At 40.0% G+C, this 72,089-nt stretch overlaps 2 pseudogenes; both read left to right on the top strand.

Annotated features, from left to right (window-relative positions):
• Positions 1 to 33,407: 33,407 nt before the first annotated feature.
• LOC134738686 (cytochrome c oxidase subunit 2-like) lies at positions 33,408 to 34,091 on the top strand (annotated as a pseudogene).
• A 260-nt stretch (positions 34,092 to 34,351) lies between these two features.
• LOC129017666 (ATP synthase subunit a-like) lies at positions 34,352 to 35,031 on the top strand (annotated as a pseudogene).
• The last annotated feature ends 37,058 nt before the right edge of the window (positions 35,032 to 72,089 follow it).

The raw sequence follows: 72,089 nt of genomic DNA, 5'->3' as shown, positions 1-72,089 counted from the left end.
AAAAATTAGCTGTCATGGTGGTGCATAACTGTAGTCCAAGCAACTTGGGAGTCTGAGGCAGGAGGATTGCTTGAGCCCGGGAGTTCAAGGCCACAGTGAGCTATGATTGCACCACTGCACTCCAGCCTGGGCAACAGAGCAAGACCCTGTCTCAAAGGAAAAAGAGAGAAAGAAAGAAAGGTAGCTAAATCATAGAATGGTTCTGATAAACTGGGCTCTAGATGTGAAGACCTTAGAACAATGCCTGGCATGTTCAGTAAATACAATTTCCCCATATCCGTCTATTAATAGCATGCTAAACACAGGAGGAGAAGGCCACACAAGCAAGTGGGTTACAAACTTCTGGTTCTGAGTAGGACTCAGGAGCAGAGACAGATAGATGAGGGATGATGGAGGATAGCAGTGGACTCACTAAGATTGACTTCCTGGCTCAAATCTTGGAGGGGAAAAGGGAAAATCCCAAAGGACTTTGGCCATGGGAGTTTTGCTGCTAGTATTCCAGGGCATGTCCTGGAATTCATGCTCGTTAAGACAAAGCATTTTATAGCAGTTGCCATCCCAGAAAATTCCTATTCCAGCTTCCCTGGGCCACAGGTGAGACAGAGGTTCTCTAAAGTCAACCCGCAGGTTTGGCTTCTTCCAATTAGCTATGCCCTTTCTTTCAACAAGGGGCCTCCAAGGCTGCCACGATGGAGAAAAGAAATGGGGATTACACAGGAGACGGTTCTGTGAGCCAAGCCCCAAAGTGGCAGCCTTAGCTTCTGCCCACATCATACCGACAAAGACTCAGTCCTGTGGCTCCTGCTATGGGCAGGGAGGTGAAGTTTCCCTAATCTGCAAGAGGAACATGAATGGGTTAGGTGAGCAATGGCACTGACTGCACCAGCATGCCTTCAGGTCAGCAGGTCGTCATATTTCTGTTGTCACTACACACCAATAAAACAGAAACTCACTCTGTCTCCAAGGTGGCCATGGAAAGGACTCTCTAGTAATTCCATCCTGCTCAAAGCTCAGGACCATTGGCTCACACGGAGTCCTCTCCAAAGCAGCAAGATGTGGCCCTGTGCAGCCAGGAGGCAGAAAAATAACCTAATTCCCATTCAGAACATGCAGAACATGGACCAAGGAGAAACACAGAATAATTTGTGTAGCCTACGGGGCTGGCAATGGGAAGATAGTAAGAATGTTTTCCTTGATTGGACAACAAATCTGCTCTCTGGAATTAAGTCCATTTCCATTTTGTTTTCTCTTCTTGTCCCTGGTTCTCCTCTCCAAGGAATTCATCATTGTCTGTTACCATCTTGGTCACTTCTGAAGTGGGTTTGGGGGAAAAATTCTCTGTGGGAACTGCAAGTGTAGCAGCCTGCTTCCTTGCAAAGATGGTACCAAGACTTGCCTATGGGTCCAAGCATTTTAGATCCTGCTCTGCATTTAGACAAGGCTCATAGCTTCAAAAGCCAACCCAAACCTTGGTTAACTCACATCCCTGTGTTTCCAGTCAGTTCCATGAGCCAATTACCACACCCCAAAGGCCTTTCTTGGACATAACTCTCAAGACTGAGCCTTGGTAGATTGGACTTCTAAAATACTCTCTTAGTACTTGGGGTCCAGAAGCAGCAAGGTTTTTCCACCTCACAAAGTCTGATGTTTCTGGATTCTCTTGATTTCTTTTTAGTTCTACTTACATACTGGGAAAATTATTGAACTCATCTTTCTCCAATTACCTGCCAAATGCATTTATCAATATAGAACACACACTACTAACATTGTTTATCAAACTCTTCCTTTATAGTCACAAGTTCAGCAGCAGGTGCATAATCTGCCATCTAAGTAACTGCAAGTGATGACTTTACCAAAGGCTTTGTTATCACTTAAGATGGATTCAGTTTTCATTAGAATTATTCATTATATTATTCATCAAAATAATATAATACAAAACCAAATAAAATGTGGCTACACTATAAATTTTGGTAAATGATTAGCAAATATAAAAATTAAAAATTTTTGGAACGCTTCTCTTAATGAGACGGATGGACTTCTGTCCCAGCTTTGCCATGAATCTGTGAATGAACAGTTACCTGCTAGAATGTGACAGAGTTCAACATCAGTCATACACCTATTTTTTCACTTGTTCAGTTGGAAGCCTTGAGAAACCTTGCTTACATAAATAAGCAGATAGGAATGGAAAGAGTCTTTATGCAATTATTTGAACTCTTTCAAAGTTATAGACCAAAAAGCACAGATTTATATAATAAAAGTTATTGTAAATGACCCATCTGCTGACAACTGGATTTATTCCACCTTCAGTTTGTTCAAATGAAGAATTGAAACTTATGTGACTTGTAGTGGGATTTGATATCCAGGAATTAAAGACAGTCTCACCTGAAATACCTACTTCAGTATTTTAAATTATCCCCTTGTTAATCCCTGGAGATATGGATCTACGGTCTATAGTAAGATGCAAGATTGTTGAAAGGGAACCTCTTGTGAAGTGGGAAAAGGGCTATTCTAAATAGGGACTCTTTGATCTCATGCTAGATCTTAGGAAGATGATATTTTGGAAACAGCCCAGGTAGAAGTTAAAGATCTGAAAATTAATTTCTTTAAAACCATCCATGGGAAAGTTCTGAGTTAGGAATTCCAAAGGCCTGCCTTCCACCAAAACAGTGAAACCACTGGCAAAAAACTGTCAAAACCACTCTTTATAGAACTCTGGAAAAGCAGCAAGCAGTAGAGCACATATCCAAGAAAAACTGCTGACACCAATAAGAAAAGCTTGCTCCAGGGTGCTTTAGCTTATCCTGGTTCCATCTCCTGCTTCCCTTGAAAACTCACAGCTGCTGTTGCCAGTGTGGTACTGCACAGATCAGAAATGAAGATATTCTCAGAGAGATGGAACTGCTCATTTTGATCTGTCAGATTGCTCCCCAGAAGGCCAGCTCCAAAGGATTGCCATTCTCTCGTCCACCTTGGAACTCACCCCAAACTGAAGCACCACCTCAGAGCAATTGTTGACAACATGTACAGCAAATGCTCCAGGCCCAACTGCCAAAGGGAATGGACAGTTGCTGGGGAAAACAACAGGTTAACCAAAACCTACTGGGAGAAAAGTCTGGGAATAAGATGTTTTAGGCAACAAGGGCTTTGGAAAATTGTTACAAATTCCTGGGAATCTTGAAGGCTGCACACATGCCCAGGGCTCTGTGCACCCTCAGAGAAGAGCTCAGACAGCCCTAAGCTCACCCTTGGCTGATCATGAGGTTCAGCACAGGCAGTAAGTGAAGGTTAAGACCAGGTTGGAAACCACCTGGCTGAGCATTGAAGGAATGACCTCAAAATGCAAAGACTTCCTCTGCAAAAATTAGATTTTTATTTTATTTTTTTAGACAGAGTCTTGCTCTGTCACCCAGGCTGGAGTACAGTAACATGATTATAGCTCACTGCAGCATCAAACTCTTGGGCTCAAGTGCTTCTCCCACCTCAGCAGCTGGGAATACAGGTGTGTGCCACCACACTCAGCTAATTTTGAATTTTTTGTAGAGATGGGGTTTCACCATGTTGCCCAGGCTGGTCATGAACTCCTGGCCTCAAGTGATCTACCCATCTCAGCCTCCCAAAGTGCTGGCATTACAGACAAGAGCCACCGCACCTGGCCAAGATTAGATTTTTTATTTTTTTTGAGACGGAGTCTCGCTCTGTCGCCCAGGCTGGAGTGGGATGGGACGATCTCGGCTCACTGCAAGCTCCGCCTCCCGGGTTCACGCCATTCTCCTGCCTCAGCCTCCCGAGTAGCTGGGACTACAGGCATCCACCGACATGCCCAGCTAATTTTTTGTAGTTTTAGTAGAGACGGGGTTTCACTGTATTAGCCAGGATGGTCTCGATCTCCTGACCTCGTGATCCGCCCACCACAGCCTCCCAAAGTGCTGGGATTACAGGCATGAGCCACCGTGATGGCCAAGATTAGATTTTTTTGAATCCCAGTATTTAAGGAAATATCTGTCTAGTTGTTAGCTGACCACTAAACTAATGGAACAGAGACTTCAAAGAATATAAACTTTAAAATGAGTTCAGAAAATGTACTAAACAAACAACTACAACAAGCACAACAACAAACCCCTGGGAGAGCAAAGAATTTCCAGTTTCCATGTTATAATATGCAAAATGTCCACAGTTCAACAAAAATGTAGGAAGAATGCCAGAGAAAAGAAAGAATGGCCGTTACACAGGAGAAAGAAGCAATCAATAGAAACTGCCTCTGAGAAAGCCAGACATTTGGAATCACTAAGAAAAGGTTTAAAATCAGCTTTTTTTTTGAGACAGTCTCACTCTGTTGCCCAGGCTGGAGTGCTGTGGCACAATCTCGGCTCACTGCAACTTCTACCTCCCAAGTTCAAGCAACTCTCAGGCCTCAGCCTCCCAAGTAGCTGGAACTACAGGCACCCACCACCATTCCCAGCTAATTTTTTGTATTTTAGTGAAGACGGGGTTTCACCATGTTGCTCAGGATGGTCAAGGACTCCTAAGCTCAGCCATTCCGCCCACCTTGGCCTCCCAAAGTGCTAGGATTACAAACGTGAGACACCATTCCCAGCCTAAAATCAGCTCTTTTAAGTATGTTCAAAGAGCTACAAGAAACCGTGTTCTAAAGAACTATGGTGAGGACGAAAACAGTATCTCACCAAATAGAGAATATTAACAAAGAGACGGGAATTATAAGAAGAAATTCAGAAGTTGAAAAGTACAATAACTGCAATCAAAATTCAATGGAAGGCTCACCAGTGCATTTGATCAGGCAGAAGAAAAGAGCTGACACCTTGGTTTACGTCACAGCATCCCAGTTGCTGCAACTAGATTTTTTCCTTTTTTAGGAACCTCGGTGTCCAAGGATTGTAGTCCCACTGGTGTTCAATGACACATGATCAATGTGTGTCCATGCAGTACATTTAATTCCGAACCCCCATTTGCAGCTGCTGTCAGGCTTACAGATGCCTTCATATACATACATTATGAGATGCTAGGATGTTCCCACTGCTCATTACTAGGACAGAGCTCCAGCTGCCATTTCAACAAAAAATCCCAAAAAGTCAACTAAATTCAACTCCTTCATCTGCACTCAATGAGCCTGTCTGCCCAGTGGGGATTGTGGACAGAGCAGAAGCATTATGACACGTTAAGTGTTGGGGTTTTTAGTGCTAAGTTTGTGTGATGAGAATCGCTGAACCCTCCGATGTGCGGTGAGTCATTAAATTGTCTCCCCTGCCACTGAATAGATTCAAACATAGCCTGGCCACACGTCCAAGGGTGTGGGGGACAGAGGGGGAGCTGAAGCACTGATGCTCCCTGATCCCTCCGGTGGAGGGGTCCAGGTGACTGAGGTAGGTGCATACAGACGGCGGGGGCAGGAAAATGCTGGGGTGGATGTTGGAGAACCGACACTAGTGCAGCTAACCCAAAATCACTAAATCAGGGATTTCAGATGGTATCTATTTTTAGGGAGATGAGAATCCTCATGTGAGATGAGTCAGTTCTCCTGGGAATTGCCATGGGGGGGGGGGGAGTTAAATGGCACTCCTGAACACTAGGGCTAATAAATAATAAAACCCTATATTTCCATTTTACTGCCAATCACATGGAGACGTAAACATCTTCCTGATGGAAGCCATAGCCAAAGTCTTTCCACTTGCAAGAGCTCAGACCTCCCTGCAGTGCATGCAGGTTGACCAGGGAGACTACAAGAGGGGGCAGGGGCGGGATTCGTGGCAGGTGAGCCTGGGAGCAGAGCAGAGAGAAGCACTGTTGTACCGTAGCTTCTTTTTTTTTTTTTTTCCAATTTTGCTTTTTTTTATATTATACTTTAAGTTCTAGGGTACATGTGCCCAACGTGCAGGTTTCTTACATATGTATACATATGCCATGTCGGTGTGCTGCACCCATTAACTCATCGTTTACATTAGGTATATCTCCTAATGCTATCCCTCTCCCCTCCTCCCACCCCACGACAGATCCCGGTGTGTGATGTTCCCTTTCCTGTGTCCAAATGTTCTCATTGTTCAATTCCCAACTATGAGTCAGAAGATGCGGTGTTTGGATTTTTGTCCTTGTGACAATTTGCTGAGAATGATGGTTTCCAGCTTCATCCATGTCCCTACAAAGGACACGAACTCATCCTTTTTTTATGGCTGCATAGTATTCCTTGGTGTATATGTGCCACATTTTCTTAATCCAGTCTATCATTGTTGGACATTTGGGTTGGTTTCAAGTCTTTGCTATTGTGAATAGTGCCACAATAACCTTTGCCCACTTTTTGATGGGGTTGTTTTTTTCTTGTAAATTTGTTTGAGTTCATTGTAGATTCTGGATATTAGCCCTTTGTCAGATGAGTAGATTGCAAAAATCTTCTCCCATTCTGTAGGTTGCCTGTTCACTCTGATGATAGTTTCTTTTGCTGTGCAGAAACTCTTTAGTTTAATTAGCTCCCATTTGTCAATTTTGGTTTTCGTTGTCTTTGCTTTTGGTGTTTTAGACACGAAGTCCTTGCCCATGCCTATGTCGTCAATGGTATTGCCTAGGTTTTCTTCTAGGATTTTTATGGTTTTAGGTCTAACATTTAAGTCTTTGATCCATTTTAAATTAATTTTTGTCTAAGGTGTAAGGAAGGGATCCAGTTTCAGCTTTCTACATATGGCTAACCAGTTTTCCCAGCACCATTTATTAAATAGGGAATCCTTTCCCCTTTTCTTGTTTTTATCAGGTTTGTCAAAGATCAGATTGTTGTAGATGTGTGGTATTATTTCTGAGGGCTCTGTTCTGTTCCATTGGTCTATATCTCTGTTTTGGTACCACTACCATGCTGTTTTGGCTACTGTAGCCTTGTAGTATAGTTTGAAGTCAGGTAGCGTGATGCCTCCAGCTTTTTTCTTTTGGCTTAGGATTGTCTTGGCAATGCGGGCTCTTTTTTGGTTCCATATGAACTTTAAAGTAGTTTTTCCAATTCTGTGAAGAAAGTCATTGGTAGCTTGATGGGGATGGCATCAAATCTATAAATTACCTTGGGCAGTATGGACATTTTCATGATATTGATTTTTCCTATCCATGAGCATGGAATGTTCTTCCATTTGTTTGTGTCCTCTTTTATTTTGTTGAGCAGTGGTTTGTAGTTTTCCTTGAAGAGGTCCTTCACATCCCTTGTAAGTTGGATTCCTAGGTATTTTATTCTCTTTGAAGCAATTGTGAATGGGAGTTCACTCATGATTTGGCTGTTTGTCTGTTATTGGTGTATAAGAATGCTTGTGATTTTTGCACATTGATTTTGCATCCTGAGACTTTGCTGAAGTTGCTTATCAGCTTGAGGAGATTTTGGGCTGAGACGATGGGGTTTTCTAAATATACAATCATGTCATTTGCAAACACGGACAATTTGACTTCCTCTTTTCCTAATTGAATACGCTTTATTTCTTTCTCCTGCTTGATTGCCCTGGCCAGAAATTCCAACACTATGTTGAATAGGAGTGATAAGAAAGGGCATCCCTGTCTTCTGCCAGTTTTCAACGAGAATGCTTCCAGTTTTTGTCCATTCAGTATGATATTGGCTGTGGGTTTGTCATAAATAGTTCTTATGATTTTGAGATATGTCCCATCAATACCTAATTTATTGAGAGTTTTTAGCATGAATGGTTGTTGAATTTTGTCAAAGGTCTTTTCTGCATCTGTTGAGATAATCATGTGGTTTTTGTCTTTAGTTCTGTTTATATGCTAGATTACATTTATTGATTTGCATATGTTGAACCAGCCTTGCATCCCAGGGATGAAGCCCACTTGATCATGGTGGATAAGCTTTTTGATGTGCTGCTGGATTCGGTTTCCCAGTATTTTATTGAGGATTTTTGCATCAATGTTCATCAGGGATATTGGTCTAAAATTCTCTTTTTTGGTTGTGTCTCTGCCAGGCTTTGGTATCATGATGATGCTGGCCTCATAAAATGAGTTAGGGAAAATTCCCTCTTCTTCTATTGATTGGAATAGTTTCAGAAGGAATGGTACCAGCTCCTCCTTGTACCTGTGGTAGAATTTGGCTGTGAATCCGTCTGGTCCCAGACTTTTTTTTTGGTTGGTAGGCTATTAATTATTGCCTCAATTTCAGAGTCTGTTATTGGTATATTCAGGGATTTAACTTCTTCCTGGTTAATCTTGGGAGAGTATATGTGTCCAGGAATTTATCCATTTCTTCCAGATTTTCTAGTTTATTTGCATAGGGGTGTTTATAGTATTCTCTGATGGTAGTTTGTATTTCTGTGGGATTGTTGGTGATATCACCTTTATCATTTTTTATTGCATCTATTTGATACTTTTGTCTTTTCTTCTTTATCAGTCTTGCTAGTGGTCTATTGATTTTGTTGATCTTTAAAAAAAACCAGCTCCTGGAGTCATTGATTTTTTGAATGATTTTTTTGTGTCTCTATCTTCTTCAATTCTGCTCTGATCTTAGTTATTTCTTGCCTTCTGCTAGCTTTTCAATGTGTTTGCTCTTGCTTCTCTAGTTATTTTAATTGTGATGTTAGGGTGTCAATTTTAGATCTTTCCTGCTTTCTTTTGTGGGTATTTAGTGCTATAAATTTCCCTCTACACATTGCTATGAATGTGTCCCAGAGATTCTGGTATGTTTTGTCTTTGTTCTCATTGGTTTCAAAGAACATCTTTATTTCTGCCTTCACTTTGTTATGTACCCAGTAGTCAATCAGGAGCAGGTTGTTCAATTTCCATGTAGTTGAGCAATTTTGAGAGAGTTTCTTAATCCTGAGTTCTAGTTTGATTGCACTGTGGTCTGAGAGACAGTTTGTTATAATTTCTGTTCTTTTACATTTGCTGAGGAGTGCTTTACTTCCAACTATGTGGTCAATTTTGGAGTAAGTGCGATGTGGTGCTGAGAAGAATGTATATTCTGTTGATTTTGGGTGGAGAGTTCTGTAGATGTCTATTAGGTCCGCTTGGTGCAGAGCTGAGTTCAATTTCTGGATATGCTTGTTAACTTTCTGTCTCATTGACCTGTCTAATGTTGACAGTGGGGTGTTAAAGTCTCCCATTGTTATTGTGTGGGAGTCTAAGTCTCTTTGTAGGTCTCTGAGGACTTGCTTTATGAATCTGGGTGCTCCTGTATTGGGTGCATATATATTTAGGGTAGTTAGCTCTTCTTGTTGAATTGATTCCTTTACCATTATGTAATGGCCTTCTTTGTCTCTTTTGATCTCTGTTGGTTTAAAGTCTGTTTTATCAGAGACTAGGATTGCAACCCCTGCCTTTTTTTCTTTTCCATTTTCTTGGTAGATCTTCCTCTATCCCTTTATTTTGAGCCTGTGTGTGTCTCTGCACGTGAGATGGGTCTCCTGAATACAGCACACTGATGGGTCTTGACTCTTTATCCAATTTGCCAGTCTGTGTCTTTTAATTGGAGCAGTTATCCCATTGGAGCAGTTATCCAATACCCAGAACACTGTGGCTATCTTTAAAAAATAAATCACTAGATTAAATTTTTACCAAGCAACAACTCTGTTCTGAGCACGAAGCTAGCGTTTGAGAGCATAGGAGGAAGAATAACTGGCCCTTGCCTTTTTCTTGCAAAACTGAGATTGTGCTGGTGGAGCTTTCATTGATTGGATTATTATGAAAATAAAGGTCAGCCAGCTGTGGAATCTTCCTTCACTCTGCTCTGAGCCTGGCCATGCAAACCAGCAACATGAGCTCCCACTGCCTGGGGATCCGAGGCAGGACTCCCTCCTGTCCTGTGAGGGACACTGGCATCCTCAGGGTCAGGGCTCCCTCCTATCCTATGAGGGATGCTGGTGTCCTCCGGGTCAGGGCTCCCTCCTGTCCTGTGAGGGACACTGGCATCCTCAGGGTCAGCGTGTTCTTTCCTGGCTGCCCTTGGAGGCCCACCTCGTTCTTCCTCAGGAGCCTGCCCTGAACCTGAGGCCCATGCTTGGTTCTGGCATAGGATTCAAATCCCTGCAGCTTCACTGCAGAGCAGGAGCTCTGCCAGTCAGAGAGAATTTCCCAGCTGGAGCAAAGACAGGGCTGTGGAGGACAGGGAAGGTCCTCCCTGGGGCCTGAATCCAGGTGAGCCGCAGACAGGTGTGCTCCTGGGAGAACCTGGCCAGGGAGGGAGCAGGGTCTTAGTGAGCGCGGTGTGGAGTTCCAGGAATGGTGTTTTCAGGTAGTATGGGGGCTGCTGGTGACCAGTTCCTTCGAAGTCATATTCCTCACACGTATCAGTCTCCCTTCCTATATGTTCCTGTCCTCCTGGGAGTCGGAGTTTCCCGTTACAGCCTCTGCCCTGACCCTTGCCCTTGGACCGTTTCCCTCCCCTTTCATCCCTGATATCCCAGATCTATTCTATTTTTCCTCTTATAACAACCCTGAAAATGTTGTCTGTCAGTTTCCTAAGTTGTGTTTCCACTCGCTGGTGTACGGAGTGTCAGGTTCTACCCCGTGCAGCCGGGTGGGCCTCTCCTGCTCCTTCCTGCTCCTGTAGGTTTCATCCTCCACCTCCCCCAACAGTGGCTTTTAGCTGACTGGGGCCGCCCACCTGACCCTGGGACGAGTGCGGAATGACCCCCTCTCCACGCGGAGACCTGAGCGGGAGGAGGCAGGGAGGGGCCCAGGCAGCGGGAACTGGGAACAAGCCGCCCGGCAGGAAGTTTCCGGTGGCTGGAATTTTGGAAGAAGCTCGACAGAGCTCAAAACCTCCTGCTAAACAAAACTTAAGGCGCGCATCCGGTTCTGTTTCCCACCTGCAGGTTCGGCATTCCTCAGTCAGGCAGGCAGGAGGCGGGAGCGGGGTCGGAGAAATGGGGGAAGGCTGGGGTTGCGGGGTGCAGAGAGTGCTGAGCCATGAAGACTTGGGGCAGCGAGGCCGAGCGATGGCAGAGCATGGGGAGGCGTCCAGGCTGCGGGGGAGCGGGGACTTCGGAGCAGTGACCCTGGGGGACACTGAGCACAGGGCCAGGGCAGCGTCCAGGGGTCTCGGGGAGGCCTGGACTAAAGAGGCCTGGGAAGAGAGACATGGAGAGGTCAAAGGGCCCTGGTGATTCTGGGTGAGGAGCAGGGGATTGAGTACCTCCAGAACTGAGTCCAACGTTTTTCGGGGGAGGGACAAGGAAACAGTGAGAGGGTGGGGGCCAGGAGCCACTGTTCGAGGGACAAACCCAGCTCAGAGGAAATAAGGCACAGGGGTGAGGTGACAAGGGACATGGGGGTGACAGGGCCATGAGATGAGGGGTGTCAAGGTCGGGCCAGGAAAAGACCAACTCATCAGCCAGGGGAAGTGGGGACCCGGGGAAGCAAGACGTGGAGGCATGAGGGAGAAAAAGGGAGGAGGGGGAGCTCAGCAAATCAGTCACTGCAAGGCGCCTCTAGGAGCCTGGTTTTGTGGCACCTTAGTCATGTTTTCAGAGAAGAGGTTCATAGTCTAGAGGATCCCATGGCCACATGGACAACGCTGGAAGGAAGTGGAGTGAAGAGCTGGGGTGCCTTTGTGGCCTCACTTCCTTATGAGGTTCCCACAGGCCCTGTGGGCACACAGCCCAGCCCTGCCCTGAACTTGGAGCCTGCCTGGGTCCTGTCTCTTCCCTCCTGAGCTTTCTGTCTCAGCTGAGCTGTTCTTGCCTGCACCTTAGCACCTCAGGCTGAGTGGGAGGGAGAATCCTAAACTGGCCCTCAAGATTCTGCCCCCTGGGGAACAGTCCTGTATATAGAATCCTTTTCACCAGAGTGGCCTGGACCTCTGAATACTTTGGGATCTCACTCCCCAAGTTACATGACTTTACATTGTAGTTAGGGGGTTTTGAAGATGTAATTACAACCCCTAATCAGTCTACTGTAAGGTCATCAAAAAGGAGATTTTCCTGGAGAGGTCTGGTCTAATCAGGTGATCCCTTTCAAAGAAGGGCTGGAGGCTGGGCATGGTGGCTCACGCCTGTAATCCTAGCATTTTGAGAGGCCAAAGCAGGAGGTTCACTTGAGCCCAGGATCACTTGAGCCCATCTCTACAAAAAATAGAAAAATTAGACGGGAGTGGTGGTTGCCCGCCTATAGTCCCAGCTACATGGGAGGATGACATGGGAGAATCACCTGAGCTCAGGGAGGTTGAGGCTGCAGTGAGCTGTGATTGCACCACTGCACTCCAGCCTGGGCAACAGAGCAAGACCCTGTCTCAAAAAAAAATAAAAGGAAGAAGAATAAAAAAGTGGGGTGGAGGTCAGAAGCAGAGGGGTTCAGCGTGATGCAAGGCAGACAGTCTCCTGCAGGCCCTGAAGAGGCCAGCTCCTGTGCTGTGCAGCTGTGCCACCGCTGTGCCGTTGCTGTGCCACTGTGCCGCTGTGCCACTGTGACGCTGTGCTGCTGTGCCGCTCTGCCACTGTGCCACTGTGTGGAGGGCCTCCAGGAAGGTTTCTGAAGCTGCTGCGTGTGTGGCAATTAGTTACATAGCAGCAGAAAACAAATGTAGCCATCTAGTCCTCCCTCTCCTACCCCACCCCTGGATCTAACCAGTTCCTGATATTCTCTAACCAAGGATCACCCTGCACGCTCCTGGACAGCCCTGGTGTGAACCCTCACTCACCCGGGGTGGCTGAAGATGGTTTGGGATAATAATGATAATAGTGGCTCCTGATACCTGTTGGGCACTAACTACTGTGCAAGTATTTTACACCCATGAAGCCATCCCATTTTCACAACAGCTGCATAAGGAGGCATACCTAGAAGAGGATCTAGCAGTCTTCCAGTTCAACTTCATTTAGACATCAGGATCCCAGGCCCAGAGGCACAGCTCATAGTTTCCAAGCCCCACAGGGCGCTGTTTTCACCTGTTAGGACAATCCAGAAGACCCGGAGGGGGCTCCTATGTGCTATGAGCAAAGCAAAAACATCCTTCACTCACAGACTCTCCCCAGGCTGAGCCTGCAGACCCCCTCTTGTGATAGGGTCAGAATTCAGTTTTTAAAGGGCTTAGTGTGTAGATACTATTGATGATCTTTGGGAGCTGAAGTGTTCTTGAACTCCAGGCATAGTAACATGTTTTAGGTTCATTTATTTGAAGCATCATGAAAGGAAAATATATGTTACACCTCAAAAGGAGTTTAGATTCTCTATAGTTATAACTACAGTATAGTCACATGACTATTTTCCACATTTTAAGCTAAATATTCAGTGTGATAAGATACTCATTTTTGTACATGTTATATCCACTTAACTATTAAAGCTGGTCATTTATTACCTCACATGCAGTGTTAAGATAATGAGTAAATTGTTCATAAATTTTCACTACTATTATTGGGAAGCAACATGGCATGTAATAAATCATCTTTTTTATACGTAGAATGAAATCAAGGCTAGGGAAGGTACATACTACACTTCATTCATGCTGTGTGGCTAAGAATGGATCTCATCGATTGTGTATAATGGCAAGATGAGTACTAAAAATATTTGTAGGATCAATACTTGAATGTTCATAAGCAAGATGTCACAAATATCCCATCATTCCTACAAATCAAAATAATTTTAGTATAATTTTGAGATAGCACATTTATAAACATGTGCCAAATAGAATGTAGCCACCTAGCACAGTGACTGGATTGGATGTAGTACATCCCTGGGTTCCTCCTATGTGTTTCCTGGAGATGTTTGGGAAGTCACCTAGTCCTTTGCTTGTTCATATTCTTTATCCATGTATTGGAATTTTGTAGTAACTGCTTAGCTGATGTGTTTAATGTAAGTTACAGAATTGTCTATTAAACATGCCGTGCTCATTACCTATTATAGAATATTGATTTTTTTCTGTATCTTTGCCCTTCTTTAAAACATTCTAGTACTTTTACTTTTTAGAACATGCATGAGAATACATAGCAGGAGGAGAGCAAAGATGACACCAACTTTTTTCATTTCTTAGCCCTTTTGATCTATGTTATGGCTGAAGATATAGTTGAAAATTAAGGCTGAGATATCTGATATCCTGGTATCTTTTGGGCACTTTTAATCTGTTGGGAATTTTAATTGTTAGATATTTTACGTCTGATTATGTGAACATATACAATTTAATGATTAAAATATTATAAATTTCATGCTTAATAATAAATGTCTTTCATATATGACTCCATCAACTCTTTAAACTTAAAAAAATGAATTAACTAAGCCTCTGGCTTTCTAAAATGGAAGCAGGAGAGGCACTCACATCCGCTAAAGGTCAAGCCACAGAATGTTCCAGTAGACTTGGATAAACAACTGAAGCCAATGTCCACCAGCCTTCAGCATCTTTCAGCTGGGAGTAGATTCATTAACTGACCAATCAGAACGAGTTTACAACTTCGGATTTCTGCCCAACAAATCAACTGCCTTTAAAAATAACTTTTGTGGAAATCCTCGATTCAAAAATATTTCCTGTGCTTGCCTTACAGGACACTCTTCAGGGCCACCCTGACTCACTGTACCCGAGTTGCAATTCTTTGTTTCCCAAATAAATGCTATTTCCTTTGACCTCCATGTCCATCTTTTTTAGTGAACAGTACAGTATCTTAACTGTTATTGGTATCCATTATTAAGACTGTTGGACCTTTCATTGCTTCGTAGAATTATCTTTATCTTGGGTAAGAAAGTAAAAATTATCCATAGTTTCTTTAAAATAGTAATTAAAATAGTAATATTTTAAGCCACTCAAAATAAGAAAAAGTCAAAGTTCACAATAAAAAGATCCTGATTTACCTGAATAAGACTTGAAAAGTGAAGAATAATTCCTTCTACTTGAAAAAGGTGTTGACCCAGAATCCACCTCGGATGACCCTCTAGAGCTGGCAAGTCAGCATCATCCCCAGTGCACCTGTGACTGAAGACACATCTTATCCAGCTTCCGTAGGGATATCAAAGACACAGGATACAGTGCTGGAAAGGGAAAAAAGTATCAGTGCAAAAGCAGATTTCAGGATTTGGAGCACGGAGGCAAGTGCCCTCTCCTGGCATCCCTGCATGGGGCCATGGTGAGGAGGCTCTGCAGTCTTCCAGGAGGACTGGACCATGGATAGGAAATATCCAAGACATGGATTCTCTGGGGACATGGGCGATTCCAAAAGCACCGAGGAGTGTGCCCCCAGAGAAGCAGTCCACTGGGTCCGTAGTAAAATCTCATGGCATAACCAACGTGGAGGCCAGAGACTAAAAATCTGTAACGTCCTTGGTGTCCATGGACCTCGAAGCCAAACACAACAGCCCCACAGGCATCTGCCATCCCGGCACAGAGAGCTAGGGGCGAGCTTCTAAGGGTAACGGAGGCTTCTTCCCTGTCCAGATGTGTTGACGGTTGGGTTTACAGATAATGGAGGTGTCTATGTATGTTGTCATGAAAATATAAGGCAAGTGGCAGCAAATATGATTTAGTGGTCCCAGAAATTCAGTGCTGTGTGCTTTCTGCATGACATTAATTTTAATTATGTGGACACAGAAGGAGAAAATTTAAAACTTAAATGTCTTATTATTGCTAGAAAAATAAAAGTTTTTTCCCTATGAGTTAGAAATCTTGATCTCTGCATTTTTCTATGGATCAATTCTCAAAGTTTGTGCAAATACAGTTGGTGTTTCTTTCTAAGTGTCTATGAACTAAGGATGTAACCAACTCCTGCATATGAGGTAAAGGGATGAGGCAAGAGAGATCCAGCAACAGGGTGTGGTTTTTTTTCAATCTTTGGCAACATTTTTCTTCGTGATGTCAAAAGTAGTGAACTCCCTGACTAGGGTTTCAGACAAGGGCTGTTCTAATCCACCAAACACCAAAGGGCTGGGGAAGAAGTGATTTGGACATGGATAACCAGTGTCACCTACAACATGGAACGGAGGGTCATCAAAGTGGTCTGAGTCACTTTAATATGTGGCTGGAGAGATGCCAGAACAACAGAAAGAGCCCTCAGGAGGCATCCCCACCCAAGGTCAGTGAAGCTCAGTGCAGCTGCGGGGTATGGGGTCATAGAGTGACCAGGTGACAGGGCTGATGGGGAGGAGAAATGCTCTGTTAAGGGTGTTGTCTCTGTCACTTCTTCAAGAAGCAGCACAGTCTCAGGCACATGCTCCCTCCTGCCCCGCACTCCCCTCCCACCGACCCACTGCAGCTCTTCCAAGTTTCTTCCCTCCATTCTAGGACCTCCCCTTCCTCCTGAGCCCCTGTGGCCTCTATCTTACTCCTTCTCCCCAGTTCTTTGTACCTCCCTCCTCTCCCTCACTCACCTCCCCTCCCATGCAAAGCCCCTACTGGTTCCCCCTTCCCCACTTCACCTCCACTCACACTCCATCTTCACCCTCCATTCCAGTCCTTCCCTTCCTCTCCTCACTCTGACTCCCCTGGTAAACTCACTTCCCATCCCCTCTGTCCATGTCCCTGCCTCAGTTTACCTCCCTTCCCCTCTCCTCACCTTCCTTGGATGCACCTGACCTCTCCTGCCTCCCTCCCCTTCATGCCCTTCCTTTCTTCTCTCTCCAGTTCCATCTCCTCCAACATGCTCCCCTCCCCCTTTCCTTCAGCCTCTGTTGACCTCTCCACCCTCCCAGTCCCCTGCACTCTCCTGCCAAGGCCATCCCTCCCAGCCATCCCCGCCCTCCTCACCTCACCTCGGTTGGCTCCATGTCCCTCAGCTCCCCTCCCCTCCCTCTTCCCTGTCCCGAGAGCCATCTGGGTTTCCTTTCCAGTCTCCCTCTGCTTGTGTGCTTTCTTCCCCTTCCCTGACTTCCCCTGCTCTGTCTTCTCCTCAGTTCCCCGCCCTCCCTCTCTGCACCTGCCCAGTTTCCCCCATCTCCCCTCCATGCTCCCTTCCTCGGTTTCCCTCCCCAGCTCCTGAGTTGGGCCACCTCAGCTCAGCGCCCTACTTCCTGTGCCTGCCCCTGCCTGCTGCCCACCCTCCCTGCACACAGCTCACTTCTCCCTCTGACCCTCTTGCTGAGCAGGCGGCTCCCCCGCTGCCCTGGGCCTGCCCACCTTCCCCAGCCCCCGCAGTCAAGGCTCTCCAACTCCACACCACCGGGATGAGGGCAGAGATGCATCCTCTCCAGGGCTCTGCTTCCTTCAGCAGGTCCCAGATCCTCCCTCCAAGCTAAGTTCCATAGCCTATCCCTGCCCTGGGGGCGACACCACAGGGACCTTCTGCCCACCTTGCCAGGCTTTTCAGAGGCCTCGAAGCTGTGGTCAGGCAGGCAAGTGGGGAGCAAGCCAGGGGTTACAGATCCAGAGCTTGGGGCAGTCCAGGTAGTGGGGGCTGTGGTCCCCTGTGACCACTTCTGTGACCTTGCCACTTGAACCCTCCAGGGCCTATGTCCTCACCTCCAACGTGAAGATCAGGCTGGGCCATTATTGCAGAGCTGTGCTGAGTGTTGAAGAAGGTGCGTGTCACGCGTTATTACAGGTAGCTGTTGTTTCCTGAGCATTTGGAAACAACGCTCTGTAAAATACTGTGAACTAACCGCAGAGCTGGGCACAGCATGCTTCATGATCTTATTTTATACTGACGTGTTTTGTCATCGTGCTGTCAAGTATTCTCCAGCCACATCATTTGTTAGTAGTTTGACCTGCATAGGAGGGCAGTGTCACCCTCCTTCCTTCTGTGCTGATTTCAGCGAGGGCCGCCGGACCAGACCGCCCCGCGCGCCCCCTGTTGACTAACCCGGGAACCTCCCGCCGCCTGCCCTGAGCCTTCGGATGTGGGCGGGACCGGGTCAGGGCAGGGCCAGGCGCCTGCGGGGAGGGGCGGGGCCAGGCGCCTGCAGGGAGGGGCGGGGCCAGGCGCCTGCGGAGGGGAACCGCCCCAAGATCTAGGAGTCGGTGGGTGCATTATGGGGCCAGAGTTCACACCCCTGGCTTGACCTACACGTAATTTTTTTCTTTATACTTTGAGTTCTAGGGTACATGTGCATAACGTGCAGGTTTGTTACATAGGTATACATGTGCCATGTTGGCTTGCTGCACCCATCAACCCATCGTTTACATTAGATATTTCTCCTAATGCTATCCCTCCCCCAGCCCCCCATCTCCCCGACAGGCCCTGGTGTGTGATGTTCCCCACCCTGTGTCCAAGTGTTCTCATTGTTCAATTCCCACTTATGAGTGAGAACATGCGGTGTTTGGTTTTCTGTCCTTGTGATAGTTTCCAGCTTCATCCATGTCCCTGCAAAGGACATGAATTCGTCCTTTTTTATGGCTGCATAGTATTCCATGGAGTATATGTGCCACATTTTCTTAATCCAGTCTATCATTGATGGACATTTGGGTTGGTTCCAAGTCTTTGCTATTGTGAATAGTGCTGCAATAAACATACAGACCTACACGTAAATTAACCGGTGTGTGTCAGGCATAGATACCAGCCAAGAAGAAAAGACAAAGTCGGCAGGGGCAGCTCCAGGACAGCGATGACCTGGGTCGCTTCATTCTGTGCCTGGGGAAGAACCAAAGCCACTTGGGGAATAACGCCATGACAAAAATGAGGGATGACGTGTGTGCAGTTGCGGGTTTCATGTTTACTTTCCACGACTCTAGAGGACTTGCCCACCTGTTCATACATAAACTAGTGCCCAAGGCCCCGCTGCCCAGTGAGGGCTCCATCTCCTCCATCACCCCACCCCCTGCTTAGCTCCTGGCCCGCCCCAACCATCCCTTAGTTGATGAGTTGGTGAAGCTGCCCCCCTTTTCCTCCCTATATCCTCTCTTCTCTCCCCCAGGTCCTGCTGGGCCACAGTCTTCGGTCTCTCTGCCCCACCTGCCCCAGGACCCGCCTGGTCTCTTGGGTCCTCACCTGCATGCTCCCGAGCTCACATCCAAGTTGATCTGCCACTCACAAGGCTGGCCCCCTGCAGCCCACCCCTCACCTGGGGCACCAGGGCCATCCACTTCCTCCACTCTCCTCACACCCCCGAAGTGACTCAGGGCTCCCCTGAGCAGCTGCGCTGGAGTCCTCCCACCAGCTCCCTCAGTTATACCTGCTCCCTTCCCCTCAGACCCAGCCCCCCAGGTCTCCAGACCCATTCATGGACGTGGCCTCCTAGGCCTCTCAACACTCACCTCCCAGCAACCCCTCAGCCCTGCCCTCCCCAGGCACCAACTTGGGACCCCCACGGAGGCAGAGACACCTATTCTCACTTGGGCTCATGTCACCCCGGCTCACTGGGGATGCTGAGCCTGTGAGCCCAATCTTGCTCCATCCCTCCAGTTCCTTTGTCCAATCCAAGTCCTCCCAGACCTGTGGTGTCACTCTTAGAAGCCATCTGGACACCCAAGGAACTGCCTAACAGAGATGGCCATGCTCTTCCCTGTAGGGATGGACAAGGGACACCTGCAGTGTGCAGGTCACAGTCTGAACCTTTGGAATGGTGTGGCAGGCTGTGCCCTACCAGGGCCCCCACCAGGCCCCTGAATGGCTGCTCCCCATCAGTCACAAGGAAGACCCTTGATGATCATCCCCACTGCCTCTGAGATGGGCCCGGAAAGGCATGAGCTTCTCAAGCACCTGGGTCACCATCCGGGAAATGGCAGTCATGATCAAGTCAATCCCTTGTGCCCCAGAGACACTGTAACTCCTCAGTAGAATCCCAGAGGGATTGAGGCCAACCTGGACAACATAGCAATGTTCCATCTCTACAAAAAATAAAAACGTAGCCGGGAGTGGTGGCACACACCTGTAGTCCCAGCTATTTGGGAGGCTGAGGTGGGTGGATCACTTGAGGCCAGGAGTTCGAGGCTGCAGTTGAGTAGTCAGTTTGCTACTGCACTCCAGCCTGAGTGACAGAAGGAGAGGGGAGGGAGAGGGGAAGGGAGGGAGGAGGGAGGGAGGGAGAGGAGGGTAGAGGGAGGGAGAGAGAGAAGGAGAGGAGGGAAGGGGAGGGCAGGGGAGGGAGAGAGAGAGGGAGAGGAGGGGAGGAAGAAGAGGAGGAAGAAGAAAGAAGGATGAAGGAAGAAGAAGAATCCCAGAGAGTAAAGAGCCACCATGGGTATCCCCACACTATGTGCAGGCGTCTCTCTGCCTGAAGCATACATGTGTGAAACTCACTGTAGGCAGCACAACCAAGATGGAAAATTAGACCTGAGAGCAGCCTCTGCGGTCTTTGAGAGGAACCCAGGTGATGACCAGAAGCAGGGAGGCCCCATGGGAGGGAGAAACACAAGTAGATGGCCTTCTCTGTGGCTTCCAGCCTGGGGCAAAGGGTGGTCAGTCTCCAGATGCCCAGTAAGGGAAGGGCTCGTGTGGGAAAAGGGAAATCGAAAATCCTGCCGCCTGCACAGCACAGGGGAATCATCCAAGGCTCCAAAGGGTCATTACTGTGATGTCTGTAGCATAACATCCACATCGCTGTAACATCCACAGGGGCCTCCTTAACACCATCAGGCTCTGGAATCGGAGAGCAGAAGAAGCTTCACAGCTGGAGCTGAAGTGGGTCTGAGTACAGACTAATCTCTATCGTGCAGCTTACTATTATCCCTCCTTTAGGGACATGGTCATTTTAAAATATTTTATTTTGAAATAATTATAGAACTTATAGAAAACTGCAGCAGCAGCATAATGGGCGCCTGCTCCCTTCTCCCAGCTCCCCCAGGGCTTCTAGTTTTGCCATGTGTCCCCGCCTCGCTGACCAGCCCCAGTAGACGGCACCAAAGGCAGGCAGGATCACACACTCCTCTTTGCTCGAAACGCTCAGGGATCCTTCCTGCCCCACAAACCCTCTCCATGTACCCACATTCTCTGCCCAAGGGTGGCCTGGCCCCCAGGCCCAGCCCATCCCCGGCATGTGGCTGCTTCCACTCAGGCTGTGGATCTCATGTATTGCAAATGTGGTTTAAACTTTGAGAACAGCAATTCTGGTTTGTAGGAAAAAGTGAGGATCTAGGCCTTTGCAGTCATGCACATGTTCGTATTTTAAATACCGGCCAATGAGCTGCTGCCTAGTGTGCCTACCAGAGACACACCTGTTGTTAAACTACAACTGGATTTACTGTTTCATTCTGCAAGAATATGCCATGGCGCTGTGGAGGGTGCAGTGAGAGGCTTGGAAGAGCCTTGCCACAGGCCGTGTGTGTGTGCCAGCTGGCCATGGGTGGACTAACTGGAGAGGGGCTGGCTCTGAGTTGAGCACTGTTAGGAAGCAGGAGGAGGTACGTATACACTGGAATCTTCATAAACCTCATCCCCCGGGAGGCCTGACACGGGCAGGACAGGCTATCACCAAGGCCAAAGCAGCAGTCACCATGTGGGCTGGGAGAGGACACGGCTGGCACTCCTGGCCTGAGAGATGCTCCCATCTGTCTGTATTCAGACAGGATTCTGGAGTGGCTTGTCTTTGTCTTGATCGGACCATCTGGGGTCTTGCCTGCTGCTGGTGTCCTAAGGGATGGTTTGTATTCTCCAGGAGAGCCCCACAACCTCACTGAGGGTGCCAGCCCAGCTCCTGGGACACAGCCACCCTCCTCCTTCTCAAGCTTTAATGAGAAACGGGCAGGAGGTGGCTGGAGAACCATTGCCCATCTTCCGGGGTGCTAGGGGTGTCTGCTCGCAGATCTGGTCTAGGGCAAAAAGAGAAGGGAAGGGAAAATCTCTCAGAAAATAACAGAATCACAATGCAGCTGCAGGCGAGATGAGCAAATTGGGCTGGTGGCATCCAGGGCGTTAGCAAAGAAAAAAGCACCAGTGTTCAGGCAGCCAGGGAGCCCAGCCGCTCTCTTAGGGCCACCCCCTCCCAGTCCCTCCCGAAGCCACCTTTGCCCCGCCCTGCCCCAGGAGCACACCCCGCGCCCCCCCCCCGCAGTCCTGTCCCCGCTGGGCTGCCCCCTCCCGCGGGTGCATCCCTAGTCAGTCCCTGAGACCATCCAGAGCTCAGCCCCCGGGATCAGGCTTGCAGTGTTGCAGTGTTGCATCCCTCCTTGCCAGATGCCGCCCTGGAGAGAGCGAGGGCGCAGAAAGGACTGAGCGTCCCGGGTCCCTGCGTGGCCGAACGGCATGTGAGCACATTCCAGGAATACGGAAACGAGAGGAGTAGGCATTTCTACCGTCTAAGGCACTTTGCATGAAATCCCGTGGCACTGGAAAAGTAGTTGAAACAAAGTAACGCTGGCTTTTACGATGCAGATAAACGGATAAGCGGCGTAGGACTCAAGTAGGAGGGCTCCGTGCACACCAGGCGCAGCCCAGCGGGGATTTGCCTGCGCGTCGGGGTGCACAGGGAGGTCGCCGAGTCCCAGGGAAGCCCCCTGGGCTCGGGCTGCAAACTCAGGCAGCCTCTGCTCCTGCCTTAGGGCTTTGAGGGCACGTGCTCCTCCGGGGAGGCACAGCTTCCTCCAATTTCCCACTTCCTCATCCGGCCCTTAATTCACTAAAGACTAACAGGGAACGATGTTCATTACCAAAGTGGGTGCTCCCCCTAGCGTAGCACAGAACGCAGCGCTGTTCTCACTATTGAATTGGAATAATATTTTTAGTATCAAAAATTAATTCTAGAAATCTATTACAGTTCATTTTCCAGAGAACAAGGATAGCAAAAATAATATAGGTTTGTTTCTTAATTTCTTTGTGACACACATCACTGGTTCATGTGATAACGTGTGGATTCTCACCCGGAAGACACACGAGGAATAAAATCACCCATATTTGAAACTCTATCTCAAGTCTTTCAACATTTCAGGCTGTGCTCATTCACACACTACAGAATGATGAATATTCGGAGGAAACTTTTGCAGAACAATTAAAATTGCAAAATCGGAGTCGGGCGCGGTGGCTCACGCCTGTATTCCCAGCAGCACTTTGGGAGGCCGAGGTGGGAGTATCGCTTGAGCCCGGGAATTCAAGACCAGCCTGGGCAATATAGTGAGCCATCATCTCTAAAAAAATAAAAATAAAAATAAAAAATTGAAAAATTACCTAAAATGAAATGCATACATTGAAATACAATTATTATGAAAATTAAAGTTAATATTAACAACATATGACATGAGCCACAAGATTTACATTAAAATAGTCTAGTTGACAATAACTTGAATATTTAAATAAAGTCCTCTTTATCTCTAAATAATATATTTACAGTCTACCATTATATGAATCACTTAAAATTCAGATGAGGATATTAATCAATATTGACAATTGCTTCAGGAATATCAAGTGAATAATAATGATTTTACTTTTTGGTTTCATTTTGTTTTTGACATAAGATCTTGTTCTGTTGCCCAGGCTGGAGTACAGCAGCAGGATCGTGGCTCACTACAGCCTCTGCCTCCTGGGCTGAAGCAGTCCTCCTACTTCAGCCTCCTGTGTAACTGGGACCGCAGACGTGCACTACCAGGCCCAGGTAATTTTTTATTTTTTATTTTTTGGTAGAGACAGAGTCTCATTATGTTGCCCAAGCTATTCTTGAACTTCTGGGCTCAAGCAAGCCTCTCACCTCAGCCACCCAAAATGCTGGGATTACAGGCATGAGTCACCATGCCCAGCATAAAGATTTTATTATGTGGAAATAAAAGGACATTAAAATATAACCTGAAATAATCCATTTCTTGCAAATGATTATTTTTCCACCAGTTAATCAAATAGTGCCAACACTAGACACCAACCCCACTTCCATTGCTAATCCCACTAATACACTCACCAAGACTTCAATTCCTGACCCCCATGTCTCAGGATACTCCTCAATAGCCATTGCAGTAGTATATCCAAAAACAACCATCATACCCCCTAGATAAATTAAAAAAACCTTTAAACCCATATAACCTCCCCCATAATTCAGAATAATAACACACCCAACTACACCACTAATAATCAATACTATACCCCCATAAATAGGAGAAGGTTTAGAAGAAAACCCTACAAACCCTATTACTAAAGCCACACTTAATGATAATAAAGCATATGTGATTAATCCCACGTGGATTACAACCACGACCAATGATATGAAAAACCATCATTGTATTTCAACTATAAGAACACCAGTGACACCAACACGTAAAACTAATCCACTAGTAAATCAACCACTCACTTATCGATCTCCCCGCCCCATCCAACATCTCCATATGATGGAACCTCGGCTCACTTCTTGGTGCCTGCTTAACCCTTCAAATTATGACAGGACTATTCCTAGCTGTACACTGCTCACCAGATGCCTCAACCACCTTCTCCTCAGTCGCCCAAATCACTCAAGATGTAAACTACGGCTGAATCATCTGCTACCACCATGCCAATGGCGCCTCAATATTTTTCATCTGACTCTTCCTACATATTGGCCGAGGCCTGTGCTATGGCTCATTTCTCTACCTAGAAACCTGAAACATTCACATCATTCTCCTACTCACAACCATAGCAACAGCCTTCATAGGCTAGGTACTCCCATGAGGCCAAATATCCTTCTGAGGGGCCACGGTAATCACAAATCCACTGTCCGCCATTCCGTACGTCGGAACAGACTTGGTCCAGTGGGTTTGAGGTGGTTATTCAGTAGACAAACCCACTCTCACACGATTCTTCACCCTCCACTTTATCCTACCTTTCATTATTACAGCCCTAGTAGTCTTACACCTACTATTTCTGCATGAGACAGGATCAAATAACCCCTCAGGAATCTCCTCCCACTCCGATAAAATTACCTTCCACCCCTACTACACAACCAAAGATATCCTAGGCCTATTTCTCCTCCTTCTCACCCTAATAACACTAGTACTGTTTTCACCCGACCTCTTAACTGATCCAGGTAACCACACCCTAGCCAACCCCCTGAATACTCCACCCCATATTAAACCCGAATGGATTGCCTATGCAATCTTATGATCCATTCCCAACAAACTAGGAGGCGTACTGGCCCTCCTACTATCAATCCTCATCCTAGCAGCAATTCCCACACTTCACATGTCCAAACAACAAAGCATAATATTCTGTCCACTAAGCCAATTCCTATATTGACTCCTAATTACAGATCTCCTTATCCTCACATGGGTTGGAGGACAATCAGTAAGCTACCCCTTCATCACCATCAGACAAAGAGCATCCGTAGTTTACTTTGCTACAATTCTAGCCCTGATACAGCTTGCATCCCTAATCCAAAACAAAATACTCAAATGGACCTGCCCTTGTAGTATAAACCAATATACCAGTGTTGTAAACCAGAAATGGAGACTCTCTCCCAAGGACAACTCAGAGAAAAAGTACTTGACTTCACCATCAGCACCCAAAGTTAAGATTCTAATTTAAACTACTCTCTGTATTCTCATGAGGGAGCCATTTTGGGTACAACCCAAGTATCGACCCACCCCACAGTAATTTTATGTATATCGTGCCTTACTGCTAGGCACCATGAATATTATACAGTACTATAATTGCTTAACTGTACATAGTACATATCAAACCAAACTCAACAACAACTCCTCCCCAGCATGCTTACAAGCAAGGACTAGAATACCTTAACTAACTGTAACACATTAAACCCACCCTCCAAAAGAAACTTCTCAACCACAAGCATACCAACAAATACTATACATCCTTAACAGTACATAGTATATCTAATCGTTCATCGTACATAGCACATTCCAGTTAAACAAGTCCTCGTCAATACGGATACCCCCCTTGGAGAGTGGTCCCTTGTTCACCATCCTCCGTGAAATCAATATCCCGCACAAGAGTGCTACTATCCTTTCTCCAGGCCCATAATACTTAGGGGTAGCTATAATGAACTATATCCGGCATTTGGTTCTTACCTCATGGCCATAAAGTCAAGACCGCCCACACGTTCCCCTTAAATAAGACATCACGATGGATCATGGGTCTATCACCCTACTAACCAGTCACGGGAGCTCTCCATGCATTTGGTATTTTAATCTGGGGGGTGTGCACAAGATAGCATTGTGAAACGCTGGCCCTGGAGCACCCTACGTCGCAGTATCTGTCTTTGATTCCTGCCCCATCCCATTATTGATCACACCTACATTCAATATCCCAAGTGAGCATACCTATCACAAGGTGTTTATTAATTCATGCTTGTAGGACATAACAACAATCAGTAAACACATCCGCAGCCGCTTTTCACATCAACTCTACAATAAAATTCCGCAAATCCCCCCTCCCCCATCTTTAGCCTCATCAACCCAGGAAAACACATCTTTGCCAAACCCCAAAAACAAAAGGCCTTAATCCAACTCAGCCAGAGCGCAGATTTTTATCTTTAGGCTGTATGCATTTTTAACAGTCACCTCTCAACTAACACGTCTTTTTCCCTCTTAGCCTCACTTCACAGACTCTACAAATTTAGTTACCCCTTTTTCAGCCATCCCATTCAACGCACGCCCAACGACTACTAGACCGACACCCTAAATTAACCCAACCCCAAAGGCAAGGCTTTCCCCCCTACCCATTGCTTGTATGCCCATCCCCTAGCCTTGCTTACACCGCGCAATCACACAGTCTATGTAGCTTAATTACCCAAAGCAAGACACTGAAAATGTCTAGATGGACTTACACTGCCCCATAGACAAATAGGTTTGGTCCTAGCCTTTCTATTAACTCTTGGTAAGATTACACATGCAAGCACCCCCGCCCTGGTGAAATAACCCTCTAAATCACTATGATCAAAAGGAGTAAGTATCAAGCACGCATTAATGCAGCTCAAAACACTTTGCCTAGCCACACCCCCACGGGAGACAGCAGTGATAAACCTTTAGCAATAAACGAAAGTTTAACTAAGCTATACTAACTTCAGTGTTGGTTAATTTCGTGCCAGCCACCACGATCATACGATTAACCCAAGCTAATAGAGACCGGTGTAAAGAGTGTTTTAGATTGTCCCTCAATAAAGCTAAATTTCACCTAAGTTGTAGAAAACCCTAGTTGATATAAAACAAACTATGAAAGTGGCTTTAATATTTCTGAATACACAATAGCGAAGATCCAAACTGGGATTAGATACCCCACTATGCTCAGCCCTAACCTTCAACAGTTAAATCAACAAAACTGCTCACCAGAACACTAGGAGCAACAGCTTAAAACGCAAAGGACCTGGCGGTGCTTCACATCCCTCTAGAGGAGCCTGTTCTATAATCGATAAGCCCCGATTCACCTCACCACCTCTCGCTCAGCCTATATACCGCCATCTTCAGCAAACCCTGACAAAGGCTACAAAGCAAGCACAAGTATCTACATAAAAACGTTAGGTCAATGTGTAGCCTATGAGGTGGCAAGAAATGGGCTACATTTTCTACCCCAGAAAATTCTACGATAACCATTATGAAACCTGAGGGTCCAAGGAGGATTTAGTAGTAAATTAAGAACAGAGTGCTTAATTGAATAGGGCCATAAAGCACGCACACACGGCCCATCACCCTCCTCAAGTATATTTCAAGGACTATCTAACTAAAACCCCTGTGCATTTATATAGAGGAGATAAGTTGTAACATGGTACGTGTACTGCAAAGGGCACTTGGATAAACCAAAGTGTAGCTTAACATAAAGCATCCTGCTTACACCTGGGAGATTTCAATTTAATTTGACCACCCTGAGCTAATTCTAGCCCCAAACCCAAGTAATTCTACTACCAAATAACCTCAACTAAAATATTTACCCAGATAAAGTATAGGCGATAGAAATTATATTTCGGTGTAATAGACATAGTACTGCAAGGGAAAGATGAAAAAACATAACCAAGCATAAAATAGCAAGGACAAACCCCTATACCTTCTGCATAATGAATTAACTAGAAATAACTTTACAAAGAGAACCAAAGCCAAGACCCCCGAAACCAGACGAGCTACCTAAGAACATCTAAAAGAGCACACCCGTCTATGTAGCAAAATAGTGGGAAGATTCATAGGTAGAGGTGACAAGCCTACCGAGCCTGGTGATAGCTGGTTGTCCAAGATAGAATCTTAGTTCAACTTTAAATTTATCTACAGAACCACCTAATCCCTTTGTAAATTTAACTGTTAGTCTAAAGAGAGACAGCTCTTTAGACACTAGGAAAAAGCCTTGTAGAGAGAGTAAAAAATATAACTTCCATAGTTGGTCGAGAAGAAGCCATCAATTAAGAAAGGGTTCAAGCTCGACGCCCAACCACCCAAAAAATCCCAAACACATAACTGAACTCCTCACATCACACTGGACCAATCTATCACTTCATAGAGGAAATAATGTTAGTATAAGTGACATGAAAACATTCTCCTCCGCATAAGCGTACATCGGACCAAAATACTTTACTGACAATTAACAGCCCAATATCTATAAATAATCAATTTATAAATAAATTATTACCCACACTGTTAACCCAACACAAAAAAAGTAAAAAAGTAAAAGGAACTCGGCGAATCTCACCCCGCCTGTTTATCAAAAACATCACCTCTAGCATTACCAGTACTAAAGGCACCGCCTGCCCAGTGACATATGTTTAACAGCCGCGGTACCCTAACCGTGCAAAGGTAGCATAATCACTTGTTCCTTAAATAGGGACTTGTATGAATGGCTCCACGAGGGTTCAGCTGTCTCTTACTTTCAACCAGTGAAATTGACCTGCCCGTGAAGAGGCGGACATAATACAACAAGACGAGAAGACCCTAAGGAGCTTTAATTTACTAATGCAAACAAGACCAAACAGACCCGCAGGCCCTAAACTACCAGATCTGCATTAAAAATTTCGGTTGGGGCGACCTCAGAGTATAACCCAACCTCCGAGCAACATATGCTGAGACTATACCAGTCAAGGCGAATATCCACATACAATTGACCCAATAATTTGACCAACGGAACAAGTCACCCTAGGGATAACAGCACAATCCTATTCTAGGGTCCATATCGACAGTAGCGTTTATGACCCCGATGTTGGATCAGGACATCCCAAGGGTGCAGCTGCTATTAAAGTTTCGTTTGTTCAATGATTAGAGTCCTGTGTGATCTGAGTTCAGACCGGAGTAATCCAGGTCAGTTTCTATCTATTCTACATTTCTCCCAGTAGGAAAGGATAAGAGAAATGGGGCCCACTTCATAAAGTGCCCCTCCCCCATAGATGATATTACCTCAACCTAATACTGTACCCACACCCACCCAAGAACAGGGTTTGTTAAGATGGCAGAGCCCAGCAATTGCATAAAATTTAAAACTTTACAACCAGAGGTTCAACCCCTCTTCTTAACAACATGTCCATAACTAACCTTCTACTTCTTACCGTACCTATCCTAATCACCATGGCATTCCTCATGCTAACTGAACGAAAAATCCTAGGCTACATGCAACTACACAAAGGGCCCAATATTGTAGGCCCCTATGGACTATTACAACCTTTTGCCGAGGCCATAAAACTCTTTACCAAAGAATCCTTAAAACCCTCAACATCAACCGTTACCCTCTACATCGCTGCCCCAACCTTAGCCCTATTGCCCTTCTATTATGAACTCCCCTCCCTATACCTAACCCCCTAGTTAATCTTAACTTAGGCCTTCTATTCATTCTGGCTACATCCAGCCTAGCTGTCTACTCTATCCTGTGATCAGGATGAGCATCAAACTCAAACTACGTCCTGATCGGCGCATTACGAGCAGTCGCCCAAACAATTTCACATGAAGTTTCCCTAGCTATCATCCTATTATCAATCCTACTAATAAGCGGCCCATTCAATCTCTGCACCCTCATTACAACCCAAGAACACCTCTGACTACTCCTACCAGCATGACCCCCAGCTATAATATGATTTATTTCCACACTAGCAGAAACCAATCGAGCTGCTTTCCACCTTACCAGAGGAGAATCAGAACTAGTCTCAGGCTTCAACATTGAATATGCTTCAGGCCCATTTGCCCTATTCTTTAGAGCCGAATACATAAATATCATTATAATAAATGCTCTAACTGCCATAATCTTCCTAGGTACAATACATAATATTCACCTACCACAACTCTACACAATATGCTTCACCATTAAAACCCTACTCCTAACCTCTCTATTTTTATGAACCCGAACAGCATACCCCCGATTCTGCTACGATCAACTCATGTATCTCTTATGAAAAAATTTCCTACCACTTACACTAGCACTGCTTATATGACACATCTCAATATCCGCTACAATTTCCAACATTCCCCCCCAAACTTAAGAAATATGTCTGACAAAAGAGTTACTTTGATAGAGTAAATAATAGAGGTTTAAATCCTCTTATTTCTAGGACCATAGGAATTGAACCCATCCCTGAGAATCCAAAATTCTCCGTGCCACCTGTCACACCCTATCCTAGAGTAAGGTCAGCTAAATAAGCTATCGGGCCCATACCCCAAAAATGTTGGTTATAGCCTTCCCGTACTAATCAATCCACTGGCCCAACCTGTCATCTACTCCACCGTTTTCACAGGTACACTCATTGCAACATTAAGCTCGCACTGATTTTTTACCTGGACAGGATTGAAAATAAACATACTAGCTTTTATCCCAATTTTAATTAAAAATATAAACCCCTGCTCTAAAGAAGCCGCTATCAGATACTTTCTCACACAAGCAACCTCATCTATAATCCTCATAATAGCTATCCTCTCCAACAATGTACTCTCCGGACAATGAACCACAACCAACACCACCAACCAATACTCGTCATTAATAATTACAACAGCCCTAGTAATAAAACCAGGAATAGCCCCTTTCCATTTCTGAGTCCCAGAAGTCACTCAAGGAACCCCTCTAATATCCAGCCTACTTCTCCTCACATGACAAAAATTAGCCTCTATTTCAATTATATATCAAATCTCCCCATTAATAAACATAAACATTCTCCTTACCCTTTCAATCCTATCCATTATAGTGGGTAGCTGGGGTGGACTGAACCAAACCCAACTACGTAAAATCCTAGCATACTCCTTAATCACCCATATAGGCTGAATAATAGCAGTACTAGCATACAACCCAAATATCACCATTTTAAACCTAATCATCTATATCATTCTAACAACCACCACATTCCTGGTACTCAACTTGAACTCTAGCACTACAGCCCTACTACTGTCCCGCACCTGAAATAAACTAACCTAATACCCCTTATCCCATTTACCCTACTATCACTAGGAGGCCTTCCCCCACTAACCGGCTTTCTACCCAAATGAATTATCATTGAAGAATTCACTCATTATCCCCACTACCATAGCCATTATTACTCTCCTTAACCTATATTTTTACATATGCTTAATCTACTTTGCTTCAATTACACTATTCCCCATATCCAACAACGTAAAAATAAAATGACAATTTGAAAATACAAAATCCACACCACTCCTCCCCACACTGACTGTCCTTACCACCCTCCTCCTACCAATCTCTCCACTTACACTACCCACCTCATAGAAATTTAGGTTAAACACAGACCAAGAGCCTTCAAAGCCCTTAGTAAGTTAATAATACTTAATTTCTCCAGCACCCAAGGACTGCAAAACCCTACTTTGCATCAACTGAACACAAATCAGCCACTTTAATTAAGCTGAGCTCTTGCTAGATCAATGGGACTTAAACCCACAAAAATTTAGTTAACAGTTAAATACCTTAATCAACTGGCTTCAATCTACTTCTCCCGCCGCAAGGGGAAAAAGGCGGGAGAAGCCCTGGCAGGATTGAAGCTGCTTCTTTGAATTTGCAATTCAACATGAAAGTCACCTCAGGGCTGGTAAAAAGAGGTTCAGCTTCTGTTTTTAGATTTACAGTCTAATGCCTTGCTCAGCCATCTTACCCACTAATGTTCGCCAACCGCTGACCATTCTCAACAAATCATAAAGATATCGGAACACTATATTTATTGTTTGGTGCATGAGCTGGAGTCTTGGGCACAGCCTTAAGCCTCCTTATTCGGACTGAACTAGGTCAACCTGGCAACCTTCTAGGTAACGACCACATCTACAACGTCATCGTCACAGCCCACACATTCATCATAATCTTTTTCATAGTAATGCCTATCATAATTGGAGGTTTTTGCAATTGACTGGTCCTCCTGAAAATTGGCGCCCCCGACATGGCATTTCCCCGCATAAATAACATAAGCTTCTGGCTCCTCCCCCCCTCCTTTCTACTACTGCTCGCATCTGCTATGGTAGAAGCCGGTGCCGGAACAGGTTGAACGGTTTACCCTCCTTTGGCAGGAAACTATTCCCATCCAGGGTCCTCTGTAGACCTAACCATTTTCTCCCTTTATCTAGCAGGTGTCTCTTCTATTCTAGGAGCTATTAATTTCATCACCGCAATTATTAACATAAAACCCCCTGCCATATCTCAACACCAAACGCCCCTCTTTGTCTGACCTGTCGTAATCACCGCAGTCCTACTCCTCCTCTCTCTTCCAGTCTTGGCCGCTGGCATTACTATACTGCTACCAGACTGCAACCTTAATATTACCTTCTTTGACCTGGCCGGAGGAGGGGACCCTATCCTATAACACCTATTTTGATTCTTTGTTCACCCCGAAGTCTATATTCTCATCGTACCAGGCTTTGGAATAATTTCTCACATCGTAACATATTATTCCGGAAAGAAAGAACGATTCAGGTACATAGGTATGGTCTGGGCTATAATATCAATTGGCTTCCTAGGGTTTATTGTATGAGCCCATCATATATTCACAGTAGGGATAAACGTAGACACGCGAGCTTACTTTACCTCCACCACTATAATTATTGCCATCCCCACTGGCGTCAACGTATTTAGCTGACGTGCTACGCTTCATGGGGATAACACCAAATGGTCCACTGCAGTACTCTGAGCCCTAGGATTCATCTTCCTTTTTACAGTGGGCGGCCTAACCGGCATTGTACTAGCAAACTCATCATTAGACATCGTACTACATGATACATATTATGTTGTGGCCCACTTTCACTACGTTCTATCAATAGGAGCTGTGTTCGCCATCATGGGGGGCTTCATCCACTGATTTCCCTTATTCTCAGGCTACACACTCGACCAAACTTATGCCAAAATTCACTTTGCCATCATATTTGTAGGCGTAAATCTAACCTTCTTCCCACAGCACTTTCTCGGCCTATCTGGGATGCCCCGATGTTATTGCAACTACCCCGATGCATATACCACATGAAATATTTTATCATCTGTAGGCTCATTCATCTCCCTGACAGCAGTAATGCTAATAATTTTCATAACCTGAAAGGCCTTCGCTTCAAAGCAAAAAGTCCTAATAATTGAGCAACCTTCCACTAACCTAGAGTGGCTGTACGGATGCCCTCCACCCTACCATACATTTGAAGAACCAGTCTACATAAAACCTTGACAAAAAAGGAAGGAATTGAACCTCCTAAGGCTGGTTTCAAGACAGCCTCATAACCCCTATGACTTTTTCAACAAGATATTAGAAAAACTATTTCATAACTTTGTCAAGGATAAGTTACAGGTTAAACCCCGTATATCTTAATGGCACACGGAGCCCAGCTAGGTCTTCAAGACGCCACATCCCCTATCATAGAAGAGCTAATCGCCTTCCATGATCACTCCCTCATAATCTTCTTTCTTATCAGCTTTCTAGTTTTATATGCCCTCTTCCTAACAATTACAGCAAAACTAACTAACACTAACATCACAGACGCCCAAGAAATAGAAACTGTTTGAACGATTCTACCCGCCATTATCCTAGTGTTAATTGCCCTTCCATCCCTACGTATCCTGTACATAACAGATGAAATCAATGACCCTTCTTTTACCATTAAATCAGTCGGACACCAATGATACTGAACCTATGAATACACCGATTATGGAGGATTCATTTTCAACTCCTATATGCTTCCACCACTATTCTTAGACCCAGGTGACCTTCGACTTCTTGAAGTTGTTAATCGAGTAGTCCTTCCAATTGGAGCCCCTGTTCATATAATAATTACATCACAAGACGTCCTACACTCATGAACTGTTCCCACATTAGGCTTAAAAACAGATGGAATCCCCAGACGCCTAAACCAAACCACATTCACCGCCATACGACCAGGAGTATACTACGGTCAATGCTCAGAAATCTGCGGAGCTAACCATAGTTTCATACCCATCGTTCTAGAACTAATCCCGCTAAAAATCTTCGAAATAGGACCTGTATCCACTTTATAGGCTACCGCCCACTCTCTTAATAAGGTTCACTGTAGAGCTGACCCAGCATTAACCTTTTAAGTTAAAGACTAAGAGAATTGCTATCTCTTTACAGTGAAATGCCTCAACTAGACACCCAACTTATGACCCACTATCATCGCATCAATACTCCTCACATTATTCCTCATCATTCAACTAAAAGTACTAAACACAAACTACCATCTGCCTACCTCACTAAAAATTATTAACATGCAAAACCACAATAATCCTTAAGAGTCAAAATGAACAAAAATCTGTTTACTTCATTCATTGCCCCCACAATTCTAGGCCTGCCAGCTGCAGTGCCAATCGTTCTATTTCCCCCCATGCTGATTCCAGCTTCCAAACACCTTATCAACAACCGATTAATTACCACTCAACAGTGACTAATTCAACTCACCCTAAAACAAATAACAACAATACATAACATTAAAGGACGAACCTGATCCCTCATGCTAATATCCCTGATTATCTTCATTGCTACAACCAATCTCCTCGAGCTCTTGCCCCACTCATTCACACCAACTACCCAACTATCTATAAACCTGGCCATGGCAATCCCCCTATGAGCAGGCGCAGTAATTACAGGCTTCCTCTTTAAAATCAAAATATCTTAGCCCATCTCTTGCCACAAGGCACACCCTCACCCTTCATTCCCATACTAATTATTATCGAAAACATCAGCCTATTTATCCAACCAATAGCCCTAGCCATGCGCCTAACTGCTAATATTACGGCAGGCCATCTGCTCATACACTTAATTGGAAGCGCCACACTAGCACTATCAACTGTCAACCTCCCCACCACCTCAATCATCTTCACAATTTTGATTTTACTGACGATTCTCGAAATCGCTGTAGCCCTGATTCAAGCCTATGTTTTCACACTCCTAGTGAGCCTCTACCTACATGACAATACATAATGACCCAACAATCACATGCCTGTCACACAGTAAAACCCAGCCCATGACCTCTAACAGGGGCCCTTTCAGACCTCCTAATGACATCCGGCATAGCTATATGATTTCACTTTTACTCTACCACCCTACTAATGCTAGGCCTACTGACCAATGCACTAACCATATACCAATGATGATGTGATATTGTAGGAGAAGGTACATACCAAGGCCACCACACAGTACCCGTCCTAAAAGTCCTTCGGTATGGAATATTTTATTCATCATCTCAGAAGTCTTTTTCTTCGCTGGGTTCTTCTGAGCATTCTACCACTCCAGCCTAGCCCCTACCCCTCAACTAGGAGGACATGGACCCCCAACAGGCATCACTCCACTCAACCCCCCTAGAAGTCCCACTCCTAAACACATCTGTATTACTCACATCGGGAGTTTCAATTACTTGAGCTCACTGTAGCCTAATAGAGAACAATCGTAATCAAGCAATTCAAGCACTACTTATCACAATCTTACTCGGCATCTACTTCACCCTCCTACAAGTTTCAGAATACTTTGAAGCCCCCTTTATTATCTCCGATGGTATCTATGGTTCAATATTTTTTGTAGTTACGGGATTCCACGGGCTCCACATCATCATTGGGTCAACATTCCTTACTGTTTGCCTTATCCGCCAACTATTATACCGTTTTACATCCAAACACCACTTTGGCTTCGAAGCTGCCGCTTGATACTGACACTTTGTAGATGTAGTTTGACTATTCCTATATGTCTCTATCTACTGGTGAGGATCTTACTCTTTCAGTATAGACAGTACCCTTGACTTCCAATTAACTAGTTTTGATAGCACTCTAAAAAGAGTAATGAACCTGGCACTAGCCCTAACAGTCAACACCCTCCTGTCCCTATTACTAATAAACATCACATTTTGATTACCACAACTTAATGTCTACATAGAAAAGTCCAACCCTTATGAATGTGGGTTTGACCCGCTATCCTCCTCTCGCATTCCCTTCTCCATAAAATTCTTCTTGATTGCTATCACCTTTTTATTATTTGACCTAGAAATTGCCCTATTACTACCCCTACCGTGAGCCCTCCAAACAACCAATCTACCACTAACAGTTGTATCATCACTCATATTAGTTACCATCTTAATCCTAAGTTTGACTTATGAACGATCCCAGAAAGGGTTAGACTGAGTCGAATTGGTAAGTAGTTTAAACAAAAACAAATGATTTGGACTCATTAGATTATGATAGTCATACTTACCAAATGCCCCTCATCTACATAAACATTACATTAGCATTTACTATCTCACTGTTAGGACTACTAATCTATTGCTCACACCTAATGTCCTCCCTACTATGCCTAGAGGGGATAATATTATCTCTATTCATCATAAACACCCTCATACCCCTAAACACACACTCTCCCTTAATTAACATCATACTTATCACCATATTAGTCTTTGCTGCCTGCAAAGCAGCAGTGGGCCTCCCCCTCCTAGTCTCAATTTCTAACACATACGGTCTAGATTACACACATAACTTAAACTTACTCCGATGTTAAAATTACTTATCCCTACAATCATACTACTTCCAACAACATGACTCTCTAAAAACCGTATAATTTCAATTAACATAACCACTCACAGCCTAATTATCAGCTCTATCCCGCTGTTATTTTTCAACCAAGCCAATGACAATCTATTTAGCTACTCTCTGTCTTTCTCCTCTGACCCCCTGATGACACCCCTTCTAATACTAACAGCCTGATTTCTACCTCTTATGATCATAGTGAGTCAATGCCACTTATCTAACAAGCCCCCCTTACGGAAAAAACTTTACTTGTCTGTACTAATCACCCTTCAAATCTCCCTGATCATAACATTCACGGCCACAGAACTAATCATATTGATTATTAGTGGTGTAGTTGGGTGTGTTATTTTTCTGAATTATGGGGGAGGTTATATGGGTGTAATGGGTTTTTTAATTTATCTAGGGGGTATGATGGTTGTTTTTGGATATACTATGGCAGTGGCTATTGAGGAGTATCCTGAAAAGGCAGGAATTGAAGTCTTGGTGAGTGTATTAGCGGGATTAGCAATGGAGGCGGGGTTGGTCTTATGAGTGAAGGAGTACGATGGGGTGGTGGTAGTGGTCACATTCTTTGTTGAACAAACAGCACCTCAAATAACTTCATACAAATACTACTGGTAAACTTAGCATTTTATTAAAATGTTTAAATTTCATATTTTATCAAAGTCTAACATATTAGTCATAATCTATTCTTTTTATTCAACTTTAAAGTTCTATTCAACAATAGCATTTATAATTTTATATTATTAAATGTCATTCATACAGTTCAATAATTATTTTATAACTTAGCATTAATGAAACCAGCACAGACAGTATAATGTTCATGATATTTTTATTTATAGGTTTAACATACACATACATAATTCAACATTAATGGCTTCCTTAATTACCATTAATATTATAATTTTATATTATCATTTAAGGTTGCCCTTCTATTTTAATATTAGATGTTTTAGCATCCATCAGTTCTATCAAGGCCTTCTCACTGGTTCTTCTTTGAATTCCAGACATGGCTGCAATCTTCTCTTCTAAAATTCTAAAATCTGAGGGCTCTTGTTGGCTGGGTGCTGCTGGAAGAACTGTAACTTGGTTGTTACCTCAACTGTATTTTATTTTAAATGTTTTAATTAAAAGAAGTTTTTAAAAATGTGGAAATCCCTGAGAATATTCACTTCTTTAAATACAATGGGAATAGGTATGGATGAAGTCTGTTTCTCCTCATTTGATCTAGGGGTGCTTCTGAGAACTCTTCCAAGTGCCAGATCCTGGGCCTCTGGCAGCTTGGCCCCAGTGGCAGTTCAGTTACCCCATCACAGCTGGGGCACCAGGGGAGCCCCACAGGTGGGTGAAAATTACCGTAGATTAAAACCTAGGCAGTTTAACACAAGCAGCCAGCACCAACATCATGGTACTTGATCTTCCAACTTCCTGCACTACCAATTCTATGTCTCATCACATTCCCCTCTGGCCTCTCGGCCCCCAGCACGCAGGCTTCAGCCTCTGTTTCTGCTGAAGCCCTTTCTTCATACACCCTAGAACATAGAACATAGGACAGAGAGAGAGAGACTTTAGTAGGAATACTGACATTTAAAAACTTATCAGAGATATGAAAAATCAACTACATGAAGTATGGCGGTATATTAAGGCTTTGTGAATAAAAACACAGTAAAGGGTGGGTGTGTAAAGCTATTTTCCAATCATCCTTCCAAACCAAGGCTTTTGAGGACACAAGTCCTCCCAGCAGGTGGCAGGATGGGCCCAGCAGTGTCTTCAGCCCATTGCTGTCATGAGTTAGGAAAGGCTGAATTCTATTTTCATACAAAAGAAAACATTTATTTAATTAAAGATTCAAACTACAATACAGTTCCTTCATAAAACACTAAAATAATTTGATTATCGATATTTTTCTGCTGCTTTTTCTCATGAAACATGATTTGCCTTTGTGAAATCTGAAGTTTCCTATTCTATCAATGAGAAGGTGTATCAAATGGATAGTCCATCCAGTGTATCCAACATCAATTACAAAATGTCTCCCTTTTTCCTAACTTTGCCTTTTTTTCCCTTTGTCATTCTTGAGTCTCTGTTAGTGCACTGAGGAAGTGAAGACGTGTACTTAAAGAAATGCCAACACCTGCTGAAGATCAGATTCCATATTTTGTATTTTAGTTGATGTAATGATGACTTTAGTTACAATGACTTTAGTTGATGTAATGATTCTAATGAACAAGAAAGATTTTGTTTCCCATTTTAAAAGATACCATTAAATCATGCTGAATATTTTTCAATTTATTACAGATGTATATTCAAGGGGTTGCCATTTCACCTGCTTCAGTCTTCCCTCTAAACCAATCCTAAGACATACCTAGGCTGAATTCATATCACATGAAAATTCATCACATGATGTCCTACTGGGACAAAAAGTATAAAAACTGACATTATTGAGAAAGACTTCATTGAAATCAGGACAGAAAGACACTAAGGCATACAGTGCTCAGAGTGGCATGCTGACAAGATCTCTGGTGGGAGGCCATTGCCTGGATACCTGCTGGGGTTTGTCCTGGACACCATTCATTCACTTGAGCATGTTTGGTACCCAAGGTATTTTTAAATAATAGGCAAAATAGAATGTGTTCTTCAAACCTTGTGGATTTTATACTGAAAACTTCCAGAGATATATCTCAGGTAATTATAAGACCAAGCACAAGAACAACAAAATCCTAACTTGAATCCATCAGTTGCAGATTTCATGGCTGACTACATCAAGAGGAAGTTGCAAGCTCTAAAAGCTGGAAGGCCAGTCAATATCAGGAACTCCTCAGAAGTGAAGGAAAAGCAGTTTAAATTTGTTTAACAAAACCATGTTTTCAAACTAACTTTAGTTCATGCATGAGGGCCATTAAATTTGTTCTTTTTAAAAAGGAAACTTCTTAATTGGAACTAAATCATTCATTATTCACTGTGATACAGGTTATATACCCTTAGGTTCGATGTGATTATTCACATGTTCAGCAGACAGAAAGGAGAAAAAGCTACTCTAATGACTTAGCGTTGCTTTGACTCACTGGTTTTTATCTCACTTTAACTTCCAATCTTGGTTACAGAAAGTGTTAAAGCTGGAAGAGATAATATTTTGGTAGATGGTAAAGGATAAGTACGAGTCATTTCAAGTTGTTGAAGTTTTCATTAAATAAAGCAAGCTATTTGAAATCTTAAAGCTATTTAAATAAAGGGCTAAGACTTTTCTGTTTTATTTACTTAAGAGCTTAAAAGATACTGTTGAAAATTTAACAGTTAATCTATTTTAGGGTGTGGTTAGACATTTATTTTGACAGTGCTCACTGAAAATTCAATTATACCCCCAGAGTCAAACTTGCCCATCATCAAAATGTCTAAAGATCTGAGTGTTTACGGGGTAATAACAAACCCCATACTAAACAGTTTGCCAGAAACGTGTCACTACAACATCTAAACGCAACAACTGGGTGGTTATCTAAGACACCTAAACTCAATATGACATTTCAGCTAAAAAGAATGAACTTATACCTAAGCACTTCATGCAAGTTACCAAAAGAGAAGATTTTCTTTAATAAAAAAGTACATTTGTAGAATCAAAGAATCTCAGTGTCATAAGAAATATTTGAGATCATTTCAGTTAGGCTTTTCATTTCTTAAAATTGAAACTGAAGCTGAGATTAAACAGCTAATAAAAAGACAAAGCTGATCCATGATATTGGTTTGGGCAATGATTTCTTAGATATGACCAAAAATGCACATACAACAAATGAGATTACATCAAACTAAAGAGCTTCTATACAGCAAAGAAAACAATTAACAAAGTGAAGAGTGACAACTCACAGACTGATGAAAAATATTTGCAAATCATATGTCTTATAAAGAGCTAATACACAAAATATACAATGAATTCAATAACAATAAAACAAATAACCCTGTTAAAAAATGGGCAAAAGACCTGGACAGATATTTCCCCAAAGAAGACATACAAATGGCCAGAAGAGATATTAAAAGGTGTTCAATATCTCCATTGATTAGGGAAATGCAAATTAAAATGAGATTTCACCTTACTCATTTTAGAATGGCTATTACAAAAAAAATGAAAGACAAGTGTTGGTGAGGATTTGAAGAAAAGAGAACACTTGTAAAATGTTGGTGGGAATGTAAATTAGTGCAGCCATTATGGAAAACAGAAGGGAGGTTTCTCAAAAACAAAAATATATAATTACTATATGAGCTAGAAATTCTACTTCTGGGTGTATACTCAAACAAGTTAAAATCAGTATGTTGACTAGATATCAACACTTCCATGTTCATTGCAGCATTATTCACAATAGCAAAGATATGGAAACAATCTAAGTGCATATCAAGGGATGAATGGATAAAGATTATATATACATATTTATAGTGTATACACACAATGGAATGCTATTCAGCCTTTAAAAAGGAGAAAATTCTGTCATTTGTGGAAACAAAGAAAAATCTAGAGGATCTTATGTAAAGTGAAATAAGTCAGGTACAGAAAGACAAATACATCATGATCTCACTTATATGTGAAAAGTAAAAAATGTCAGACTCATAGAAGTAAAGAGTAGAATGATGGTTACCTGAGGCTGGAGGAGGCGGGATAGAAAAAAGAAGATTTATTTGTTAAATGGTACAAGGTTCAGCTAGATAGGAGAAATAAGTCCTAGTGATCTATTGAGCAACAGGGTAATCATAGTTAATAATAATGTATTATATATTTCAAAATTGCGGAGTATATTTTAAGCGCTCTCACCATAAAGTAGTGATAAATATGTGAGTTGAAAGATATGTTAATTCACCTGATGTAAATGTTCCACAATGTATACATGTATCTAAACATCATATTGTAGGCCATAAATACATACAATACTTAATTATCAAATAAAAAATTAAGATGGAGCTGAGCCAAGAATCCAAGACTCTGAATTTAGATTTTTCATTTTCTATTATGCCGAAGTGTTTTCTGAAAATTAAAACTGAATATGGCATGTCCAAAAGAATATGTCATAAGAAGACAGAAATGGGGGGGCTGCTGCATGTAATCTCATATTTTTAGTCGGTTGTGTAAGATATTATTAGGAGAAGAAAATCAGATATTTTAAGAAAATTCTTATAACTCCTGTAATACTGAAATTTTATGGCAAACCTAAAACCTTTAAAACACAGAGTTTTTTAAAAAGTGAATCATATATACGCAAAGCTTTTATTGAGATTATTAAAGCAAAATCTCTCAAAGTAGCAAAACATAAGTATATGTTTTAGACTGTAATATGCAGAATAGCAGAATGGTGCCAATGGCAAAAAATCTTTCAAAAGACATAAAAATTATTGAGGTCTCATCCCACCTCCACTAATCTATGTCTTAGCAACCTAGTGTAATTCCTACAAGTTCTGAACACTGCCTTTAATGTATCTGCATGGTTCCCATATCATTTTATAAACTTCAAATATTCACACTTTATAATTGAAACAATATACAAACTTTATTATTAAATAAGCTATGGGATGATATTCTCCATCTACCCTATAAGGATACTATCTTCCTGTTAGAAAATCTGAGACTCTCCAATACATAGTTACTCCCAAGATCTTTTCTTTTTCTTTTTTTTAAGACGGAGTCTCTCTCTATCGCCCAGGCTGGAGTGCAGTGGCACAATCTTGGCTCACTGCAAGCACTCCCCAGATCTTAACTGTGGAATCTCCAGACCACGTCCAGTCAGTAATCCATTATTAGTTTTGCCTTATGTGCCCTAACCACCTTCTCTTTACCTTCTATTTAAGCCCCCCAAAAAAGATACTATTCTTGGCTCAATTATCCAAATCCTTTGAAAGTAACTGATGACACTGTAGCCTTTCTTTATGTGCCACCTTGTGATCCAGGCTTCCTGGTTATCTGTGAATATTCACATCGGGTTACCTGCACTCCACAGAGGCAGCACCAACAAAAAACATAATTGGGATATACACCACTTTTAGACTTTCGAATACATGCTCCACCTTATAATATGTGAACTGATTATTCACTTCTAGACATTCAACTTTCAAACAGGTATGCTCTGTATTAAACACCAACATACTCCTTCCCTTTCACTCAAGGGACATCAGGAAAACAAAAAGATGCAATGCAAAGTTCACACATAAGGATAATTATTTGTGATAATGGTGACAATTATCCCTATTTCTTTTCCTGCTCTTATGAATTTGCAAATGTCCTACAAAGTGTATTAAATGAGTCTGTGAAAGTTCATCTAAGTCCCTAGTATTATTATTTTTTAACTCTCTAGAAAGTCCTAGCCACGTGGCTCAAAGCAAAATATAAAAGATCCAAATCATTCATAGGACAAGTGTTGAGGCAACTTTCAACTACTAAATATATTTTTAGCCATTTAAAACTAAAAGAAAAGTAACGTCTGTAATACCAGCACTTTGGGATGCCGAGGCAGGTGGAACACAAGGTCAGGAGATCAAGACTGTCCTGGCTAACACGGTGAAACCCCGTCTCTACTAAAAAAATACAAAAAATTAGCCGGGCATGGCAGCAGGCACCTGTAGTCCCAGCTACTCAGGAGGCTGAGGCAGGAGAATGGCTTGAACCCGAGAGGCGGAGCTTGCAGCGAGCCGAGATCACGTCACTGCACTCTAGCCTGGGCAACAGAGCGAAACTCCATCTCAAAAAAAAGAAAAAAAAAAAGTAACAAAACTCTTTTACTCCTTTTTATGATTTACATTTTATTTTAGGTTTGAAAAGTGAGATGTATATCACTTAACAGTCAGGAAGTGTGTAGTAAACTCAGTCTCTGAACCGACGTCACCTAAAACAGAGATGTTTGTTTTCTCATACTCATCTCTAAAATAGAGGTAGACAGAGAAAGTGCTTCTTTTTCCGAGATTGTAATGAATTCAAACCTATTCATTCATTTTATAGCAGTTATTTTGGTTTCACAGAGAAACATAAAAAGTTCTATCTTATTGGAAAGAAAACCAAGTAGCTATCTAAGTAGTTGATGAGAATGAATTTCTTCTACTGTTTTAAGTGCATGAGGGATAAAGCAAGACTTAGAAATATTTTTGTTAGACCGTTTCATTTTAATAGTATTTTCTATTATAACAGAAATGACCTACAGTAAAATAATTCAAAATACCCTTACTTCTGAAGGTTATTTCCACATAAAATTGTAACATTACTATGATCTAAATTTAAATGTAAACATTACTATGATTAAAATTTTCTATTGATGTTAAAAGTTTGATAATATACAGTTTGTTAAAGTGGTTTGGTCACTATTTGGGTACGATCGACTTCAAACCATAGAGGTGTTTAAATGAACCAAAGTCTTTGGTTTATTTCTATAGCTTTTTGTCTAATTTTATTAATAACTAGTATACCAGTCATTCATATATAGTCATAACTGGCCAACCAAGGTTTACTTGGTAGGAGGGTGACAGTTTACCCTTTAATACTACCTGATCAAAATACTCAAGATGTTCTACACAAATAACAACAAATTGTTTATTTCTAAGAACATAATTTTCCTTTGATAGGAAGCTCTCAACATTAATTTGGAGTCACATTTTAATTTTATAATGTGATAATTCAATAAATGGTCGTTAGATATTGGGTTATTTGGAAAATTGCAAAAAATCAAACTTCTGACAATGTCCTTTAAAATAATTAACTCAGCTGGAAATAGTTCAACAAGACTTAAAAATACAAATCATAATGGCCGAGCATGGTGGCTCACGCCTGTAATCCCAGCACTTTGGGAGGCTGAGGTGGGCAGATCACGAGGTCAGGAGATCGAGACCTCGGTGAAACCCCGTCTCTACTAAAAATACAAAAAAACTTAGCCGGGAGCAGTAACGGGCGCCTGTGGTCCCAGCTACTCGGGAGGGTGAGGCCAGAGAATGGCGTGAACCCGGGAGGCGGAACTTGCAGTGAGCCGAGATCGGGCCACCGCACTCCAGCCTGGGGCGACAGAGTGAGACTGAGTCTCAAAAAAAAAAAAATCCATCTTGAATTGATTTTTGTATAAGGTGTAAGGAAAGGATCCAGTTTCAGCTTTCTCCATATGGCTAGCCAGTTTTCCCAGCACCATTTATTAAATAGGGAATCCTTTCCCCATTTCTTGTTTTTGTCAGGTTTGTCAAAGATCAGATACTTGTAGATATGTGGCATTATTTCTGACGGCTCTGTTCTGTTCCATTGATCTATATCTCTGTTTTGGTACCAGTACCATGCTGTTTTGGTTACTGTAGCCTTGTAGTATAGTTTGAAGTCAGGTAGTGTGATGCCTCCAGCTTTGTTCTTTTGGCTTAGGATTGACTTGGCGATGCGGGCTCTTTTTTGGTTCCATATGAACTTTAAAGTAGTTTTTTCCAATTCTGTGAAGAAAGTCATTGGTAGCTTGATGGGGATGGCATTGAATCTGTAAATTACCTTGGGAAGGATGGCCATTTTCATGATATTGATTCTTCCTACCCATGAGCATGGAATGTTCTTCCATTTGTTTGTATCCTCTTTTATTTCCTTGAGCAGTGGTTTGTAGTTCTCCTTGAAGAGGTCTTTCACATCCCTTGTAAGTTGGATTCCTAGGTATTTTATTCTCTTTGAAGCAATTGTGAATGGGAGTTCACTCATGATTTGGCTCTCTGTTTGTCTGTTATTGATGGATTAAAGACTTAAATGTTAGACCTAAAACCATAAAAACCCTAGAAGAAAACCTAGGCATTACCATTCAGGACATAGGCATGGGCAAGGACTTCATGTCTAAAACACCAAAAGCAATGGCAACAAAAGCCAAAATTGACAAATGGGATCTAATTAAACTCAAGAGCTTCTGCACAGCAAAAGAAACTACCATCAGAGTGAACAGGCAACCTACAAAATGGGAGAAAATTTTCGCAACCTATTCATCTGACAAAGGGCTAATATCCAGAATCTATAATGAACTCCAACAAATTTACAAGAAAAAAACAAACAACCCCATCAAAAAGTGGGCAAAGGACATGAACAGACACTTCTCAAAAGAAGACATTTATGCAGCCAAAAAACACATGAAAAAATGCTCACCATCACTGGCCATCAGAGAAATGCAAATCAAAACCACAATGAGATACCATCTCACACCAGTTAGAATGGCAATCATTAAAAAGTCAGGAAACAACAGGTGCTGGAGAGGATGTGGAGAAATAGGAACACTTTTACACTGTTGGTGGGACTGTAAACTAGTTCAACCCTTGTGGAAGTCAGTGTGGCGATTCCTCAGGGATCTAGAACTAAAAATTCCATTCGACCCAGCCATCCCATTACTGGGTATATACCCAAAGGACTATAAATCATGCTGCTATAAAGACACATGCACACGTATGTTTATTGCGGCATTATTCACAATAGCAAAGACTTGGAACCAACCCAAATGTCCAACAATGATAGACTGGATTAAGAAAATGTGGCACATATACACCATGGAATACTATGCAGCCATAAAAAATGATGAGTTCACGTCCTTTGTAGGGACATGGATGAAATTGGAAATCATCATTCTCAGTAAACTATCGCAAGAACAAAAAACCAAACACTGCATATTCTCACTCATAGGTGGGAATTGAACAGTGAGAACACATGGACACAGGAAGGGGAACATCACACTCTGGGGACTGTTGTGGGGTGGGGGGAGGGGGGAGGGATAGCATTGGGAGATATACCTAATGCTAGATGACGAGTTGGTGGGTGCAGCGCACCAGCATGGCACATGTATACATATGTAACTTACCTGCACATTGCGCACATGTACCATAAAACCTAAAGTATAATAATAATAATAATAAAAGAAAAAAAAAAAAAAAGAAAATACAAATCATAATGTGAATATTCAAACGATTGTACAGTGTAACAATTGTATGCAAATAATCAAGAACAGTGACTATAATAAAAAAGTTTAATAGATTTGACATCAACACTTAAAGAATATAACTTACATATATGAAAATAAGCCATCAAAACTTGAAGCTGTCAAATTGTGAAAAAGAGTAGTAAACAATAAAAATCACTTACTCATTGGAAACACTGCAAAATGTCATGAAATCATTTCAGAAATGAAGGTACATTAATGAAAAATAATCATAGTTTTAAATTCAGTCTCACCTCACCTTTAAGAAACAGTGTAAAACAGCAATAAATGGAATAATTTATATTACTGCAATAAAATGCAAATATATATATTGTGTACTAGCACCCTCTCTTCAATGTATACTTTAACCCAATAGCTTTCTACCACTGGAAATTTCTCATAAGAAAATAATGGTGGCTTACACCTATAATACCAGCACTCTGGTAGGCTGAGGCAATAATGTCAGTTGAGCCTAGGAGTTCCAGATCAGCCTGGGCAACATAGGGGGATTCTGTCTCTACCAAAAAAAAAAATATGCCAGTCATAGTGGCTGGCACCTGAATCCTTGCTGCTTGGGAGACTCATATGAACCTAGGCTAATTTCAGCAGGAGTATCATTTGAGCACAGGAGGTCAAGTCTGCAGTGAGCTATGATCATTCCATCGCTGCAGCCTGGGTGACAGAGCAAGACCCTGTCACACACAAAAAAGAAAATAATTCAGAATGTGCACAAAAATATATAAAGATATTTCTGAAAGCTGCATTTGTAATACTGCAAAATCAATGCCACATTGAGACAGGGGTACCAAGATTAAGGTAGAGTCACCAGTGACAATGGAAATCTGGAGTCAGAATGCTGTATCTAAGTGGGACAACAGTTTCTCTGCTGCAGCCTACCATTACCACGCAGCAAAGTTGCTCTATTACTTCTGAATTTTCCACATTCTTAAAGAAAAGCAGAAAATCCAATTTCTAAGACAAAAATCAAGTTACCAAGTATTGACAGAAGAATCACTTTTAAATAATTGTAAACAGTAACAACACACTATAACAGTAAATCTAATTCAGCCTGATACCAGGCTGTACCAATAGATACAATGAAACTGCATAATATTAGTAAAACAATTGCATGGTAGAAAAATACTGGCATAAAAATGTTCATAGCAAATTCATAAATGGAAAAAGTAGTCTGTTTTATTTAAATAAAAAGGAGCTAAATGAATTGCAGACAACTACAAATTAATAGTTTATACTTTTCAATTTTAGAATTAATGATATATTTTTCTTTATTTTTTGAGTTTTCATTATTGTGATGTATTATGCTGAAATTAGGAAAAAAAAAAAAAAAGGTAACTATCTGACTGATACAGAAGTTTGTAATGAGAAGTAAGGTGTGTCCCTAACAAACCCACCTATGAGTCAGTTTGAAGGTAGCAAGAAAATTTTTATCACAGTCGGGGAGAATGGGAACCTGTGATATGTGGCAGTGACATATTGATAACACTGCACTGAGCTGACTTCGGAAGTATTTGTGTAGCTAATGATTTCCAGTGTCATAAAACTTAGGTAAGAACACTGAATATTAGCACTGGTTGATATTTGGTCTCTACAATAGTGAGTATGGTGGTTAATTTTAGATGTCAACTTGAATGGACTAGGGGTTGCCTAGAGAGCTAGTAAAACCTATTAAAGTATTATTTAATATAGTATTGTAGAATATACCTTAAATACATTATGTTACATGTATTATAATGTAACACATTATAATATATTAAAGACATCATTAAATTAATACAGTACTTAGTATAGTATTATTTAATACATTAAAATGGTAACTAACCTTGACGAATCCCTGAGCAAAGCCAGTTAGACCTCATAAGTGGCCTCTCAACCTTGCTTGCTTTGCAAACATAAACAAAACTTGAGGTATTTTTTGTAAATGCCTATATGAAAGAAAAACAGAACTTTCTTTTTCTTTCCAAATAGGAGTGTTTACTATAGTTTTCCTGTTCCTGTATCACATTACACACTGAGTGTGTGGGAGAGCAGAGAGATTTAATTTACAAGTTTTAGATCAAGAGAGCGTGACCAGATCCCAGGTTAAGACAACACTACAGAATACTCATATTAGTAATACTTGTCTTATAAAAAGATATACTCTTCACTGTAATTGCTGCAAACAATAAAATACTGTAAAATAATATGCAGTGTGTTTGTGAAAGGTCAATAACATGCTTATATTTTTGCTGTTGAAAAACTACACAAAAGCAAATGACTAGAACTGTAGATCAATTAGTATCAGTAGAATTATACCATCAAACATTCCACTGAGCTTGAATGTAAGATCTGAAATAATTAAATAATTCCATGGCAGGGCAATAAACTGCATTTACGTTCTCTTTCTAACAATTAGTGCAAGCATATCCAGATAAACTATATTGATTTTACATTATCTTAAGTGAAATCACCTAATAATTTCTTCAGTAGTCTTTCTTTTAATTTTTATCCTAATTATACATCTGAAAATGATCTTTAGAATTGGTAAAACTCTGATTACATTACATCCTTCAGTTCAGAGTAGCATTGGGTAAAGACATTTTGGCTTCAGACAAATCACTCTTTCATAGTCATCAGCTTTCAGAACATTCTAAGATTTTATTTTCCATCTAAACTTTTCAGTTAATTTTACTATAACTATTAATTGAAGTTACTGAGCAGCAAAGGAACCTGAAGGACACTGCTTTGTTTTGAAAAATGAAGAAAGAAAGGAATGTAAATCCTGTAAATGTAATTCTAATCAAATCAAGATAAAATATCATGTTTATAAAATGAAATACAATTATTTCTAATAACTGTACTTTCATTTCAAATAATTTTCACAAGTTAGTGATGTAGAATAAATACAATTCCAGAAGAATCCAGGATTTTTTTCTATTGCATTTTTTATTAAATTATAGCTGCTTGAAGGCTTTGAAAAATTGAACACCAGTGAAACTGCCCTTCTTCTGTTAATGTGTTTTGTTTTCTTGTTTCATTTTTAATTCAACTAGTCATTCACCAGAAAAAAATTTACTCAGGTAAACTTTTTTGATTATCCTTTCATAGCATTTAACGCACGTTATTTGTTGTAGTCTTTTGTCTACGAATCTATTAATGCTAAGAAACTGAACATTCCTAGGAGTGTCCTAATAAGAAAGAAAAATGAACAATATCAGCTGTATTTTTACTTAAATAAATATTCATATAGTTTACCTTTCAGGATCATAACAAACACTTTGATTATATAAGAAGGTCTTTGTATATACATCAGACTACCAAGAAGTCATATCTGATTTTGTGCTTTTCTACTACTCTTCCCCCAAACTCTTGTTCAAAAAGTTTACTTTTAAAGGGTCTGAACTGTTTGTCAAGCACTGACGTCAGCATGTTACCTGAATTAATTCATTAAACTCTTGTGATACTCATGTGGTATTAGCAGTGAAGAAACTGAAGCACAGAAGATTCAAGTAAAATGTCCAGTTTTAGAGCAACTGAACAGTAGAGTATGGAAGCCCAGTTACTGACCTTGTACCATTGCTCAGTATTGTGAACTGACCTAAAAAGGCCTATGAGATATCAACCCATTAAGATCCATGGCATAAAGAAAATTGTTTGTCCTACAATATCCCAATCTGGATGAAGGCACATAAAGAGAATATGCTTAAGCATGATGACAAAAAAATAAGAAAGAACTGTGAATGCACTTTACAAAACAGAAAGGAACATAAGGGACTTTGGAACCAAGTTGAAAATTAAATATGTTCATGTGCACATAACAAAAGAGTGATCGTAAATAAACTGTGTCAACATTGTACTATGAAGGTGAAACTTTCTTTTTAGGATTAGCTAAACCTTGTATAACTTGTAAAAAAATGCAACCACATATGTTGATGACTAAACCCAATATTTCTTTTGGCTTATATACTAAAAACAGGAATTCCTTCCTGTAATGAAGAAAACAACACAGGCATCAAGGAGTAACAAAATTAATGTCTTAGAATGTAAAATATAGAAACACAAATTAAGCCTTTTTTTTTTACATAATACATGTGAAAACTGCATCAGAATTTAAAAAAAATCTACAGCATAATTGGTTCTGACAATAAGCAATCACATTCTGCTGGAGGTAACTTTAGTAACGTCAAGCTAAAGTCTTAAAATTATGACAGGTGGTATTCATTTAAAATACTCTCAAGAGCTCTTAGAAATCAAGAACACAGTATCTGGACCCTTGATTTGAATCCACACTCAATCTCTTTCTAACTGGGAAATTTTGGACAAAGTTTTAAATTTTCCTGAACATAAAATGCCTAGCTAGCAATAACTTTAGAAAATACTAGGAGTTTGTAAAGTTACAAGAATCAAATGAGTTAATAAATGTAATGTACTTAAAGTAATAACTGGCACAAAATAATTATAACATAATTCATTATTTTTTAAAATATCTAAATTCTCTAGCTTGTAGCTATTTTGAACAGATAAATATATATATAATTAAAATTTCTAATATGTGTTTTTGATTACTTATCATGTAGAAAAATATAGCTTTCCAGATGAAAATATAGTATCTAATGTAGAAGTCACAAATAATATTTATTAAACTGGAATGCTATGATTTTAAATTGTTTTGAAGCTCATTAAAGTAAGTCCGCACTGGCCAACTTTTAATTTATTAATGAAATTTTTGCCTAGCACAGTTAATCTCCTTTTCTAAGACTTAATTCCCAAATCAATAGTCTTTCTTTTCCCATTTGGAGATGGGTGGGAGTACTGCTCCTTTCTTGCCCATCCCTTCCTCTATTTCCATTATAATAACCAATATGCCCTTGCCTAAGCATATGCCCCCACTTAATAATACAGATTCACTGTACTGTTTCACCAAATGTAACCTGTTATTTTTGGAAACAGGGTTTGTTTAAAAATTTTTTTTAATCCATTTTTTGTTTAAAAATGGGTTTGTTATTCCTTAATACATGCCAAATGTCATCAGTATATCGTGGTCCAGATGTATTCTAAATACCAATTGAAAAACATTCTTAAAGCTAAGAACACACAACATATTTCACAGAAGTGAACAACTGTGAGAAGGCTGGGGATTGTGAGCATTCCTGAAAAGCAATTTTTTTTTTTTGCATTGTGTTACAAGCATTTGCATATGTTATATGTCTTATAGCTCTAGTTATAAAAATAGAGAATAAATAATATTCCCTCATATCTGTACAAAATAGCAAGAATACACATCTACAGAAGTTTAAAGTATTTACTCTTTTTTTAGTTAATACGTTTCAGAACCTTAAGGAGAGCAAATCATAATACCCATTGATTATAATGTCACATTTTAGTTATTACATTATTACATTTACTTATTATAACTTTTAGAATTTTAGGAGGAAAACAATAATTCTGAGTATGAAATTTGAATATTTGCACCCTAAAAATTTCCAATTCCATTTTCAATAATTTAGTAGAATGTTTCTTAGAGAAATAAGAAGACAATTAAAAACATGAAGTACTAGGTTTTCGAGTATATTGCAAAACCATAAATAATATATAATCTATCAGTGGTACAATAATTAATATAATTTTTCAATTATATTAAGTTGTAAGAACTCAATGCTCCTAAAATTTTTAAATAATACTATATAAAATACAACTCAAATGATATCAGCTCAAACTCATGTATACATCTTTGCAGCTAGTCTTTTAAAATTAAAAATAATTTAAAATTTTGTCATACATTTATGAACCCATTTTAAAGAACATAACATATCATACAAATGTTAATTTAATACATAATGCATTAGTAAAAACTGTTCTGTATACATATATTATATTTATGTTAGAAAACTATTTTTAAACAGCAATTAGATTCTATTGATTCATCAAATTATTAAATCACAACATTGCTAAACTCAATTTTTACTCTCCTAAGCATATGGGATCTATGAGAATATACAGTAGAGATAATAATTTGAATAGAATTTAACTTATATGTTTTAGCAAAGAAGAAATAAAAACTGGAATATTATGGGTTTCTAACATGCCTATTTGTTTGTTAGTTGTCCTTTTAAAAATTTCTTTATAGAAGCATTTTGAGTGAAGCCCACAGATTATTTAATAACTTATTAGTTATTCAAAAAAGTCTGTCCTTGTTGGCAATGTGGAAAACACCATAGAGCAGGGTCCCCCACCCCAGGAGCTGCAGACCAGTTACCTGCTCATGTCCTGTTAGGAACTGGGCCTCACAGCAGGAGGTGACCTGCGGGACAGGTAATGCTGGGTGGCATTACCACCTGAGCTCCGCCTCCTGTCAGAACTCAGAGCGGCATTAGATTCTCATAGGACCAGGAACCCTACTGTTAACTGCGCATGTGAGGAATATAGGTTGCACACTCCTTATGAGAATCTAATAACTAATGCCTGATGATGTAAAGTGGAAGAGTTTCACATACCCCCCATCCCCACAACGCACTCACCCAGCCATCCCTGGTCTGTGAAAAATTTTCTTCCACAAAACTGGTCCCTGGTGCCAAAAAGTTTGGGGAATGCTGTGTTAAGGTGAAAAAGGGTACATGTGGTAATTGTAAAAAAAAAAAGTTCAATAAATATAGGAAAAAACTCTAACATCATATGTGTATATGCGGACACATACACTTACATATACATGATTTTCTGATTTGAAGAATGTATGAAAAATGAGAAAATGACATTGAAAACCCTTTTAAGGATCATAGTTAAATATACTCTCGCTCTCTCTATATATGTATATATAATATATAGTATATATAATATATAATATATATTTTATATATATTTTAAATAATATATACTATATATTATATATTTATTATATACATATATTATATATTATATAGTATGTATTGTATATATAGTATATATACAATATATACAATATAGTATATATATTGTATGTATATATACTATATATACAATATATACTATATAATATATATTATATATTATATTATATTGTATATATTATATATTATATTATATTATATATAATATATTATATATTTTATGTAATATATATTTATATATGTATGTATTATATATAATTATATATTATTTATATGTATATATAATATATAATACATATATAATATATATAATATATATGATATATAATACTTATTTTATATATAATTATATATATACATTTTATATAGACAGGGTCTCACTATGTTGCCCAGGCTGGTCTTAAACTCTAGCTCGAGTGATCCGGTCTTGGCCTCCCAAAGTGCTGGGATTACGGGCATAAGCCACTGTGCCTGGCCCATAGTTAAATTGTCTTAAGTCAAAACTGATCATTGTACTTCCTTTCTCTTCCTCGCTTCATTCTTGAAAGGAATTCAACACTGAAAAAGAGGTGGAGACTTAACTGAGTCATTCACAAATAAGAACTTTAGAAAAGTGAAAAAACATAGTTATATAAATCATTTCCAACGATTTGTTCATCTTTAAAACATAGGCCAATATTTCTATTTTACCCAACTTTACTCAGCTGTAGGATGCAGTCCAGAAACATCCTAATGTAAGAGTATTTTTTCATAAAATGTAAGATATTTTATTTAAATTGAATGGCTGATCAACCATAAGAATTCCACTGTAAAGTATCCAAAGAAGTACAATTCTTACAAGACAATCATGAAATAATAGTTTTAAGAATTAAAGAAAAAGTAATCACTTTTCACCAGGAATCAAACTTTTAGTTGGCATAGCATAAAATAATTTCTCACACTGGCAAAAGAAAAACCTCCAGAAACCTGCAGGCAACTGTCCTCTCCCCACTCCCACTCCTAAAGAAAATATGGGCTGGACAGAGGCACCATGATGTCTCCTGCCTCTTGGATTTGCTCTCTGTACCACAGAGCTGTCTTCTAGTCTAATCCCACTCGTAAAGCCGAGCAAATGGCATACCAAGAAATGGCATACAAAGACAGAGGATCTAATATGTGTTTGAACTTTCTGAAGCATCTCAAGTCCCTGGATTCCACCTCCTGTTCTCTGTATTTTCAAACATGTTCTCGAACACGTGTTTGACCTTTCCAAAGCATCGCTAGTCCCTGGATTCCCCCTCCTGTTCTACATATTTTGTAATGTTAATGTCCAATTTCATTGTTAAAATGTGAGTTTCTACACAAGTTGATTCTTATTTATACCTGAAGACTTTGAATAGGCTCTGGCACTCCCAGACATGGGATATCAAACAGATGCAGGCCTTAAGTAGGTCATAGGACTGGACTTACATAAAAGTGGCTGTGGTTTGTGAGACTAGGATGTAGTGGGTTTTTTTTTGTTGTTGTTTTGTTTTTTCATTTTGTCTAAGGACTTGAAAACCTTCAGGGGAGATGTGCGTTAAGATTGCTCTTCTTCTAGTGATCTTCTTTTAAAACATAAGTCAATCCTGTTAAGGAATCCATTAAATTACTATTAGTGTGAATGGACTTTTTTAGGTAGCATGGATGAATTCAATGTAAATGCAAATGCAGTACGTGGAAGAAGAGCCATTCTCATTCTATGAACATAGGACAGGGATGAGAATATATATAACACTATAGTTAATGAAAATATGTATTTCTGATTTATGTGAAATCAATTTAAGAGATTACATATATATATTTTATAGATATAATATGATTTTCATCAGAGCGCAGAGGATGAAGAGAGAAAAGAAAAGATAGGAGTGGTGGCTACTAGATCCTCTTGGGGGATTATTTTTAAAAAGGCAGTTTTTGGCAATAAATGGACACTAATACCTTCTAATAGATATCCATTGGCTTGCAGAAAAAAAAGTGTCAGAAAATTTATCATTGGAGAAAAGTCAATGTTTCCATTAGTATTAATGTGGCTAAAGATGGCTCAAGGGTAAAATTATTCAAAATACTATGCACCACAATAGTGCCATCCTGTAGACTACTCTCTCTCTCACCCTGTGGGGACAGGGGCTATGTGAAAGGAAAATGAATTTCTAGAGCAGCAAAACAAAATTCTTTATTTTTTTTACATAGAAATTGATTGTGTTTGCTACCAGTGATGTAATTATTTTACAAAGAAGCCCTTGAACTATGGCAGAAATTCTGGATGCTCTGTCACTGTGTGTCAATCTCAATGTATCAATCATAACACGTGTGATTTGGGGTTAATATGAAGCAAAAACAAACTTCTCTTAGGTTAAGTATATTTTCCGAGATTTAAACTAGTTTCCTAATTTTTTTCCCCAGGTTTCCAAATTCTTAGTGTAACACCAACCAAATATCAAAGAGATTATTAGAGTTTCAATAAAATAAATAAAATTAAAGAATAAGCTTATAATTCACATTATTCCATTACACGCATTATTAGAGAGGACATTTCATTAAAGCATGCAAGCTGCATTTTTTTTAAATTTCGACACGTAGATAATTTAAACTAGAAGCCAGCCAACACTTTGATATAGCATAAGACAACTGGGAAATGTCAGTTGACTAAAGTGGTTATTTAAAGAAAATAAGCAAACACAATATTCTTTTTGTCTATTGATATGTGATGCTGTACTGTTATTGGGCAAACTTTTTAATTAATAGAAATCTCTAATGCTTACGACGATAAAAGCATGTTCTGTAAAACAGCACTGTATATGAAAATAGTACAAAAGCGGGAGATTAGAACTCTGACACCACAGTGTCAATGAACATCACACAGATTGAAGATCACAGTAATGAATGACCAACATCTTTAGGCTGGAAAGAGTGGGAAAAATTAAGAATTTCATGGAGATGTTATTTTCAAAAATAGACTCAATAAAATGACCAAACTCACCATTGGGTTCAGAATGTGATCAATCATCTCTTTCACTTTTATGTTACCTTTGTGGAGTTTTATTAATGGAAATGAAGAAATTTACTAGAAAAAATGATTGTAGGCACTGTTAAGTTTACTTTCTCTTTGTATAATTTCATGAAAGTGACCTGAACTGCTTTGCAGCATTAGTAGGGAAAAAGATACATATATGAAATTAAAAGGTGAGAATAAATAAAAAGTTTTTATCTCTCCAGTAAGAAAGTGATAATCATAATGTTTAGTTAAAGCTATCATCTAACCAAACCCGTCAGTACACTGATTTTTTTTTAACTTGAGATTTTAATAATGCTGAAGCATTTCTGTCACCTCAGTATTAGTGCTTCCTTGTTTAAATCTCAAAGGGTCACCATCCAAGGCTGCAAATATACAAATGATAAAATTTTGGTATTTGAGAATAACCATCTACTAATAGGACAGCCATGACAATAATAATGGCATTGATAGAAGAAAACAAGAAAATTTCAAGAAGATAAATACTAGGGCAGGTTTTTAGATTAACATGCAAGTATGATACCCTCCCTCACAAAAATCAAGTTCATTAACACTAAGCCTGTAAATTTCATAGAATACTTCTTGAACTAGGAGAACTGGAATCACCCATCCTGTTAGAATGCAATTAATTCGACCCTCTTGAACCAGTATCTTGTGTGTTAGGAGTTGTAAATCTCAACTGTTAAGCATCTTCAGGCACTAAACAAGATCTGAATACTAACGGGTTCATTCATTTCACTGATTACTGTATGCAGATATGAAATTCCAGGCACTAATTTTTCATTAAACCACTCTCTTAAGGTTAACTTGGCTCTCTCTTTTCACCTATGAATCCATATGCTTACCACGTAAATTGTAATATTGATTTTTAACATTTCCCCACAGTTCAAAAATATTGTTTGCAAAAAATCAAGGGCCTTTTCTAACAATTCATGTAATTCCTGTTATTAGCTAATGTGTTAAGAGTAGGGAACAATTAAACACACTGTATACAAAATCTTACCATGCTGAATTGCACCCAAGATATTAGTTCTGTCATCCTTCTAAACTAAATCCTCACAACTAAAAAGGATCAGATACTTAAATAAAAACTTCAGGCAAGGTAGGAAAGAAGTCTTTTATCATCCCTGTATATTGCAAAAGTGTTCCATTCTTTCTAAATTCACATTATATTTATTAATGAGCAGCACATAGAAAGAAAGAAAATGAGAGAGACAGAGAAAAAGAGAAGGAAGGAAGGAAAGAAGGAAAGAAGGAGAGAAGGAAGAGAAGATAAGGAAGGAAAGAAGTCAGGACAGAAAGAGAGCTAGAGCTAGAGATAACGATGAGAGAGATAAAAGAGAGAAACTCTAATGTCTTTGATATCCCCTAATTTAAAAGAGAAGGATGTGACCCCCCCACTGTTTACATATAATGGAACAAGCCAAATGTACATTCACTACATGTGGACAGTAAGAAAACTTGCATGGGGAAAACTTTTGGGGGGAAATGAAGGTGATTTCCGAGCTGCTACTGCAGTTGTATATGACACTGACATTTATTTCCCATAATTCTTGCTCACAGGAAACACATCCTTTAAGAAACTGAATAAAATCAAGTTTGACATTCTCATAATCTGCAAGGTATCAACTTCCCTGAGAAGCTCACATTCTCCCAAAACACACACATATATGTAAGGAGCGAGACATTCAGGCGATGAGCTGTGAAAGGTACTTCCACATTGTGAGAGTGCCAAGGATTTGGTTATTCCTCAACCTGAATCCGAAAAGCGGGGGTGGGGTGTGCGATGACAAATGAGGGTGAGAAGAATGTTTCCATGAAACCAGACACCCTTTTGGAATCTAGGCTGAGAATCAGGATCCCACCCCTGTGCCTACCGTCAGGCGCCAGTAAGCAACCGCTGGCGTCCTCCCCTCTGCTCCTTCCGCAGCAGCAGACATAGGGATCGCGAATAGCCAGGGAGCTTAGGTCCCGCCGAGAGCTCCTGCCAAGCGCTTCTCTCTCGACTAGTTATCAATTGAGAAAAAAAGGATCAGAGACACACAAGGATGGTGATCAAAATCCAGTGTCAGGCACCAGGGTCCCAGAAGGTTCCGGTTCCTCTTCTGCGCCCTTACCCAGCTCTTTTCGCCTGGCAAAGGGTCACCCAGGGAGCCCCCAGCAGCAGATCCTTCCCTTTTGCTGCTCCTGATAGCACCAATCTTCGCCGCCACTGCCACACTGCGCGCCCGCTATCCACTCACCGCACACCCAGAAGGCCTGGCGGAGACAGCGCAGGGGGAGGAGGGTGGATTAAAAGGATAGATTTTTGGAAGGGTAAGGGAGAAAAACTTTGATGTTGTAACCACACACAGGACTGAGAAGAAACCAAAACAAGTTGCAGCTTCGGGAGCGGGGAGGACGCTTTCGCCAGCTCGGGGAAAAAAAAAAAAAAAAGGGAAATCACCCCCTACCAAAATCAGAGGGAGAAAGCTTCCTGCTCCTTGAGCGATCACCGAGCGCACCTCGCAATCTCTGATCTTCGAACCCACTGAAAAAGCACAAGGCATGGGGAGTCCTGTTGGTTCACGCCCGGGGTGCGAATACCAAAAGCACCTCCCTCTGGAAAGGCTGCAGGAAACTCGAGGCAAAGACAGAGGCAAACGCAACGCTGGGAAGAGCCAGGGGTGCTGCCGTCTGCAAAAGCAGAGACGCGTCTCCCTTCGGGCAAACTGACTGCTACAAAGTCTGTTCCCTCCTGCGCAGAGACAGAGACATTTAAAGGCCTGAACCGACGTCAGCACCAGTCGAGCTCGCTGGGTGAGCGCCAGGTCTCCCCGCCCCAAGGATAGCGCGCACAGGGCGATCTACTGCTCGCGAGATAGAGAGTGGCTTACTTGGGGAGAAAACAGAGCTGGTGGCGCTGCGGAGTGTCAAATCCTGGAGCCCATCGTCAAGACGTTATGCTGGTGGCAGTTCTGTGAGTTCACTTGCCGAATTGAACAGAGCCAGAGCTGCGTGGAGAGAGGTCTGACCACTCTGCGCGCGCGCACCCAATATTGGGTTACCAAGGAGCTCAACACCTGGTTTTTAGAAAAAAACACTTTTCTCTTTAGCTCTGGTTTGAATCAGTATTCTGATTCGTTTCTCAAAGTTAGTTGAAATCCACCGAGATGTCTTTTACAAGAAAGGGATTAGACTTTCCCGTCTTGAAATTCCAATCAAGATAATACTTAATCTTTCCTTAACCCCCACTGTCTACTTCCTAACTCAGTCACAATGGATGATAGTATTCAAGTGTTTCAAATGACCATTACCCTGCATTCTAAGACGATTTGCATACTTAGACGCCCTTTAGTAACTGCAAATTCTATTTTTTCAACTTCGTTTGCCAGCTGGCTTCAGATCAGGTTCAGTCAATGAAAGCTGGTGTGTAGGAAATTGGCCGGTGCCCAGAGGGTAACAGCTAGGTTGTTCCTCCTCCTTTGCCTCTGCTATGGGTGACATCTGCACCATTACCTGTCCTCTAAGTGGTTCTAGCTTCCGTCAGGGAACGCTGCCTCCTTGTCTTTAGTAGCTTGACCTTCCCCCTTTATACTTTCAACCTGTTTCTGATTATAATTTGACTTCTCATATAGAGTAATCAGAGGGAGACAATTTACTGATTTCAACCAATTACTATTCTCTATATTTTATTTATTTATCATACTATAAGACTGCATTTTATGTGTATTTAAGCATGATTCAGCCACTCAAAATTTGACCAAAGCAGCGTTGGTATCTTCCAAAAGGAAGGTCAGATCCTGATGTGTGGTAAACTAATTACCATGAGATCTACGACCCACAGGCTTCGGGTTTTACTTTGATGACTGTTATTTTTATAATTCTGAGTATCAGTGTTCAACATATTTGATGGCTATCCTCATCAAATGGTCCTAATTTATTTATTCACTAATTTATGTACTCTTTGAAAATATGTATTGACATCTTCTGTATCCCTGTCCTCATACATATCTCAGTTTTGTTGCCAGAGGAAAGCATATGGTGAAACAAGGAGTTGGCCCCTTCTTGACAACTTGTGCAGATACAAGTGCTTTGAATGGGGAAGAGCCTGGGAATGCAATTTTCTTAGTGTGGTGAGCTATTCTGCAATATTATAACATTCAATAAAGAGCTGCAACTCAAAATGAATAAGATAAATTGAAGTGTTGTGATTTAAGTGCAAATTAAACTCTCAAAAACATTAAAATACAGGTTTTGCCTGAAATTAACAAAGCAAAGACAGAGTGTAAATCTTATGTGGTAATTAGATTGGTCCATGGTAAAACTGAGGTAGCTGGTAATTTATTTTTCTATGTTGGGGAAGAAATTTAAAAACAAATATAGTAAACAGCAATTAATGTTTTATGATTTGTAAATAAAGTTCTATTTTTAAGATTGAAGCCTCTCTCACCATTCTCGAAGAGCCATTTCAAGCCTTGAATCTCTCAGGGATTCAGTTTGAATTATTATAACTTTCCAGTTTGAGAACATTTTTCATTTATTCAACACTGAAATTGTATGAGATTATATTTTCAGAAACAATTATTTTTATTTTTTATATGAAATAAAAGTGGACAAAATACTAACTGGTAATTTTAAAACTATTATTACAACAAATACAAGGCATATTATAATTGTCAATAAAAAGAGAAATGCCTGTAAAATTATAATAAATCATTCAAATATCTTAAAAGCAAAATGCATAAAAGGTAGAATGTATATATTTTCATTTGAATGACCGTTTTTTAATTAAAAGAAATAAGAGGATTCTTAAAACATTCAAGTAGAAACTAGGGATTTTCAGCTTTTCCCCTGATTCTATTAGAAATGTAAAACAAAATAAATTTAAATTCAAAAACGTGACAGACCCTTCATAATGTATTCTCTGCCTACTCATTCCATGTCACTTCTAATTTCTCCCTCCATACAAAATACGTTGAAATCATACTAAATCTTTGCCTTCTGTGCTTTTATTGTAACACACTCCGTCATCTTTGCAGTTGCAATTTTCTGTTCATATAATTTGCCTTCTTTCTTCCATTTTATGGCTTAGCATCTTTCTATCTTTCTTGGATCATCTAAGGTTTAGCTTTCTTGTGGAAATCTACATTGGCTGCACTTCCCAGATATTCCCATTGGGCGTTGATTTCCTCTTATAGCACTTCCTCCACTGCGATGTGTTGCCACACTTACTAACATAGCTAACCTGTTACACAGTAAGAACTGTTAGGGGAGAGTTAGGATAAAAAGACTAAAGTGGGTAGAGTTAGGGTTTGGGTTACAATACTAGCTGTATCTCGATTTGCTAGCATAGCATACATACTAGTCAACAAGTATATATGTATTGTGTATATCTATAAATAAATCAATAACAACTTTTAAAACATGGACCTTTGGTTTGTATCTTATAAAAAGCTTCCCTAAAATGTATGAAAGGTCTCACTGACTTTATGAAATATACATTGCTCTGATTTCTTATTTATTTTCATTTATTTATTTATTTATTTTGAGACAGAGTCCCTCTGCCGCCCAGGCTGAAGTGCAGTGTCACAATCTTGGCTCACTGCAAACTCCGTCTCCTGTGTTCAAGCAATTCTCCTGCCTCAGCCTCCCGAGTAGCTGGGATTACAGGCGCATGCCACCACACCAGCTAATTTTTATATTTTTAGTAGAGATGGGGTTTCACCATGTTGGCCAGGCTGGTCTCAAACTCCTGGCCTCGTAATCCGCCTGCCTTGGCCTCTCAAAGTGCTGGGATTGCAGGCATGAGTCACCATGCCTGGCCCCTTGCTCTGATCTTAGTCTTCTTAGGCTCTGGTCCTTAATATTTGAGAATGTCTGACAGGACCCATGAATTTTATTTTTTTAAAATTGTAAATGCCCAAAATTTGCATGCAGTTTGTATGGAATTTTGCAAAACGTATGGAAATCCTGAAGTCTGGCTTGTTTTTTTTTTTTGGCAGGGTCTCATTCTGTCACCCAGATTGGGATGTGGTGGTGTTATCGTAGCTTACTGTAAGCTTAAACTGCTGTGCTCAAGCAATCCTCCAGGCTCAGCCTCTGAGTAGCTAAGATTAAAGGCATGTGACACCATGCCCAGCTTATTTTATTTTATTTTTTTCAGAGACAAAATCTTGCATTGTTGCCCAATCTGGTCTGAAACTCCTGTCCTCAAGTGATCCTCCTGTCTAGGCCTATTAATCCCAAAGGGCTGGGATCCCAAACGTGAGCGGCTGTGCTCAACCTTGAGGTTCTGGCTGTAATCTGGCTGTTACTTATGGAAAGAACAGAAGTTCTTGGTATTACCAGTCATTCTTCTTGACAGAGTCACCCCACAAGCCTGAGAAGAATATAGTGAAGAACCCAAAATGAGGTCATTATGGCAGAAGAGAATTGATAGTGCACATTAAAAGACATTACACACTTTGGGTGATTCAACTAAATCATAGTCTGAAATGCAGTTACTAAGTGGTAATGTTCAAAACATCATCTATTAGTCAAAGTTACAAGAAAAGTCCTGGTTATGTTGGTAAAAATTGATATCTGTGATTGTCCATCTTCAAATGATTTGTTAAATATTTATTAAGATAAAAAAATTACATTTCAAAAGTATTTATATTATTTGTCAATTCCTCCATAACAAATTATCCCAAAATAAGGTATAATAATAAAATTAAAAAAAAGATGAGAAACATATCCTTCGCTACAAAAAAAACAAAAAACCTTTATTATCTCAAAGTTTCTGTGGTGCAGGAATCTGGGCGTGGCTTAACTGGGTCTTCTATTCAGAGACTCTCACAAGTTATAATCAATCTCACTCACATGCTTGATGGTGTATTCAGTACTTTGACAGCTGTTGTCCAGAATTCCATATAATGTGAGCTTCTTCAGTATGGGAAGGTTTCTTCATCAAAATGTGTGAAGCCAAAAAAAAAGAGCCATTGAAAAGAGTCCAAGACAGAAGTCACATCTTTTGTCAACTAATCACAGAATCAACCTCTCATCATGTTTGCTGTATTCTATGCAACAGCAGCAAGCCTATAGATCCAGCTGACACCCATGGGGAGGGTATTAGACAAGGGTTGGAATCCCAGGAGATGGAGACCATTAGAAACTATGTTAATCGCTGATTACAGTAGTTTGCCAAAGAATCCTGAGATAATAATTCTGGGCTCAAAGTTCTTATGACGCACTGAGGCAGGACAATAAAGGAACAGAAAATAATACTATATTAATTTTAATGATTTACTAATACCAATATACTGGTATAACGTACCAAAATAGTATACTACATTTTTGGTAATTTGTCCAGGAGTAATAGAAACAAATCCAAATATTAAATATCAAAGCACATTATAATTCTATGATAATTAACTCTGTAATTTAAAAAGTCTAACATACGAATATACTGAAAAAGAAAGTTTTAAAAATATACTTTATTTCCTAATGTATCAAAATGGAGACTTCACATATGAAATTAGTAAAATATTTTTGACCTAATAATTTCATTTTTAGCTTTTCTCTAAGAAGTCATATTGTTTGCAAAAATGTTATGTACCTAAGGAGTTTATAACATGCAGTTGTAGTCAGGAAAAATTTTAAATTAAAAATGTGCAATAAATATATGTAAAAACAGAATAATATAGGCATCTAAATAGCCCTACATAAAAAGGCAAACATAAAATTACAAATTAGCATTAACCAAAAATATGCTGTGAAGTACATCCCTTGATTACATTTACTTCTTTTGGAAAAAATAAAAATAATTGTATTTGCTAGTAAGAGAAGGTAGAACATTATTTGCCTATTTGTTTTCAGAAGTAAAACAAGACATTTATGTTTTCAGAACATAATGCAATATAAATACAATATTTTCTAAGTAATAAGTAAACAATTACAAATACAATATTTTCTAAGTAAAACAAATACAATATTTTCTAAGTAATAAGGTTGAGACAAGAAAAAAACAGCAATGAGTCAAAATGTCTATTTACATGCTTTTACAGGAAAACAAGACTTAGCTACTTTCTTCCAAAAAAAAAATTAAGTAGAAATGTTATTGTTTTACTAAAAGTAAATACATTTTACATACTTCTCTCATAATTTTAATCTGGAGTTCAGTTATGGTGATCATATTAGTCAGTGTTTTCCAGAGAAACAGAACCAATAGGAGAGAGAAAGAGACAGGGAGATGAAATCAGGCATTGTTTAGCATGACTATGGGGGAAAAGACATCCCAAGATCTGCAGTCAGCAATCTGGAGACTCAGGAGAGATGGTGGCATAGCTCCAGTGTGAAATCTGGCAGGCAGGTTTGACACTCAATGAAAGCCAAAGTTTCAGTTTGAGTCTAAAGGTGGGAAGGGACCGATGTCCCATCTCAATGCATTCAGGTAGGAGGAAGCTCCTTTTTACTCCTAGGAAAGTCACCCTTTTTATTCTATTCAAGACTTCCACTGATTGGATGGGACCCACCCACATCATTGGGGAAGTCTACTTTACTCAGTCTATGAATTCAATACAGAAAAAGATATACATAAGATGTCATTTAAATTTTTTAAAAATCATTTCTAATCAAAATGTAGCATTTTAATTGTGTTTTTAGAGTTTTGTAAGTGTCCTTAATTTTTCAGCTTATTCTTAAAAAATCAATTTCACTTTATTCAAAATTCCCTTTTGGAAAACATTAAACAGTGGCCCATATAATCTTAGACTTTACATGCTTTTTGATAAATATAACATTAAAAGTAGCATGTGTAGTAATTTAAATTACATATATAAGATGTACATATATTATTCTCCAGAGGAAATAAAACTGTTAAGAACTCTGATTTAGTTAAGGTTCTCCAGAGAAACAGAACTGATAGAAGATGTGTGTGTGTGCGTGTATACATATATACATATATATATGTATATATGAGAGAGAGAGAGAGAGAGAGAGAGACAGAGAGCGAGAGAAGAGGTGAAGAGAAGACATTTATTAGGAGAATTGGCTTATCTGATTTCAGAGGCTAAGAAGTCTCATAATAGGCCATGTGCAAGCTGGAGAACCAAGAGAGTTGTTAGCATGGCTCAGTCCAAATCCAGAGGCCTTTCCAGACTTTACCACTAATCAATGCACTATATTTAGAAAGATATCATAGTAAGTCTCTATTTCAATTTAAGATTCTCTATTTTCAGTGACAATGAATGACAAAGGGTCAAATTTTATAATTATTGTGAAAAGAGATTATAGAGAAAGGGCCTGGATAATACAAAAATAGAAGAAAGAACCATCCATCTGGGGCAGAGAATCAGCAGTGATATTACTTGAAATATGGAAATTAATAATATGTATGGTTGAGTTTAAGGTCTAAAACATAAAAGTTAAATCTAAATCTAAAATACATTATTTAACTCTCTAGAATATATCTACTCAATTATATGAAACAAGCAGGCTGATTGTCAATACTTTATCAATAATAAAGGTTTTTCCAAATAGTATTGAAAAAATATCAAAGTGTCTTAAAAAAAAGCCTTAGACCATGAACCGTAGAGAAAAAGGCAAGGTTTGCCATGAAAAGTGAATAACCTTTTTACTTCCAGTTGTGATGCGATCATACAAACCATGAGCACTTTCATTTCAGTGAGTTATGCCAGTTCTTGCTTTACCTTGTCAAGATTACATGTATGATTATATAAGCCAAACATGCTTCCAAGCTGTAACTCACACCAAAATAATAAAGACTGTGAATGAACTGACTATATTTTATGCAAAACAAAATCTTACACTTATTTTAGATTTGAAAATATTTGGGCAATAGGTTAATTAGATCTCTTTTGAGTGTTTTGTTTGGGATGTGTGTGCATATGAATATGAGTGTATGTCTTTGTATGTGTCATCAGCTCAACCTACCTTGAAGAAAAAATATGATAAAATAAATAAATAAAATATATATTATCAGAAGTCAGTGGAGATAAAAAGTACAAAATTTGATGAAGATCTGTCTTGTTTATCATTACACAAGAAAGGAAAAAATTGGAATATAAGACAAAAATTATTTTTTTCATACTAGATACTTTTGAACACTGCCCAACAATTTTTCATCCATTAAAATAAATATGAGAATCAAATATTTCAAAGCAATGCTATAAAATACTTGTATGTAGAAGTTTGTTGATACCCTCCTCAGCATCCTGTTCATGTCTTATTTTATATCAGCACAATTCACAATTGCAAAAACATGTAACGAGCCCAAATGCCCATCAATAAGTAGATTAAGAAATTGTGATTTAAATAAATAAATAAATATATGAGAATACTATTCAGCCATAAAACGAAAAAAATAATGGGATTCACAGCAACCTGGATGGACTCAGAGACTATTATTCTAAGGGAAGTAACGTCAGAATGGAAAACCAAACATCATATGCCCTCGCTCGTATTTGGGAACTAAGCTATGAGGATGCAAAGGCATTAGACTACTACAATGGACTTTGGGGACTTGGGAGAAAGGGTGTAGGGCATGAGGAATAAAAGAATACAAATTGGATAGTGTATACTGCACAGGTGTTCGGTGCATCAAAATCTCACTAATCACCTCTGAAGAACTTATTCTTATAATCAAACACCACCTGTTCCCTAAAAACCTATGGAAATAAAATAAAATGAAGAAATTTTCTGTATGCATACCACATATTTTTTAACTTTTTTCACAGGTTCATTGAGACATAATTTATATATAATTTAATTCACTCATATAAGGTATAAAATTCAATTTTTCAGTGCATTAAGTGGGTGAATATGCAATCACCACAGTATAATTCTAGAACATTTTTATGCTCCTTAAAAGAAAGCTTGCACCCATTAGCAATCTTTCCTCATTTTCCCCACTCTTTCTTTAAACCCCTCCCAGCCCTAGGCAACCATCCATCTTCTTCCTAAGGATTTGCCTATTCTGGAAGGATTTGCCTACCCTGGACATTTCATGTAAGCGGAATCATAATAATATATAGTTATGTGTGACTCGCTACTTTCACTTATTATGTTTTCAATGTTCATCCTTTTTGGAGCATGTATTAATACCTTTTTCTTTTTCATTGCCAAGTAATATTATATTTTATGGACAGGCCACATTTTATTAATCTACTCCTCAATTGATGAACATTTCTGTTGTTTCCTACTTTTTGTTGCTATAAATACTTGTATGCTACTTTTTGTGTAGACGTTTGTTTTAATATTTTTGTGTATACATAGGAGTGAATTACTGAGTCACGTGGTAATTCTATACTTAACCTTTTGAAGAACTGTTTCATTTTTCTGCATGTTGCTTGCCAATTATCCCAGCACCATATATTGAAGAGTGTCCTTTCCCCACTTTATGTTTTGTTTGCTTTATCAAATATCAGATCTGTAGATTGTTTTGGGTAGCATTAAGATTTTGACAATATTATTTTTTGAATTCATAAATATAGGATATTTTTCTATTTATTTATGTCACTTCCAACTTCTTTCATCAATGTGCTATAATTTTCAGTATACACATCTTTCACACCCTTCATTAAAATTACTCCTTAGTATTTTATTTACTTATATGTTTGTTTTGATGCTACTATGAATGTAATTACCTTATTAATTTATTTTTCAGATAGTTTGTCATGGGTGTTTAGAAACAAGAATACTATTTGTATGTTAATTTTGTAACTCTCAACTTTATTGAATGTGTTTATCAGCGTTAACGGGTTTTTTTGGTGGAGTCTAAGATTTTCTTTACTTTAGGATTACATTTTCACAAAACAGAGACAATCTCACCCCTTCCTTTCCTATTTGGATGCCTTTCATTTCTTTGCCTTGTATAATTACTCTGGCTAGTAGATTACATACAATGTTTTCAGCATTTGTAATGTGACATCAAATCCATCTGTTGTAATACATTGATTTTCACTTTTCAACTTGAAAACCTGGACATTTATCACTACTCTCCCTTTCTCTTGGTCTAGTCCTTATTAAAAAAAAAAACCTACCAATCTATACTAGAATAATTATTTTTCTATAAAACAATTTCAAAGACATTTTAAAAATTTAACAATTTTCAAACTTTCTATGTCAATGATTTTAAACTGTGGTCTCTCAAAACAAATCCAATACCTTTAGTAGAAGAAATTATATTAATTCTTACACTATCGTTGGGTCTATCCAACAGTTGATATTAATAGATATGCTTATTTATTACCTTGTTCTAACAGTTGTAGTGGAAGTCTTGAAAATCAAGTAAAAATTTGTAAAGATTATAATTGCACAAACTCCCTTTCATAAGTCACACAGTTAATCCAAAATATTATTTCTAACTTATCATAAAGCCAACAAGTAAATATGACATAGTGTTTAAAAATAATCCTAATAAGTATATTCTAAAAGTGAAACATTAATTGATACTATTTATTGAATATCTCATTTATTTACATAGAAACAAAGGAATCAAAAGCATATTATGTAACATGCAAATGACTAAAAATACTTGAGATAGCATTGCTACATAAATGCTATGTAAATGCTGACAAAAGTAAAAATGCCATTCGCTACATTTGCTGAATATATTGTGACACATTGTAAGTATTCTAAAGATATATCACTAATGCTTGGGTCAAGTGGGCAAAAATGATTCTAAGTATTTAATTGCCGAAAAATTTAGTACAGAGGATAGTATTCATGTGATGGAAAAATTTTAAGTGGAACTCAGAGATTAGAAGCAGCAGGAAGTTTTAATAAGGTACCAGGTGCAGTGTATAGGATACAAGACAGAAGTGTAGGTAAAGTCTCACTCTTTCCAGCATAGCTAGGAGACATGGCTAACTCCACCTGTCCCCAGGCCTCATCTAGAAGTTGAACAGCTCCAAACCAGGTAAACAGAACAATTTTCCAAAGTCAAACAATTTATGACATTAAAGCACTTCTAAAATTTAAACTCTGACTTAAATTAGACAAAATGGATAAATTTTGATGATTTTTCTTTACCAATGATTTTAACACTGTCTTTATTTCCCAAAGATTACTGAAGGCATGTGAAATCATTGGAGATTCTATTTTTCTGACAAAATATTTAAGAGCCTTCCTTTTCTTCTAAGCCAAGTAATTAGGGCTCCTTTGTATATACATCACATAAACAACACTTCTAGACAGGAAAAGATCTAGCAGTTGTAAGTTTTTCTTTCTCATTTTATGAACCCTAACACAACTTCCACAGACCATCTATGACATGAACTTTCTGACTTTTCCTGTATTTCCCTCTTTCATAATTAGTCATTCTACATTAGGACAAGAATTTGCCATACAAGATCCTCTCTCATATAACATTTCTTTCCTTCATAACTTTTCTTACCATAAATACATCTTCATATCCACAACTTTCTTTAGATCTCTCTCCCTGACTGATTTCTGATGCCCACCCAAACCTAAAAGGTCAGATAACACAAAGCAAAACAGAGGAGAGCTTTAGATTTTGAGAGAGATCTGTCTGCCTGAAGTTCTTGGGATTCCATGAGGACAACAGAGGTTTCTCCTAAAATGGGTTTTGTAGCACCTTCTGTTTTTCTTTAAAGAGTCCCAGTCTGTCAGAAATTACCTTAGTTCCTCTCATGTGGGCACTGAGAGGCAACAAGACAGACTAGGGAACCGCTGGCAACAAGACAGACAACTGAGCAGAAAAAGAAAAACTTACTACAGTCCCCATTGTAAAGATGGATAAACTGAGGCACCATGGAGTTTAAAAATTCATGTTTACATAGAGTTGGGCTCCACAGCTCACTCTCTTAACCATCCTGTAATTTTGCCTAATCTATGCCCAGTCACTGATGCACCTGTATGGTACCTCATGGCCCCCTTAGAGCTTAGAACCTGGGTTTCATTCCTGCTCTACAGCTATATAATTTAACAATTTTCCTCTGAATTTGTTGGATTCTAACCCTATATTTCTAAAATTTTATTAATATTACTGAATCTTAAAGGGAGCTTTAAGATGTCTTTAGTCTTTAGAAATATTAAACCTATAAACAAAGGACTATATGAAGTTAAACTGTATTCAAATTTCTACATGTTTTAAGACATTGAGGCAACATATTAAGAAACACACCTAAGAAACTGCAACCAGTCTACTCTGGACAAAAATTTAGATACAATCTCTTCAAAATAAGCTGCCTAGTGGTATTTATACACATTCTTCCATGTATCAACAGTATCTTACATGCTCATAGCCTTAAAAATAACTAAAAAGTGTCAGAATTATAGGCCTTACACATTTCTGTTGGCTTGAAAAAATGATACAAAATGCATAAACTTCTAGAGTGATCAGTTTAAAAAAGGAGTTCATACCAAAGGTAGTAATACTAGGAATCAAAGAGGGCTAAACACTGCAGGTTCTTAAAGGCGAAAGTTAATAAAACCTTGTTTTTGGTTGTGAATCTTTGCCTTACAACATTATACACATAATTCTCCCCCCTTCTTTTTCCTCTTGCAAAGATGTGGTGATGAACCAGGTTTGCTCATGCAGATGACAATACTCTTGAAAATCATGGCAGAGAAAAAAAATGAAGGGATTATGGTTCACTTAATCATCTCATAAATTAGAACTTATTACCCCTGTGACTCTTGCATAGCTCCAGAAAAAAATATGTGAGAGACAAGAAATGGCTGTTTCCTACCAATATTTTATGTGATGCTTCATTTTTGATTCCTTGAATAACACAACACATTAGCCTATTTATGCCAGAGGTTGCAATTTTTTGAATTTTGGCATAAGTGAAAAATCAGACCTTGTCGATGACATTTAGCAGTAGGATATAAGTAATTCCCACATGCTTAGCATGGAACACTAGGCAAAAGTAGATTAACACAATTATGAAAGCATAGCTATTCAAGTAACTAATTATACAACTTTTTTTTTCCTCATCTCTAAAACATAGTAAGGGATCAGTTATTTAAAAAATACAGTGACAAGTATTTTATTTTTAACTCAGTTTTGGTTTGTTAAGGCCATTGTTTGGCATAAAAAAAATAAAAACAGGAGGAGAAACAAGAACACAAACATGAAATAGAAGCAGTAGTAAAAGCAAATGAAGAGGAACAATGAAATGAGAAGAAAATATACAATGGAAGAAAGGAAAAAGAACAGGTGTGGGAATTAAAAGGCCTATTATGATACCTTTTATCCCCTCCTTGATTCATAAAATTTGAGTAACTCCAAGAGTATCACAACAGAAAACAAGCAAAAGGATACACAAATAGTCACCCCCTAAATTTTGTTAAGAATGAGATAATGCTGCCATTCACACCTAGCTGAGGCACCAGCAGGAGGAGGGCACCCTCCAGAGATTGCAGGAGAAGGGGGAGGACTCTTTGCCCTAGAAGTACCACCACCATTGCCACTGAGGCCTTCGTTACAGCACCCACAGTTTCCTCCCCACCCCAGAATGAGATGGGCCCTGCCGTGCTCCTACTCCCCCTTCCCGGCCCCCAGACTTCCTACTGCTACCACCACTGGTGCCGATGCTAATACAACCACTGTCACCCTCAATGTACCAGCCCACCCCACCAGGCTCCTACCACCTGGTCCCCGTGGGTGTCCTCCTACCGCTCCAGTGGAGCTGCAGTC

Source organism: Pongo pygmaeus, chromosome 19, assembly GCF_028885625.2.
Source record: "Pongo pygmaeus isolate AG05252 chromosome 19, NHGRI_mPonPyg2-v2.0_pri, whole genome shotgun sequence".
In the NCBI taxonomy this organism is placed as follows: domain Eukaryota; kingdom Metazoa; phylum Chordata; class Mammalia; order Primates; family Hominidae; genus Pongo; species Pongo pygmaeus.
Note: the sequence above shows the minus strand (reverse complement) of the source record. Positions and strands in the feature narration are given on the sequence as shown.